Genomic DNA, 58826 nt, shown 5'->3' with positions numbered 1-58826 from the left:
GCATTTGCAACGGAGTTGCAGGCAACTCCGCATAATCTAGAACCGCGACCATTCCGACGGCTTGCTGAGCTGGAAGTTGGCTGAGCCTTTAGTAGACTACAGCAGGTTAGGGCCGAAGACTGTGGGCTTGCAGAATTGCTAGGAGGGCATTGCGAATCATAATCCAACGATCGAGCTGTGGCGGGACCCCTGAAAGGTTATATCGCCAAATCGCCAATAGTTCGAGAATTCGACCAAGATCGGCCCGAGAGGCAAGGCTGGAATCTCGAACACGAGCCATTCGACCGCAGTAAATCACGTTCAAGAAGCGTAGGACGCAAGGCGGAGTCACCTCATCGAGTCTGATTGACAGGTAAGGGAATGACGGAAGACGAATGGAAAGCTGCAGTTGAACAAGCATACCACGGAGTAAGGTAGCTCCGCATGCATCAAGAACGTCTGACCTGAATTTCACGTACGAGGGCGCCTTAGGATGCGAAGGGGAACAGAAACCCGACTGGTACGTTGCCTCAGGCTAATAAAAACCTGGCCGCTTGCATGCCATTGTTTCAATAATAATGGTAGCTGAATTGACAGCTAGGCAACTTCAGTTCCAGCTGATCAGCAGCTGTCAGCCCGGTCTGACATGGATTGCGGTCAGTTGCCCCTACGTACCGGCGCTCTAGGAAATCACCTGGGTTCCTAATATATCTCAGGGTCTTATAGCCTCTACTTCTGCCGGGCCAATGATGATGGCGGGTTGGCCCTCTTCAGGTACGACAGCTAGGCGATAAGCTGAAACCATGCCTGCTGATTTATACTCCGTGCATATGTGAGTTTACCTACCGCAGGCAGGTTTGAGCCTGATAGCACAGCAGTATAGGCGTACAACAACGTCAGAGGCCTATTGTGCTCCTGGCCGGGCCAACTACGGCTCGATATTACCTACTCTCAGCCCTTCATCTTTAATGATAGCGCGAGTTGGACAAGACTCAGTTGCGGATAAAAGCTGATCGGAAATGGCAACTTAACGCCACCCGTTCCCAAGGTTGTCAGAGCTCACGGTCAAACCTGCTTGGCCTTGAGATCATCATGAGATGCTCGACAAAACCTCTGATTGAGCCCTCCAAGTTTAGCCCTCTAAGACAAGCCGGAGCTCTAGCTAAGCACGGGGAACTGTGCGGAGACTACAATATCTAACCTCTGGTACTCCAAACAAACCGCCACTATACTGAGCTATCGGTGCTGGATACCACGTAGCTTCCCGTAATCGACAAGTTCTATCCGAAATCAGTAGCTTGTTTTGCGCTCAGTTAAAGCTCCTTTTCTTCCGGGGCCGGTGAGCGGAGAGGGAGAGAGCCCTGGCCAGAAGCTGTCTTGATTCTCATGGGGCTACTGAAGCCTAGATCCTGGCATGTGCTCCTGCGGCGATTCTTGGTGCACCGTGTATCGCACTATACGCCTTACCATACTGAAGGCAACGGATCGACCAATGAGATCGAACTAGTATAGGTAGTGGAAAAAGCGGGCTTGGTCACTTGACACCAGACTCATGGCACGCCTGTCTGTCACCGGAGCGCTCAGGACTAGGTAGACGTTGGGGACTCGGAAGGTATGACGCTATTATGGCTGGCGAGAGTTGCCCTTACCGAAAGCAAGGTAACTGCTACGCGACCCATGGGCATAAATAGTTTATCGCTTGCGGAGGCCCACCGGCATCGGCCGAAAGGATGCCGCGATTTCGTATCATGAATACGGTTCCTGCCCGCTCGATGCTAGGTAGCACTTTTTACTGAGCAGGTATATAAAAAACGAAACAAACTCTTGAGTCGTTGAAATGTTAAAAACCCGTGGCTGGCCAGGAGCTCGTCTGCAGAGAGGAGGTCGATCACTCAATGACGGGAGCGGCTGATGTGGAGCCACTGGGATTGGGCGTAAGACACAATGTGGGTAACCAATTGCTGCACCTGTAGTGGGAGAACGCCCCATACAAAGGACCAGATGACCACTGCATCATGATCCCAAGGAATCTGGAGTTAGTGCGCGGACGTATGTACCGAATTTCGGACAGGATTTGGGAATTGGGGATCGAGCTTCAGATTGTCGTATGTGACTTGATAGAGCACCTAGCATATTAATGACGATGCCAGAATTAGCGGCAGTGCGGCAATACTGAGTGAAGCTCTTACTGCTGAGCATGGCAGATGCCAACCGTCTGTCGACTATTCAAGATGAGGAGAGAGCTTGGACTAAAAGAAGCTCATCTAACTGATCCATGACAAGCAATTGAGATCCTGAGCTACAAGTACAAGGGATAATTACAGTGTACTGAGCAGCATTACATTCACAAAAGAGTAGAATGAGAGAATAACCTCACCTCTTTGCCTAATATTCGATCATGGCTGATTTGCCCATGGAACCAGCGCTCTGAAAAAGAGATCCAAGTTCAAAAGCAACAGCCAAGAATTAAGAAAAACCCTCCATGTCACAGCTTCATAGTGGAGAACTATGCCTGGGCTCGTGACCGGAATACCTGTATGGTAATATTACTAAGACGACAACCCCTCTTTTTGACTCCTAACAGACCACCCGGCGGAGGCGAGCATCACCAGCGGTCCGATGTCTCTGCTCCAAAGGTAGGAAATATGGACGAAAAGAGGCAAGCTACGACCGAGCTTTATAGATTACAGAGCAGTCATCTTGCCAGTGCTAGATGCCAGTAGTACACTGATAGAGAATGCCCCAGTAGCAATTGAAGTACGAGGTAATAATCAGGGCTGGTCATGTTCCTTTCTCCAATGACGAGGCACTACGAGCTGCTGCTTAGCATCATCTTATTTACTATCCTAAGAACCAGCGCTACTGTAAATTTTGTTATCTTTATGCCGGCGGCCATAAAGAGAAATCCTTCAATCCAGCCCAAGCCCTGGAGCCCTGGAGTCCTGGAGGCGATGCGAAGTAGTAGGAATCCCAGCCATCATCATCCTTTGCCTCTCCACACACTGCCACAGCTTCGTGCTAGACCACTTCCGCCCCTCCCCAAACGATCTCAAGTCTCCCAGATATTCGAACATTCACATTGCTTTTCCTGGCCCGATTCCTTGCGAGACCCCTAGAGAGAGTGTGTGCGCTCTTCTTTCTTGCTTTTCCCTCCCAGTTGCAGTTTCTTTTGCCTGGCTGTTCAGCTTGGTGGAGGTCAGAAGTGTGTTTAGACGGTGGCACTTGGATAGCATCGGTCCCTATTATTCCTCCATCTTCTCATCCTGCTTCCACTGCTCCCTCTGCTTCGGTGCTTTATTCCCGCGTTCCTGCAGCCCTCGCGTGTTTGGGCTTCGTCGCTCCATCAACGTCACCTGCTCACTTCTCCCTCTTCCCTCCCCGACCCATTCTCTTTTTAATAATACCTGACCCGTAAACCTTCTTTGATCTCCCCCTGCTCTCTTCTGGTTCGTCGTGACTTAATTCCTCTACTGTTCCTCGAATTAGTTACTTTTCTTCCTTTCCCTTTTTTAATTCTGTTTCTCTTTCTTCCCCTCCCCTCCTACTACTTTCTATCACTTGCTTGGTTCCCTCCCGAAAGGAGACAGCCACTGCCGATAACCCGACACACCTCTACCCTCCCGTTCGGAGCACTCCCTGGCCTTGCGTCTGTGCTCTTGGCACCCCTACCCAAGTCCGTTGGTTTTTGGTCTGAGCCAGCTGCGGTTCGCTTGTCTAGTGCTCTTAACCTTCGATCTCACGCCAACCTCCACTCATCTTCCTCCGTTCAACGTTCCGCCCATCCAAAGCACCCCTCTCAAAACTCGTGCTCCACCGGTCACAGTCTGCCCAAAACGGACCTCACGCCTTACCTTCCAACCCTCTCCCGCCATCCGCAATTAAAGTCCAGTCCTCCATATTCACGATAGCACTCCTTCCCCGATCTTCTCCACGTTGTCCGCTTTCCAAGACACACCGTGATGTCACAGAATCGGTCTGGGGTGTTTTCCAACTTGCGCATGGGTGGTAAGGATCTCCAATGCCTTTAGCCGCAAATGCTGCGAGCCTCGCTATGGATCCCGATCGCTAACTGCCTTCCTTCGTTTCTTTCCAGAAGTCGTCCGCGAGAAAGTCCAAGATGGACTAACAGGGGAAACGAAAGAAATACAATATTCGCAATGTAAGATCGTCGGTAATGGGTCGTTCGGAGTTGTCTTCCAGACAAAAATGATGCCCAGCGGCGAGGATGCTGCCATCAAACGGGTTCTCCAGGACAAGCGTTTCAAGGTATGTGCCCATTGTTGGAGCTCACCGTCGTGCTCGCCCGGTTACCTCCCGCTGACGCTGAGCAGAATCGTGAATTGCAAATCATGAGGATTGTGCGCCATCCTAACATTGTCGAGTTGAAGGCTTTCTACTATTCGAACGGCGAAAGGGTATGCTCCCCAGCTAACAGTGTTTAGCTGCCTCTCAGTGCTGACCTTTTATGGTATTGCCGCAGAAGGACGAAGTGTACCTGAATCTTGTCTTAGAATATGTACCGGAAACTGTTTATCGGGCGTCTCGCTACTTCAACAAGTTGAAGACAACCATGCCGATGTTGGAAGTCAAGCTTTACATCTACCAGCTATTCCGTTCGCTGGCATATATCCATTCACAAGGAATCTGTCACCGCGACATCAAGCCCCAGAACCTTCTTCTCGACCCCGCTACTGGTATCCTGAAACTTTGCGACTTCGGATCCGCCAAGATTTTGGTCGAGAATGAGCCTAACGTATCATACATTTGCTCACGTTACTACCGAGCCCCAGAATTGATATTTGGTGCTACGAATTACACAACCAAGATCGGTAAACATCCACGGCACCTTGGGTTTTCATGGACAAGCTGACATTCATAGACGTATGGTCTACTGGCTGTGTAATGGCCGAGCTGATGCTTGGGCAACCTCTCTTCCCTGGAGAGTCTGGAATTGATCAGCTGGTCGAAATCATCAAAGTTCTCGGTACTCCTACACGGGAGCAAATCCGTACAATGAATCCCAACTATATGGAGCATAAGTTTCCTCAAATCAAGCCACATCCCTTTAACAAGGTATGATCACATTACCCCGCACTTCCTCTCCAGGGATTCCGGTTTGACTTGGGACCCTAGGTCTTCCGAAGAGCGCCACATGAGGCTATCGATTTGATCTCCGCGCTGCTGGAATATACGCCAACGCAGCGTCTTTCTGCAATCGAAGCAATGTGCCATCCCTTTTTCGATGAACTCCGGGATCCGAACACCAAATTACCCGACTCGCGACACCCCAACGGTGCAGCTAGGGATCTACCAAACCTTTTCGACTTCTCTCGACATGGTACGTTCTAGCTCCGATTTTCGCTCTGGGGCATAATCGAACTTTCTAGACTGGATGCTGACTACGAGCTACAGAACTCTCAATCGCACCTTCAATGAACAGTCGGCTCGTCCCACCGCATTCCCGGCCTGCGCTCGAAGCTCGCGGACTATATATCGACGACTTTAAGCCTCTGACGAAAGAAGAAATGATGGCACACCTTGACTGAGTCAACGTCACAGTGCTGATGAATTACACGCCCTTGATAATGCATCAGATCATGCACATATTCGCGAAGATTTGATGCCATGCCGTGCACCTTCATTTCCATGCATCTGGTGGTTTTTGAACTAGCAGAGGTTTATTTACATCTGTAGACCTAATCCATTGGTGAGGCATCCGGGAGCTGGCTTCTCTGTATCGGGTTCGAGGAAAGACAAAAAATGCATTCTGAAAAAGAGAAAAAAAAAATAACTTTGAGCTGAGGCATGATGAACCTTTTGACGACGGAAAAGTTCTTATATGGCATAAGTGAACGGCCATAGGTTCACATGAATGGGGCGGGAGGATTGGTGCGATGTCATAGCCTGGAGTTATTGAGGTGTCTGAGACAGCTCTTGGGAGGAAAAAGTGATACCCTTTCTGCGTGTGTCTGCCTTTCGAGATGTAAGTTCGCGCAGCTTCACTTCTCGATGGAAGGGCGTGGATACAGATTGCCGCAACTTTTATGGAAAGACGGGGAGAAGAGATGAATACCTACACATGGGTCTGATATCATGATGATTTTCTTTTTCTTTTTCTTTTTTTTTTCTCTTTTTCTTTTTTGCTTGGATGCACATGAGATGTGTACTTGTGACTGTGCTTTGAATATATGTGTTGGAGGTCTATCCCCCCGACTTACAGCTCTAGAAATCCCCTTTCCGTTGTGCATGTGTGCATACTCCTGTCGCTTACATCGCTTCTATTATCCGTCGCTTTACCCAATTCAAGTCATACATTCCTCCACCGTTGGGTTCCGTACATTTCAGGATGCCAAAGTAGGTGGCCGTTACGATAACCCCGGAGAACTCTCATAATGGAGCTACTAACCTGCATAATTTGTCAGTCTTCATGCAAATATGAGCAAAGCGCAGATGAAATTACAGTTTTAAAGTTGAGGTTGATTCCCGTTTCTTTTTCTTTTTTTTGGGGGCTATAGGCCCTGGTAAACAGGTTAGATTGTCGGCGGCACTGATAATCCGTCTCCGAGGTCTCTGGTGTTTTTGAGCTTGACGTACGCGACCTAAGCTCCGAGTCCGATCAAGGACCTTTGACAGTGCAATTGTGTCTGCCATTGAGTGGGACACTTCACTCAATCACCGTGCAGCAATCCTTTGAGAGATAGGGTGTTCCTGGCAAGACAAGAAGACATGGCTGATTACGAGCGTCGGAACCATGGCCCTAGGGGAGGTGGGCGCAAGCGGCGTTATAGAGGTAAAAAGAGCCGTCTGCTCATCCATTGTCAACTCTATTAGCTAACTGCCCTGTCGCGTAACAGATGATGACGATTACGATCGCCGCCAACGACGCAGATACGAAGAACCTCTAGTGGTCAAAGTTCGACGGCAGCTTCTCACAATTGCTGAATCGGTAAGCCGGTCAGATATATGCGCTTTGGACGTAATGGCTGTTTGCCTCGCTTACACTATATGCTTAGGCCGCTAGGAGAGCGGAAGATGATGCACTGAGCATTGCGAAGAACGTGGCCGAGAATTACGAGGACGAGGAACTAAGGGATAATTTCATTGAGGTTGCGCTTGACCTGTGTGTTGCCAACACTAATGCCGTTTTCCGAATGTCGCTTTTTACCAAACTGACAGCTTCGTTATTCCAGTGTCTTGGAGCAGCCGCTGAAAATACCCTTCATTGCGACTACCGTGCTTGTTGCTAATACGATAAAATCGGACCTCGCCGCCGACGTCCTAAAACGCGCAGTTGAGCGCTTCCAGCGCAATGTCGATGCCGGTGCTTGGCGCGAAGTCAAGCTTCTTCTACGCTTTCTCGGATGCTTACAATGTATATTCGAGGGGGATGGCGTCTTTGCGATCTTGGAGGAACTTTTCTCCCGTGCTGTTGACCTTCAAACCGCGTCCTCCGAAGATGTAGGCTGTTCTCACTTCTTTGGCATGCAAGTGTGCTGACATCTGCGTTTTGTCTAGCTGATTGGATTGGAGCTCGTGAAAATTATTCTATACACGATCCCGTACGTCATGGCCTCCCCGGTCAGCGGGTTCGAAAGTCAGGCGCTGGGCCTACTAGAAAAGACCGATATCATCGCATCTACGCCGCATACGCTTGTAGACTTGGCGAACCCCTTCGGACCTGATAGTCAGAAGTCGGCGACTGTTCCCAGCGTTATCAGCCTACTCCAAAGCCAGCTACAAGCAGAAGCGAGTCGAAATTGGGAACTGGAGTGCCTCCCTCGGCCATGGGCTAATGTAAAAGAAGGCGATGAGGAACCGAAGCGTCTTGAAGAAGGGCCCAAGCATGTGTTACCTGATATCATGATACCGAACCCCGTACAAAATGGATCGAGGGCAATCTTCCCAGAGGTTTTTCTGTCCGTCTATGGAGACCAGGATATTGAGACAGTTCCATCAACGTCAAATATTGCTTCTTCTCTGCTGAGAGACGCTCTTGTTGACACCATTAACATCTTGGACTTTAACCGCATTGCAACGGCAAAGTTCCTGATTGATCTCGACTGTTATTTTACACCCAGCATCTTCGTGAAGCGTGCCACTCCATTCGATAAATTGCGCGATCTTCCTGATGACCGACCAACGTGGAAACCGGAGGACGTGGCTGTAGATGCTGTTTTCTCTCAGCTGTTTCAATTGCCTTCACCCGAGCACAAGCTTGTTTATTACCACTCTGTCCTCACAGAGTGCTGCAAGATTGCACCGGCGGCCATTGCGCCGAGCTTGGGTCGCGCGATCCGCTTTCTTTATCGAAGTCTCGACGTAATTGACCTGGAACTAAGCCACCGGTTCTTGGATTGGTTTGCGCATCATTTGAGTAATTTTGGTTTTACTTGGAAGTGGAGTGAATGGTTGGTCTTTTTGTCATAACCGACACGCGTGCCACGAATTGCTAATTAACCTGGAATAGGATCGAGGACCTAGAGCTTCCCCTTGTACATCCAAGGATGGCCTTCATTAACGGCGCGCTAGATAAAGAGATTCGGCTGAGCTTTGCCCAGCGCATTCGGGGAACCCTCCCAGATCCTTATCAAGACCTCATCTCTGAAGGAAAAGAGAAGGACACCCCTGACTTCAAATACGCATCTGACAGTGAGTTGAACTGTTGTATGGGACACGAAATCCTCTTTGGAACGCTAACTTTCCCTCTTCAGCGACGCCCTATGCAAACGAAGGCAGAGAAATCATGCAGCTCATTCGTAGAAAGGCTGCAGACGATGAAATTCAACCTCATATCACTGCGATTGAAGAGCGAGCAGCTGGTCTGGGAGTTGATATCCCCCTGTTACCGTCCACGGATGCCTTCGTCACCTCCATTTGCTTCGTAGGCGCAAAATCCCTCTCTCACGTCCTGTCCTGCATTGAGCGGAACAAGGAACGCCTCTTGGCGATTGGACCAAGATCACCTGCTGCGCGTCGTCAAATTATCACATCAGTCATGGAATATTGGGTTGACCAACCCGGCATTGGTATCAACATCATCGACAAGCTTCTGAACTACACAATCTTAACACCCCTCTCCGTCATTGAATGGGCGCTAGTCGACCACTTGGACGCAGGCACAATTCTCGCAAAAACCCACATCTTCGAAATGATCTCTGCCACTGTCGGCAAAGTCACCAACCGCCTTCGCCAGATCGTCGCGGCTCGCATCCAGCCAGGTCTCTATGAGCCTCAGCTAAGCGTGCTTGATGAAACTCTTAACCGTGAGAAGAAAGACATGCACGCCCTTTTCCAGGTCATCGAAGACTCCGTCGTTTCTGTGGCCGGAGGTAGCAACGACCAGCTCATGGAACGTGGCGACGGCAGCGGCGATTTGCCCGAGGACGAAATCATCCGTGAGTGGGGTAAACGCTGGCTTCGCGCGTTTCGTCGCAAGGCCGGCGTCGAGGAAGCCTTCATCACCCAGGCTATGTCCAACGCAACACCTGTCGGGACAGAAGCCCCGACCCCACCTCCGGCTGCTGCTGATGAAAGTGTCCCTGGGGATGGAGCGGGCGATGGAGATATGGATGTCGCCGATGCGGATGCGGATGCGGATGCGGATAGGACGGCTGGTATCTGATCCTTGTCGCTTGTACCTTTTATTCCTGAATCTGGATTTAAATATGTATAGCGGTCATTGCAAACAAATGCTCTCTTGTAAGTCTCTGAGCAAAACAGAAAGTTAATTTACAACATATGAGAGGCAAATTTTAAATTCATCTCAAGTACTTTGCAGGAAGGGCGAACTGATCCGTTATGTACATAGAGCTTGCCTTCACTAAGCTGCTTCTTAGCTGAGTCGGTCCTGCAGCTCCGAGTGCCAAGTGGTCGAGGTAGCACGGTGGAATATTTTAGAAATTTGCAATGTTGCTTGTATTCGGCTATGTACATTCGAAAACCATGGCCATAAATGAAGTCTAAACCCAACGATGCCGCTGTGTAAGAGAATTAAGGGTGGTGGTTTACCAAGGCATCCGCAATGACACATCAGCAAAAGTGTTGACAGAATGATTATTATAATACAGGTACTGGTGCTGTACAGTGTGACATTAATAGGGTTTATGTGCAGATAATAATGCAGGAATAGAAGGAAAGCAGACAAGGGTAAGAAAAACGTCGACCTCGTGAGCCACAAGTAAGAGAGCCAGCCTTTGCGCTTGAAACGAGTTCCGTTGGGGTAATATCACAGAACCTTGTCAGGTGCACTGAGACATTGACTGCCGAACCCCGTAGGTCTCAGACCAAGTGGAAATTCACAGGTTTTTCTTGCTATCCTCCTCAGCGAGATATTTGCGGTCATCATCACCTTCAACATCTTTGAGAATAGTTTCCATCTCCTTGGTCTGTCGTTTCCACTCTTCCTCGCCCATCTTTGTCTCACGGCGGAAGAGCTCTTCGTTAGGCTTTCGGTAGCTGCCACCCATGCGATCCCATAAAGTGGTGAATTGACCGTAGTTGTAATTGAAGTAAAGATGATGCATAGTGTGGCAGGCGGCTCCATTGATGACGGGACTATTGGCGACGTATTCACCGTCGTGAATCATGACAGTCCAGATGTTGATGAATCCGAACAGGAGTACATAGGCCGCCTTCTGCAAAGGAAAGATAAAAGGAAACACGTGGTAGGGAACACTCTGAGACCAGCCGTCAACGGGATGAAAAGCATGGGAGGCGAAAGGACTAGGCATGATCCACTTATGGTGAGGCTTGTGTAGAGTCTTGTAGACGAGGGGGTGGTGCAAGCCGCGGTGGATCCAGTAGATGAAGAAATCGGTGAACGCGATAAACAGGGGGAACTGCAGGATACTGTAGTAAGGGAATGGTTCCTCGTCAAAGGTATCGTAAAGTTTAGCATATCCCCGAACTTCGGCAACCAAGAAGGGTGCAGTCAACAGAGACATGATGGGCATTGAGCGCATGGTTTGCGCAATCTCCAAAGGAATCTGATTCTTAAGGAACTTCGGGTGTTTGACGTTTGACTTGTCCCAGATGAACATATAGGACAGGGTGGCAGAAATAAAGTAGACAATGAAACCGAAGATCCTACAGCGCAAACTATCAGCGACCGGAGACTGCGGGGTTGCAATGGAGATCATGGACAGTGGCATACCAGACAATCAAAAAGAAACTCAGGAATTGGCGGTAGATGTTGTTCCGAGGCCAAGCGCTCAGGTATGCATATTTGGATGGTTCTAGGTACAGAAGCTTGGTCGCTGGCTCATATACAAAAGGCTTTGATGCACCGAACAACGAAAGGGTGCTGTTTGCTGCAGTCGGAAACCCAGGAACGGAGACGGTCGAGGAGAGCGAGGCAGGGAGGAGAGCGGAGTAGAGCCGGTCGCCGACAAACGTGTCGAATAATTCCAGTGCGATGTCCATGACTATAAGCAGTCTGGTATCACCAGTTTGTGATCAATGCCCGGCAAGTCTGAAGAGGTAATCCAGTGCCCTGGTGAAGGGTCAAGGGTCAGGAACTGAATGATAAGGAGGGTTGGGGAAAAGGTACAAGGTACGGGGAGACTAAATAAATTCTTGGTATCACGCCAGACGGAAATAACCCGTTAGAAATGGACATTCCACAGCCCAACCAATAATGTAGTTTGTGGCTAGTGATGGTTAGTCAGCTGCATGGCTGTGCGTTGACAGTGGAGCGCTTGTCCACTATGGCCTACCGCTCGCTTCTGCCAGAGCCAAGAGTTCAGCCGCCATGAGACGGAAGCATCTAACGGGTCCATGCTAACTCTACGACTCCTCATCCTCCCATCTCCCCCCATTCATTGTCGCCCTCCCCTCAATCGCGTCTTCTTTTTTAGGCTGTCAACCCTTCAGTTCTTGACCCTTGTCTCTTTCGTTCACTACGTTCGTCTGTCGTCGCCAGTTTCCTAGGGGTGCGCTGAATGCGCAGCATTGACCAACCTCTGCTAACACGTCTTCCTTCGTCTGGTCGGGCGCAGACCTCACAACTGCCTTTCACCATGTATAACGCACATCGCGGGATGGTTCCAGCTCCCAATTCTCGTCTGAATGAATTGCTGGATCAGTTGCGCCAGGAATTCGAGAATCAGTCTAGGAGCACTGGCGAGTTCGAGCACCAGCGTAAGTGCACTTTCCTGTTCTTTCTCCTCTCATATAGCCGCATTCTCCCCGACTTGGAGAAGTACCGGAAGGGTCATGCTTTTATCAAGATCCTTTTGCGACAGAGTTCCACTAACACACCGTATCGCAGTAACCGGACAGCTCCAGGAAATGGAGATGATTCGCCAGAAGGTTTACCAGCTTGAGCAGGCACAGTTGAAGATGAAGCAAGAGTACGTGCCTTAGAACTTTTTGCTGCCGGTTTCGGCATGTGTCTGACATGCATCATTTTCCAGTTATGAAGCAGAAATCCGCATGTTGCGACACGAACTTGAATCGCGCGGCGTTCAACCCGTTGCTTCTCATGTTGCCGTCCCTGCGCAGCACGGCGCCCCCTCTCAGGCGCCTCCGCCTGCACTGGGCCATGGACCCAGCAATCTGTTTGGTGGTATCATGGCCAACCAAGGAGGTAGTGGCCCCGGTCTTGCCCCTCCCCCACCCCAGGATCAGCAGCCTTCCCAGCATACCCTTCAACAGCCTGCCGCAGCGGCTCAACCAGGAGCACCGCAACCACCGCAGAGCTCCTTTGGAGGATATCAGCCTGGCGCTGCTGTGAACGGTATGTTGTAACTGTATTAAAGACAGATTATCTGACATCTGACCGTTGTTCCATTTCGTTACAGGCTACGGTCCTCCTCCACCCCCAACCGCCTCCCCCGGACCTGGGAAACGCCCCCGTGCACCTCCCGGCCCTGCCACTCCACAGCAGGCCCATCAGCTAGCCTATCCGGAGTCTCGCGTGTCGCCACAGCTTGCGCGGCCGACGCCCCCCAACCAACCAGTCGTCCGTGACCGTCCTGGGAATATGCTCGCAAACTGGAATCCCGAGGATCTTCCTCCCTCGCAGAAGAAAGAAGGCGCCGATTGGTATGCTGTCTTCAATCCTGAAGTGCAACGGGTTCTTGACGTGGAACTTGTTCATCACCTGGTTCACGACAGCGTTGTGTGCTGTGTGCGTTTCAGCCGCGACGGAAAGTACCTCGCGACCGGCTGTAACCGTTCCGCTCAGATATTCGACGTCACTCTTGGTCAGAATGTCGCCGTCCTACAGGATGAGAGTGTCGATAAGAGCGGGGATCTCTACATTCGCAGCGTCTGCTTCAGTCCCGACGGGAAATACCTAGCCACTGGCGCGGAGGATAAGCAGATTCGGGTGAGTTTCTTTTTTTTTTTTTTTTCATTTTTAAATGTATCCGACTGACCGACATGCTCTTCAGGTTTGGGATATTGCTACACGTACCATCAAACACATCTTTAGTGGCCATGAGCAGGATATCTATTCCCTGGACTTTGCCGGTAATGGTCGGTACATTGCCTCTGGTAGCGGAGACAAGACTGTGCGTCTCTGGGATATCGCTGAAGGCAAGCTTGTCTACACCCTCAGCATCGAAGACGGCGTCACCACAGTGGCCATGTCACCGGACGGCCTTTATGTTGCCGCTGGTTCTCTGGACAAGACTGTACGAGTCTGGGATACCACTACCGGCTACCTTGTCGAACGTCTCGAGAACCCCGACGGCCACAAGGACAGCGTATATTCCGTCGCCTTCGCGCCAAACGGAAAAGAACTTGTCAGCGGCAGCTTGGACAAGACCATCAAGCTCTGGGAACTTAACCTGCCCCGTCAACAGTACAACAGTGCTGGCAAAGGCGGCAAGTGCCACAGGACTTTCGAGGGCCACAAGGTACTAACACTGCCTTTTGATTGTGAATCTTAGTGCTGACATTTGATATCAGGACTTTGTGCTTAGTGTCTGTTTGACTCCTGATGGTCACTGGGTCATGAGTGGTTCAAAGGATAGGGGTGTTCAATTCTGGGATCCCATCACTGGAAATGCTCAGATGATGCTACAGGGGCACAAGAACTCTGGTATGCTTGTTCGCCAGAACATTTATTCAAATATTTATCTAACTTGGGCAATTAGTTATCTCAGTCGCACCCAGTCCCACTGGCAACCTGTTTGCCACCGGCAGTGGTGACATGCGTGCAAGAATCTGGAGGTACGCTTCTTTAACCCTACCTACGGCCTAAGATTCGGATGTGTGGCTGACCACCCGTGCTGCAGATACTCCGCGTACACTGGACGGTAATCATTGAATTTGGGAAAGCTTCGGCGTCAACGCGATTCTCGATCTACTGCATTCTCCTTTTTTGCGTTCCTCTCACATCCTCAACCAATACCGGCCAGTGGAATTTCGGCGAAATGGCTTATGGTCTTGTATTGTTTTGTTCTTTCCCCTTTTTTAGCTCAATTATTCGTATGGGTCGTCTCTGATGCAACACCGACAAATTAAGACAACAAAGAGAGAGCCACAAAAAGGGGTTGTGTATGATGAGGTACTTTTCTGTTGGTTCCCTTGAGTTAGGGCACTTGTATCTTTGGTGAATCTACGTATACTGAAAGATGAATGCAATTGTTATGAAGCACAGAGAAGTGTATTATATATCAGGTTGAGGTACAAAGAGGACGGATTAAAGGAAGCTACACGTGACCTGGCAAGGAGCACCGCAGCTCACTTAGGACAACACCACATATTGCATAGGTCCTGCAATATCAGCTGAGCACACCCGACGCCGTCTGGCATTCTTCCTCCATGATCAGGCATGAAGTTCAGGCTTGCTCTTCTCGCTTGGCGATAATTCGTGACTCGAGCCTACGAGGTCGTACCGAGGGAGTTGGCGAGCTCGGCATTGAGGGTGTTGATACATGCATATCTACGTGATACCAAACGCCGTCTCCGTATCACCCTTTACTACTTTGTGCTTCGTAAGTTAGCCAGATTCCGGTGCCCGCATAAAAGGACTCGACAGAAAAGTTTGTAGTCAGCTGACGCTCATGACCGCTGTGCTGGACATGGTACGGAATGGGTTTATAATGTCCCTGGTAACGCGTCTAGGATCGTCTACCATTATACCTCTTTTTCATGATGCATCACTGCCTTGGAGCCACGATGGGAATGACATCTCAGACTTCGCTATATGGTGGAGAATCTGGATAGGAATCAAACCACAGCCCCTATCAATGTTGGGATTTGGACTGGCCGTCCTTTAGCTGATGTGCATTCTTTGTTAGCGCGTGATAGGAAGATTGATGATTCCCCACCCTTATATAGCAGTCAACTTAGAAAGACTGCAGAGACCAGCGTTGGTCTACAGCGCTTATAGTCGGGCGGCTAGAACTCAGAACTCCTGGGGTATCATCGTACTTCGTACCAAATGGTCAGGCTGATGGCTGTGCATTAGTAACAGACAGGATAGAAGATTTCAGTCTATCTTATCCTGTTCACATCATATCATGAACCGGAAGATTGATCTATAACGATGGCGATGAGCTCTCAGAAGGCCCATAAAACTCGCGGACATTCGGCCAATGCTTGCCCAATACGAACGGCATCATGATCCGACGCTTTGGCGCAAGCTCACTCACCAGGTAAGATTTTTTGGGTGTTGTCATTGGCCAATGTGATCCTTTACTGCGGGTTAACAGGTTCAGTTTCCCGTGCCCGCGAGAATTCGTACCGGTTGGGTCAGATTGCCGGACAAGGTGGCCGCTGCACACACAGCCTCAAGAGTCAAGCGGTCTCTTTGATTTCTCCAGCAGGAGCGGGTAGTGGGATTTGGACACCCCGTACATACATATTTGCCACGCGCACTTGCAGGGTTAATGCAGTCATAGTGAATCAAAATCTGGTGAAGCCTGCCGCCAATGATACAAGGTTATTGTCTGTAAGCCCGAATGACTTGAAGGCGAAAGATCCTTTACGGGCAGAACGCGGTTATTCGGTGTAATGAATTGGGCCGGCTGCATTGTCCCGGATCTTGATCACACAGTAGACGAACTATGAAAACTGTTCAGCACGGTCCTTGGAAGGAAGGGGAAGGGCTGCAATTGGCGTAGGCTCGTATGTACGCAAGCGGACTCGCAGAGACGAACCTAATCCTCTGTTATGGCTGGTTGCATGCATCAGTACAGCCACAATCTCTCTCAACGCTCAGTCGCAACGCTCTATCGTTCTGAGACCTGATTCAAAGAGCATTTATTTGGCGCTCGAATGTTGAAGAAGGAAAGTATAGGGAACCTCGCTGCCACCTTTTCGCGCAGTTCATGTCACCTGCAGGAAGGAGTCCGTACCTGACGCCTGCGTAAGTAAACACGCTACCTATGTACTAGGAAAAGTGCATTGTGATGTCTCAGTATTCCCGGTGTTGCGCTCCGACTTGACGGTTCCTTTTTCCCCTTAACTGCGATCTTGTCGATCAGGTACCGGTAGGATGATGAGCATTGGAAGGTTAGCTAGAAGACAGTCTGTAGACCAGCTTTGGCCGGAGTTTGCGCAAAGATGAGTCCGCAGGGTCCGCAATACATATACGGTATTGAAACCCCATCGAGTCTTCTATGTAAGTTGGAGACTCTCGGTCTAGGAGCTGGAATCCATTGTCGACAAGTGAGTGTATATCAATAGTTTAGCAACAAACCCTGGGCCTAATGCCATCGGCACCAATGCGAACCATGATTCCAGCCGCGCAGGCATTATTATTGAGAAAGGGTCGGCCCGCTCCTCGGCGGCGACCAAAAGAAAACATAAACGAGGCATCTGGCATCTGGAGTCTGGTCGGAGTAATCGCGCTGACAATGGGCATGACTTAAGCCCCAATCCCGACTCAGCCACGAGCTGTGCTACCTGAGCATAACTGTCTATTTGTGGTCCCGGCCCCGGGCGGACACTATTGGAATGTTTGAATTGAGGAGCTGAGAATGAAGATCCCACTTCGGGCCCATCGTGTTCAGTACATGTTGCGCTGGGGAAGAAGAAGCTGAATGTGCCAGCCTCACCCAGGAGCTGAAGTCCTCATGGATTCTGATGCCTCCCAAGACTCCCAAGAGGTTGAGACTTGGATCTCACCGTCAGAATGATTTGCCCAATCAGGGCTATTGTTGGCACTAGGGGGACAAGTGGTGCTATACCCCATGGTCGGAAGCTGGTCGAGACTTCCAGGGCTTCCAGCAAGGCAGCGGGCACAGTGCACACCGGTACACGCGCTGCCAATCTCAGGGATCCACTACACGCTTATCCAATGAACGATGAAAATCGACGAGTGATCGGACGCTGGGATTTGTGGGGAGGCATTCTAGTGGTCCAGCCATCTGCATCCGCATGCACACATCAATTCATCCTGATCCATAGCAAAATGTGTCGGAGACTGCTCAGAAATCGGTTTTGGGAGAAGTGACGTGACGTTGCGGAGAGAAAGGGGTGACTACGGAGTACAGGTGACTATACTGTACGTCGTGCCCAGTCGGAATGTCAGACAGACTTCTGCCTCCCGTAGGTTGCGAAACGAGTCCTTGGCAAGAACTGCCAGGTGAGTGCAGACAGTTTGTCATATCATCCCTTGGCGGCTGTCAACAAAGACAAAGAAACCCTTGCAGAAATTATTTGTTTTCGCTTTATTTTCTGACAGGAACTGGGCCGAATTCAGCGCCAGTCGCGGCTGCTGCGATCCAAAAGAAAAGGAGCGTGGGGGCGAGCAGATCGAATGAGCGTGCAGCGAACGACGGCACTATTGGATCTCCCGCCGACGGTCCGTCCTGTAGCCTTGCCGAACCTCCATCGATTTACTCGACTCCAATCTGACGCCAGAAAGAAGTACGCCGATACTCAGCAGTTTCTGATCGCCTGTCGCTCGATTGACACGTCTCTCCATGGATGTCAAAGCTATGTCATCCAAGCGACTCAGCCAGCAGCAGGCTTTGAATTCGACGGGTTTCGGGCATCCTGCAGCAGATGCAGCCAGTCTCAACAATCCCGTCAGCTCCGGGGTTGCATTATTAAGGATGACAATGGAGACCAAGAGCTGCAGGGTGCAAATGCTATAGCCCTGACGTCCAAATCACGGAGCAAAGTTTTTTTTTTTTTTTTTTTTTTTTTTTTTTTTTTTTTTTTTTTTTTTTTTTTTTTTTTTTTTTTTTTTTTTTTTTTTTTTTTTTTTTTTCGCTCGGGTCTCATGTCTTTGTTCCATTTTTCGGATCGAAAATAGTAGCCTCCGTACGAATGTACGTATGTTGGTGCACGCATTTTGTTGGGCTAGGTCCCCAAAAGTCCAAAGAGCACGATCCACAGTCGACAGCCTCGCATCCCCGGGAAGAGTCCAGGTGATGATGACTGCCGATCCGCTAGGCAGAGTGGCTTTTTATGAAACCGACCCCCATACAGGAGTTCAGGTGCCTGCGTGGGAGACGAGGGTATCCCAGTGAACAGGAATCATGCCCACTGTTTGTTTATCGTGGCTCATCCGGTGTCTCCCCTTACCTTTGTCGCCGGATTGTTTGCAAGCAGTCAAGCGACAACCTCTACTCAGCTGCTGGCCTGAAGATTCAATTAATTGATCGGTACTCTCAACAGCGACCGAGCTCTGTCCAACAATGACGATCATCACCCTGTCAGTCAGGAACAAACTGCTCGGCACCGTGCACGTTCTTGTGGTTGGATTGTCTGGGTCCATGCTCTGGAGACTGGCCCACTTTCCACCACCCATTCGGGTCAGATGACCTACATCGAGCTATACGAACTAACGAAGCGGGAATCGTGACGATAGTTATAATTCTTGCGATTAATGTCATAAATGGTGGATGCTCAGTGGTCGCCTCTTTTCGGTGTCAGCCAAGCCCGACCGACGGGATTGGGAACTACTCGAACTCGAGGCAAACAAGCCTCGTTTATGATCAGCGATGATCCAAAATCCAAATATACATACCGCATTGAGGTACAGCAAAGGTCGTTCTACTGTGGTATCTTCCGTGGATGCGGTGCGCGTGAATGCCAACCCGATCGGGACAGCGATCGGGACACGATCGGACTCGAAACGAGTGGCCCGTCCTTCTTCCGACTGCCTCACGAGTGACTAGATGCAGTATGTCATAATAATTGACGATTCTCTGCCCCATCGTGTTGGTCTTGGGGCGGGTAGCAGAAAAATTCCTTACTCAGAATCTCGTTAAGGCACTAGGAAGACCAAACTACTACTAGCGTCTCCGGACTATATCTTAGCTGCTCCCCGCTATACTAGGTTTGGAAGCACGTCTTGCCTCTGCCAATCCACATAGATCATGCGGGTGTTAGGTAGCTAGCAGGGATCGTTCCTAGGGCAGGAGCCAGCCCCGGAGGACGTAGGCTTAGGCAGGATGCCTGGTGGGGGCTATTAGAAGAAACCGAGTGTAAAGGACGAGTCGTAATTACTATATTCAAGCTGTTCCTTTTTCTTTTTAGTGATATTATTAGAGATATATATACCACTTTTTTGCTTGATAGGGTTAACCTGAAGTTGACAAGTACGGAGTACGGAATACGGAATTACATATCATTATTCGCCAGATTGTCGTCTCGCTAATATCCAGTTTGCGAAAGGAGGCGCTGTACGGAGTATAACAGACAGAGCTACACCGTGAACAGGCAAGATCCCTGTTGGTTAGCACCCCCGCTGCTTCCACTGCTCTGGGACACCGGAAGGAAGAGGCGGATAAGCAAAAAAAAAAAAAGAGTATATATCGTTCTAGATCGTAGCGTCATGTCAGGGTGCAGGGAACCAACGAAAAAGAAAATAATTATTATTTTATTCAATTCCTCCTTATTTTATTTTATATTTTATTTTTTCTAATTATTTCATTCGGTTTTTTTGAAAAGAGATTAATCCCGGCGGATCGTATTTGCTTATTACTAGTGATCCCCATTGTCGGGATCGTCTTCAGATCATTCCTCGTTGTCACTGCCTGTTAAGCATTTGAGATACTCCGTACTGTTCGTCCAGCCCTGACTCTTGAGATTTTATATACCCGACTAGACGTCCATCAAGTGGAGTCCCTGATCTCTTCTTGTTTATCACGGCCATTTCATGCTTGGTCTTGGAAGATCTGGACCGTGCTAGGTCTCGATCTTGATACTGGCTCGATACTTTATATATTATTTGCTTGTTCCTGGTCCGTTTGCTTCTTTTGTTCAGCTTCAAGCCTCTGCAGAGTATCTCAAAACCACACCAGTGGTGTGGGAGAAAAAGCAAGCCGTCCAGAGGCTCACAAGGTCGTCAACGGTAAGGGATCCAGATTAAGATGTACTCCAGGTCACAACAAGATAACTGATGTCAACACAGGGTCGGCCTTTCTCATCTCTCCTCGTATCATTCCTCAGATAGTTCCTAGGGCAAGAGAACGGAACTGCAGGTTGAGACATCCGGACGACAACAGCAACTAGTCTTGGATCCAACCGCATCAATGGAGACCGCAGAGCCTGTATCGTACGAGTTCCCCGGCCATGCCGTTGGTGCTGTTGCTTCCCGTCGCATGCTGGGGTCCAACATCAACCATAACTTCTCCTTCTACACCAACCCTACAGCCTCGTTTCCATTGCCGTACCACCAACCACCTTCAGCAACATACAGCTTCAGCCATCCTCTCAATACTCATCACCACCATCAACACCACCAACCACAACCACAACATCCCCAACACCACAATCCCCATCACCAGCACCCAGGATACCAGCATTTTTTCGTCCCCAATCACTCGCTCAACGCGCAGTCCGCGCGCCTCGCCTCGGAGCCTCCGTTAGCCCAGCCGATCCCGGACATCAGACCTGCCAGAAACGCTGTCAACAGAGTGTCCGGAGATTCTGTGGCTAAAGTCGAGCAGAGTGCTGCACCTCAGCCCAGCTCGGCCGCCGCAGCTCCTGGTAACGGAGTATCTGCTCAAGAGAAGAACACAAATTCGAGCGAAGTCGAGTTCTCAACAGAGGTGGATGTGTTGATGAAAGCGATCCAAGCCAAGGAAGCCTCGCAGCCGGCAGCATTACAGTCGCTACCGCCATTGCAGCAGTTGACCCATGGAGGAGGAAATGGCTTCGCCCAGGGTTACATGTCAGCAGTTGTAAATCATCGAGGGGCTGTTATTGTCGATGAGTCTCAATCCCGCTCGGCGAAGAAGCGCAAGTACACTTGTACTCTGCCGCACTGCGGAAAGAGCTTCGCTCAGAAGACCCATCTGGATATCCACATGAGGGCCCATACAGGGGATAAGCCATTTGTAGGTTATGAGTAAGACAAAGCCGCAGAGGGCATGTGGCTAATCATCACAGGTCTGCAAAGAACCTACTTGCGGCCAGCGATTCTCGCAGCTAGGTAACCTTAAGGTAAGCTACAGTAGTATTCGCAAAATAAACGAGTGCGGTGCTAACTGAATAAACTGAAAATAGACCCATCAGAGACGCCACACCGGAGAGAAACCTTTCACCTGCGACATATGTCAAAAACGCTTTGCCCAGCGAGGCAACGTCCGCGCCCACAAAATCACCCACCTAAAAACAAAGCCATTCACGTGCCTTCTCGAGGGCTGCGGCAAACAGTTCACGCAGCTTGGAAACCTCAAGGTTAGCTCACAGTCTAACTTTGTGTGACTTGGTCAGCTAACCGGTCTAATTCGTGCGTTTAGTCGCATCAAAATAAATTCCATACACAGACGCTCCAAGCCCTAACCAAGAAGTTCTCCGCTATGATTGACGGCGAACACATGAGCCCTCAGGACCGGAAACTGTGGGAATATTTTGCAGGTCTATACAAGAATAGTAACAAGGGCATCAAGGGGCGTGGGAAGGACCGCAGAATCTCTCCGTCCTCCAAGACGAACGTTGGTGCTGATGGGAGCCGGCGTCCGAGTGCTGATGATCAAGCCCGTCGGGGGAGCTACGAAGATTCCGTATATACAGGCGCGTCCAGCAGCGATGAGGATAACGAGGACCCATACTTCATTGAGAAGCGCGGTGATGAGTGAGGCATCTTCATCTCTGTGATTGACGTCTTCATTCGGTTTTGGAGTTATGTTTGCATTCCAGTTTACCAAGATACCAGTTTCCCAGTTCCGTCTGTTGTCGTTTCACTTGCTAATGTATAGCCGGTATGGACCGACGTCATGATGAATGGCTTGCATAGAACAGGGCGTTCCTCTGACATTAGAATTTCGTGTGTTTGTGCCGCACGGTATCAGTGAAATAATTGTATATACTCTATGTATAATTGCTGAACAAAGGAGTCCTGAGATTGGGTATTGTAGGGTACAGATAAATCAGTATGTCAAGAGGAAGCTGCCTCACGTTCAACTGAATTCGCTGCGACTGCATATCGCAATCATCAAGCGTTCGACATCACCTTCGATAGGTATGCCCTTGTATTCTCATATATCAAGAAAGTGACCCAGGTGCTTGGCAAAACACGAAACAAGTTTGGCCCGAGACCCTTATAAAACCCTGCCAAGCCCTCTGTAGCCCAGATCTTTACAATTGCATCCTGAAGCCCCCGGTATGCGAGATAAGCATCATACGTCTGTAGCCGCGACCGGAGCACCTGATACGGGTACGTTATTGAGCCGGCAAACATTTTTGAGATGCTTGAAATGATGAAGAAATCCATATTGTTGAGCTCTTTCCTTTGCAGACCCCCGGAATGTGCGTTCGCTCGATGCAATTTTAATTTCTCATAAGCCATGAACTGCAGTGCGCCGTGACTGACGCCGAAGAGTGACGGCACCAGTCCTCGGTAGAAGCCAGGAACTCCCTCTGAGCGAAGTATCTGCATTGCGCCTGCTGTAAAGGAGGTATACGCGCCGGGCGACATGGAGCCGGTGGCGAGCATGCGGGTTTTGATGACCCAGATAGGGTTGGTTAGGATGGAAGTTATAATTCCTATGCCAGACACATAGCCCGTTAGTTTCCGGGTTGTGACTCGCTTTTTCTAACTGCTGTTATTGACGCACCTGCAGACCCAGAGGCGATAAAATAATCGGATGATTCCAGCGGCTCCCGGCACTGCTGCGAGCCATTTGGATTGGAGCGCGATCGCCAGCTCCCTAGCATTTCCTTGACATTGTCGTAGAATAAAAAGTAGAGCGCCCAGCTGGAGGAATTGCCGATGAGGTTGGGCGTCAGACCGCGGTAAAATGCGATGAGTCCGCCTTCATTGTGGAAGATTTCGCGGATGACTCGGAGAGAAACGCCGATTCGAGACGATGAGGTTCGGTCGACTGTGTACAGCCTAATATTAGATGTGCTGTAAACCCTTAGGGCGACGTGGTTGGACTAAAAGTACCTTGCAGTCGAGTCTTTATCAAATCCAGCGGGTGCAGACAGAGTGTTGTTGCTGTGCCTGCCGTGAATCCCGCTATGGTTTCCACCACGGATGACGACAAACCATCATTGCCAAACATGAACTTTTCGGGTGTGCGAGGTTGTCACTCAGTGTGTGCTTCGTGAGATGTAACTTCGTGATATCTGATGCTTAGTTGTTCAGTTCTCAATTTTCCGTCCGAAAAGAATTCGCTAGGCGGGCCGAACGCCGAGTAGGAACAATGGCCAGGATCACTCAGCAATAACTTTTGCCGTACTTAAGTACATACAATGCTGCAATCTCTATAGCTTACTATCACTGCTGCCTAAGAGGACATTTCTTATTATGAGTGCTTGTTACATGCTCAGGCTAAGCGGCCCAACATCGCTCTAATGGCAGAATCAAAGCTACTGGAGACAAAAGTGCCCCTAGTATCTCAAATCGAGAGAAAAGTGAACCAGAGATAAGTGCTCTAATTAACCAGTCCCAACATACTCGAAACAAAATACTTAAAAATACACATGAATGGACGACAGACTGCAGTCATCCAAATTGAAAGGGATAAAAGAAACGCCCGATCCGCTTTCAGCCATCATGCCGTATGAAATTCGTCGTAGGAAGGCGGCTGTGCGATTAACGTTCATGATAATTTGGCCATGGGATTTCGTTTAATTTACGCAAGCGGCGAGAAAAGCCTATTTGACGAGTTAGCAGAGCAATAGCATTCGACGGCTGCGATTCATAATTACTTGAAGAGGGATGGCCTGGGGTCGCTGTAGGTGTATCCTTCAGAGAAATATTAGTACAAAACGAGCTGGAAACTTCATTGGCAAACAAGAGCTCATACCAAGATAAAGGATCAAAGGCAGGTATCCACTGCATTTGAATTATGTGAGTTTCGAGGATAGTAGAAGATTGAGCTTTGAGGCTTGCTCACTAGTGGACAGCGACCCTGGAAACATCGATAACCTTGGAGATGCGTTCCTGTGCAGAGATAACTGTCAGCGAGGGAACGACCTGGCGCGGCCATGGTCCCGACTTACCTTCGTTTCCTCGGAAAACTGAACCATCTTGACAATTACTCGTGTTGTAAAGGTAGGTAAAAGATAGGAATTGGGAGAAAGTGAAAGGTGGTTAACTTGGCTCGGGACCAGATTGAAAGGCGGAGAGGGAGTAAGATCTCAAAGTTTTCGGGAGCTAAACCAGTCAGTACAGAGTAGGGAGCCATGACGGTCGATCAAGCTTCTCTCCATTTCTTCCGCTACCACCCTACCTATTTCTCACATTTTCCTAAGCTCATCTTGGTCCTCACATACAAAGTAATTTACTAATTCTCTATCGACCCAATTTGCCATTGGTTCTCCTGCTTACACGCGACTTTTTGCAACGGCTCAAGTACTTCCTGAGTCTTCCTATCAGTCGGCGCAATGTCAGGCGCAAGGCATTGGTATGTCGAACCATTCCCTGTGCTATAGGCCCCGAGCTGACTCCTAGAAAAGGGAGCAGGACAAAGAGGCTACCGTCTACATTGGAAACCTTGATGAACGGGTCTCCGATAGCCTGGTATGGGAGCTCATGCTACAGGCAGGGCGCATCGTTAACGTTCACCTGCCGAAAGATCGCGTCACACAGTCACACCAAGGATATGGATTTGTCGAGTTCAATAGCGAGGAGGATGCAGAATACGCATCCAGGATAATGAATGGAATACGTCTATATGGGAAGCCGATCCGCGTCAATAAGGCTTCTGCTGATAAACAGAAGTCGGTGGAAATCGGGGCAGAGCTGTTTGTTGGCAACCTTGATCCCATGGTAACGGAGCAAGTTCTATATGATACATTCAGTCGGTTTGGTAACCTGGTCAATCTGCCAAAGGTACTCGCCACTTTTTACTTCCAAGTGGTTCGCAGATATTAATATTGCTCCCAGGTCGCGAGAGATGACAGTAATCTATCAAAAGGATATGGCTTTGTGTCATTTGCCGACTTCGAGTCTTCAGATGCTGCCATAGCTAACATGAACGGCCAGTATCTCATGAACAAACAGGTCTCTGTACAGTATGCCTATAAAAAGGACGGAAAGGGTGAGAGGCACGGTGACCAAGCAGAACGGATGTTAGCTGCGCAGGCTCGTAAACACAACGTGCAAGTGCCGACTCAAGCTCTTCCACCGCAATTCACAGCTCCAGCAGCTCCTGCTGTGCCCGCCGATATGTCACGGCCAATGAGCACAGGTCCGGCCGATCAGGGGATGGGAAGAGTTCCAATGCTGCCACCGCAACTTGTCGGCTTCCCACCGAATGTAGCTTCTCAGCAGTCATTAGCGAGACCTGGCCCTCCTTCCGTTACAGCAGCCACCCCCCCTCCGGGTCTCCCAGCACGGCCTCCACCTTCGCAGGCCGGGTACGGAGGGCCTCAAGTGTTCCTACCCCCAGGCCTCAACAACTCTGGCCAGCAGCCACCATTCCCCCCCCAGGCCGCGCCGCCTCCAGGGTTTGCGCCCCCAGGATTTGGAACACCTTCAGGAAGCTCTGGTCCGCCACCACCATTGCCTCCTGGGTTTCAGCAGCCAGGGTATGGTAGGGGACGTTGACCCTTTCCATTTCCATCTGACACAAGCTATATTGCACACCAGATATGACCAATCCAGGAAAGCAATAGAGAGCAATTCTCGGTTCATTGCTGAGAATATGGTGTACTGAGCCTGTCGAGCAACGCTGACTCACTCGCGGACTCCGTCGCACTGCGAATTTTCGCGTACCATTCACGGACACTATGGCATCGGTCATTACTGCAATGGGTGATACGTAATTGTGATGTATAGCTGATCTTATATCTTGCCCAATCCACACCTTCTTGGTGAGATCAGTTCTATATATGCAGCCAAAATACTACCACAATTCTCAGGCCAAATAGCCTCTTATCTGCAATATGACTATATGAGGTACTGCATTAGCATGCGCTACTATTGACCGGCTAGAAGTGGAGATACATACAATCACTGAGTGGGCAGTATTAGGAACTACTGAAGACTGCGCAAAAATAGCTTGAACGCGAGAGAGATGGAAACGAAAAGGAATAGGTAACAGAGCTTGTCACGAAAATGATACGAATTTCGGATCTTTGGGCCGGCCGTCAGGGCCAATATTGTTCTTGGCAAACCGCTGCTCTGTATAAATCCGTCGAGCTTCATTGAAATCGACCCTTTGACGTCTCATGATATTCAGAACTTCGCGCTTGCCGAAGGCATCCAACCCGGCCCTTTGGTCCCCATGCTCAATATTTGTTGAGAGGTCAAATTCAGACGACGTGAGTCCCGCCGCTATGTCGTCGGTGAAACTAGCTGGTAGACGATCGTATATATAGTCAGGAACGGGAAGAAGTGGTAGCCATCGCGAACGAGTGAGATAAAGAGCTGTAATATGTCATTAGACTCGTGATTAGAGGCACAGGGCGTGGTTGTTTCAGGTGACGTACCAGTGCCGCAAATAACAACGAGTAAGGCAAGGAAGTAGAAGAGATAAGCCATCTCGATGCTTTACTTGGAAATGAGAATCGATTATTCAGTGACAGGTATTAGTGATGTAGGTCAAGTACGATATGACCGCACAGTTCAGAGGCTAGGGTGCCGTATATCAGAAACTAATGGCCGTCAAAAGGGCAGATATCACCGTTTCGACAAGAGTTGCAGCAGTCAGCGTATCTAGACAGAAAGAACTACGCAAATGCTCTTGTACTTAGTAGTAATCGGTGGGCTGGAGCCTGGGAGTCTGCGGAAGAAGCAGGTGTCGTGGCTGGGTTAGGCTCCTTGTCGGCCCTAATCCTCAGGCTCTAAAACAAGGCATCAAGCCCTATACCCGAATCGGCCCGCTTAGCGAGACTGCGGTATCAACTCTTGGCATTGGCGCACAATCATCCACGGAATTCCAGTGGCTCCAAGCTAGGAAATCGGACTTGCGAATTCGATCTGTGTCAATAACCTTCAACTCCAGACAGACATTCACGATGGCCGCCGAAAGATCGAACGTTTCCAGCGACCTCGTTTGGCAGCTCACCCGTAAGTAGACGAATCTCGCTCGCGACCTTGATTTCAGGTTGAAGCGGTCCGGTTTGGCCATGAACAGCAGGTTGACTCAAGAAAATCCGTACAGGTAACCAAAACGCTTATTTGGTCAAGCGTAACAGCCACGGTGGTGTCCAATTCTCGCGCGACCCTCTCAATGTGCTGAACAAGCATTCTTTCAAGGTATGAGACGCTTAGTCTAAGATTATAACCAGGATAAGGAAAGCATCCACTGACGGTAACTGCTATGCTAGTACGCTGGTTACTCCAACACCAAGGTAAATCTCGCAAGCCTCTTTCGATGATCAACCTCTCGCGAGAATGGGTTTTGACTAGCAATCAGGCCATTGGCGTCCAGGCCACTGAGAACGGTGGTGTTGTAACCATCACCAAGAAGCCCGGCACCTCCCAGCAGCCTGCTAAGAGCCTGGCTGTTGTGACCTACGGCCCTGGCGCTTCCAACCGCAAGTAAGCAAATACCATTCACTGATTATTGAGCCGAAATTCGGATTTGCTGACTGGCTGGTTTTCTCCGCTGCATACAGGATCTACAAGGGTGTCGCTGACCGGACTGCTAAGAATGGCTACCGTGCTGACCTCCGTCAAGAGGCTGTTTCCCGTGTGAGCGCTATCCGCCGCTCTCAGAAGGCCAAGAAGGAGACCCCTGCCAGGAAGCCTCGCGGTGCTCAAGCCAGGAAGGCTGCCGAGCAGGAGTCCGCGTGAATCAGTGCGGCTGGGTTGAGGGATTGAGAATATATGACTTTGCGAGTCCGACACACTGGCGCAATGCCGTCTAGCGGGAAGTGACGTCCATGTATTTTAGCAAGAATTGCTATTGATTCACTCCGCGACGATTGGCCCCGTAGTTGGGACCGGGGAAAGGGAGGGGATAAATAAATAACAGAAAACCCCTTTCGAAAGCAGGAATTATCAGAAATGCTGTTATAGTAACTGAGGGCGGGAAAAGAATGAGCCCTTATTGGTGTAGACGTAGTCCCCTCGCTTTGAAATACTGATCCTGGCATTTGGATGCTCTGCAGCCGTTCGTCGGCCCGAACCAAGTGGCATAATGGGACCTAAGTGTGGTGTCGCCATCCATTTGCCGCAGAGGAAGTCGATACCCGCCTTTTCCCGAAGTGCAATGCTCAAATGGGGGAAATCGGCCTCGCCCCTGTTATCGTCAGCAACCCAAGGAATCGACGACAATCGCCGGAATACAGCTGGATGCTTTGCCGTCATTGCGAATTCAACCAAACCATCGCTATACCGTGACCTGCCCGCTGGCATGCTGATTCAACAAGCGGATGCCCAAGATCGATTCTAAATAACATGAAGGGTTGACAAGTATGGCAACAAAGGAACAGAGATCTACTGTGTAACCATATCGGGCGGTATCTCGCTCGCCTTCATTGTTCTACTCATACCTAAGCGTCGAGTGCCGGAACCGTACTGTAGTCTTTGTAGATCCGGCCGGAGTGACGGAGTAACTCCCCACATGTGATTCTCCAGTCAGTTGCAGTCAAGGGATGACAGTACATAAATACGGGAGCATCACCACTGCACAGCTCTCAAGTATCCCCTTCTGTTACGTTTCATATTCCTCAGTTCATCTTATTTTGTCACAACTTCGTCCAGTTCTTCTCACCGACGTAAGTAGCAGGAATAGTCTTGTCACGGGCTTTCCCTGTTTGTCCCACCCAGCTCTAGGCTTACCCCTCATTTTACCCCTCCACTGAACGGCAGTCTGAGCTTCCAAATCCCAATCCCTAATTCTCCATCATTCGTCTCCAACTCACCATCTCAACAACCAACAACAGTTTTCTCTTACTCCTCCGAGAAGCATCGTTCTAACCTCAGCCTCTTTCAGTAAAACCCACCTCCCCTACTTACATTATGGTCAAGGCTGGTATGTCGTCAACAACCCCCTCCCCGCCCTCCTTCTCAAATGAGCGCGGGATCTAACGTATATAGCTGTTCTTGGTGCCTCTGGCGGCATTGGTCAGGCATGTATACCTACCTTCTCGTATGTGCCGCTACTTGATGCAATTCTGACCGACGTTCCCAGCCTCTATCCCTTTTGCTCAAGGCATCCCCCCTTATCGACGAGCTCGCCCTTTACGATGTTGTCAACACCCCCGGTGTTGCCGCTGACCTCTCCCACATTTCTTCCGTTGCTGTACGTCACGCCGACATAAAAGCAGTCATTTCATTGACTAATTCAAAGACAGAAAATCTCAGGCTACCTGCCCAAGGAAGATGGCCTGAAAAACGCCTTGACTGGCACTGACATTGTCGTTATCCCAGCTGGAATTCCTCGTCAGTACAATATAATCCATCGGTCTATATCTCCACAATATTAGTGGCACTAATGCTGTCCGGTTTCTAGGTAAGCCTGGTATGACTCGTGATGACCTTTTCAAGATCAACGCTGGCATTGTCCGTGACCTTGTCAAGGGCATTGCCGAATACAGCCCCAAGGCTTTCATCTTGATCATTTCAAACCCTGTCAACTCCACCGTGCCCATTGCTGCCGAAATCCTCAAAGCCGCTGGCGTCTTTGACCCGGCGCGTCTCTTTGGCGTTACAACGTTAGATGTTGTCCGCGCAGAAACCTTCACCCAGGAGTTCTCCGGCCAGAAGGACCCATCCGCAGTGACGGTCCCTGTTGTTGGCGGTCACTCCGGCGAAACTATTGTCCCCCTCTTCAGCAAGGTTTCTCCTGCCTTCCAGATTCCGGCAGACAAATACGATGCGCTTGTCAACCGTGGGTATTCCCGTAAAAGTCTGAGCAATAGTGTTATGTCTCACTGATGTTCGCATAGGCGTCCAGTTCGGTGGCGACGAGGTTGTCAAAGCCAAGGACGGCGCCGGCTCTGCCACCCTGTCCATGGCTTTCGCTGGCTTCAGGTCTGGCATCCTATGTGTTTTGGGCCGCAGCATTCAATGCTAACTTCTACACAGGTTTGCAGAGAGCGTGATCAAAGCCTCCAAGGGCCAGTCTGGCATTGTCGAGCCAAGCTACGTCTACCTACCAGGTGTGCCTGGTGGCGAGGATATTGCCAAGGCCACCGGCGTTGACTTTTTCTCGACTCCCGTCGAACTTGGAGTGCGTATTTGGAATTGAGGTCCCTAGCTATCTGAGGTAACGCTAACAATCTAAATAGCCGAATGGTGTTCAAAAAGCCATCAACATTCTCGATGGTGTCACAGATGCTGAGAAAAAGCTCCTTGAGACGGCTATCAAGGGTCTCAAGGGCAACATTAACAAGGGCGTCGAATTCGCTCAGAGTCCCCCACCAAAGTAAACGCGCCCTTCCCCGTCCTCAATTCAAGGCTCCCATGCATTGGTCGGTCATTGTATGCAGCTCGCATTCCTGCTCTGACTGAGACGTACCTTTGGCGGTCCTCCCAGACTTGCCGTCCCTGAAGAAGCTTCGCTAATCGCTGGTATTTGAAAAAGATAGGCTTTGAATCATTAGAAAATGATATACGGCGAACGGTTGAGGACGGCCGTAAAAATGTTTCGGTTAGTCTGCAGCTCGCATGATAGGAACAAAACAGCAGAATCAATGTCTTCCTAAACAGCATAAGTCATGTAGAGCTCTGCCCAGTTGTTTTAGTCGTAGATGAAGCAGCCTCCAGTCGCTGCCAGGCGGTCCCCCAAGGTTTGAAGAAGGCGCGCAACATAGATAATGGCATTCCTTATTTGTTGATTGTCTTTATCTGGAAGGTGGCCCCAGGAAGTTCCGTGGTTTCCGCCTGGACAGTCGTATGAACACCCAAGTTTGATAATGCACCACGAATGACACCACAAGGAAACCACAAGTACTATTCCAGATTAGACTATCTCAGCATGGACTACATGGGTTATCTTACCGCTTGTGCCCTAGATAGTGCCTCGTTCCTTGAGGACATGCTCATTTTCGCGAAAGGACGGAAGGAGTTGTCTGTCAAAACATAAACTCCCTGAAATGAGATCTCAATGTCAACTAGAGACCTCAAAGTAGGCCAGCTGTCAAGCAGCACTTACGCGATGATTTGTTTTTAAATTATCGATTTGCTTCTTGAACAATGTCATCCATAAATCCTTGCACAGGAATTTGATGATATCCAAGTTATCCGTGAATCGCGGTCGATCCCGGGAGAACCTGCCGTAATGCAAAATGTGCTCATTAGCATTAAGATCTTCTAGGCATGGTTTCTTCATACTGTTTCCAGCAGCGACACCTGAAAGAACTTGAAAACTACTGTGTGCACACCTTTCCGCAAGACCTTGCCCGACTCTATAGCCCAGGGACTCAAGGCGGAAGAATGCCGTTTCTTTCGTTTCTTCGTCGTCCAGTAATCTTTGGTCTGCTGCTAGGTCTTTCGCCATTCGTTCTGCCATCGGAACCAGCTCGATGAGGAGGAAGTCTAGACATGATGCGCTGAGGAGTCGGTCTTGGGAGTTGGACGGGATTGGGTGGATGCCGGCCACATCGAACGACATGACTGCGGGCGTTTCAGGGATTGGCACGGAGTTGTTGATGATAGACGAAATGATGAAAGATGGAGGTCTATTTAGGAGCCTTAGTAGCTATTGGGGCTCTATATTGCGGAGATTGTGTAGGTGACGACGGTTGATTAAGCTCGGTCTGGAATATTGCGGGCCGACGCATCTAAGGAGTAGACATATCAGCTGGTCAGAAGACCACCTATTTTAGCATATTAACTATGAATCATCTCTATAGAATTTGATTCATCCATTTGAGTCAATTTATATTACAAAGTTACTTTATGCAGGCCACAGTGTATTGTACCTCCACGGAGTCAGTGGCACAATCTTCTGCTAAAGTGTTTAACCTGCTTCCTGTTGAACGCCAAAATGGCCTATATGCAATTGCCCTCCTATTCCCCCCAAAAACCACGCCATAACGCCGGGAAAGATGCACCGCTAGATAAATCGTGCATGGGACGGCCGTCTTAAGGATTATTCTGAGGCAAACGTCGGAAGTGGATACCCGCCCGTGCATGAGCTGCGGGGATCCTGTCTGGGCAATGGCCGATGCAGATGAACTGCCTGCCTTTTCGGTGGTCTTATTGGGGAATCGTCATCATCGTCACTACCTGTAAGGTCAATGACAGGCGCTGGTCGTTTGCTGCTCGACCATGCTGAGGACTGCTCTCGCGAGGTAGCTGGTGTCTGCCGCCACAGGTCCAACGAAGGGAAGTTCTCTTGTTTTACAGGTGTAACTCCGGGTTCTCTGATCTCAACCAGCTCGTCGTCGTCGGTTGCAGGTGTAAAGGTGCCTGGCCCAGTCGCTACCGCCTCATCCTTGGGAGTTGACCATTGCCCGTTCGGTTCTATAATTACCTGCTCAACGTCGAGCGGCGTTGAGCGGAGTATATCGTCCACGTATCTAGAAGGTGAGAACAGCGTCAATACAAGAAGGGACATTGGGAGCTTACTGGTCAACATTTAAGGACTCATAGCTCGTTGCTTTTGCGCAAACCGGACAAGACCATGTTGGTGCTTGTTCTTGCAGTTGGAGAAACGACGATGCGTCAAAGCACTGATTATGCGTGCATAACACTGAGCGACATGGCACCTCTATTCGTCGAGTCGAGAGCGGACACTTTAGCGACATCACGGTCGATGTAGCGACGATATCGGCATCTTCGGCTTTGCTTTTCACTGAAGGAGTCAGCATTTTTCATCCTTTAAATGGTTACGCGTACTTTCTTGGAGCACCTGCTCCCTCGTAATTGTCTTCCTCCGTTTCAGTTTATCCACAAGCTCTTCGATCGCCGTACACTCAACCAGATTGGCTACAATGAAGAACCTCTGAATCGCAGTTAGTAAAATTAGCTTTTTTTTTAAAGTAAAAAAAGGAACAGGACTTGAGTCTGCTTACTTTCTGGGTTAGGGCGTACGTCATCACAACGTGGTTCGTATAACCAGCTTTTTTTCGAATATAATTTGTGATATCTGCTGGCCTTGTAGTACCGGGTTTATTCTTGAGGCCCCTAAGATTAGCCTTCACCTCATCAAGATTTGCCTTGAGTTCGACTTGATGAGGAAACGCAATATCAGACTTGGTGAACTGATTAAGTCCAGAGTCCGCGGCGCAGAATATCATAACGCGTAGCTTTGGTTCTGCAAGTAGCCTGGATGCCACATCCGCGTCGAGGTGAATCTTCAGCTCTACGCTATCTCTAGTATGTTCACGTGCTGCTCTCGGCTATTAGGGTCACATCCCATAACTCTGAGGGATATTCTCACCTTTGCATTCTATAGTGGGTGTGAGCTGACGTATTATCTTATAAAACGGACTGTCCTTGAATATGAGCGGCCCTAAAGATCATGAGATACAAGCCCTAAAAGCGCTGCAGAAGATCATACCAGGTACGGACCCATGCGAGGCTACGGACATTCCTAGGGGTGACTGTCTGTGGTGCGACTGTACTGAATGACTGGTTGGAATTTGTTGATAATAGTGGCCTGGCACTGGTGGCTGTATCGAGGGAGACGGAGGCATTGACCGATGTGCAGTAGCATAAATAAATTTCCTGAGACTGTCATAACGTCCGAGGCGGCCAGCTTGAAAGTGTCCCTCGAGGGCTGGATCATTAGCATCGTGATTGCAGTTATTGTCATAGGGAAGGATGTACAAACCATTGATGATCCGCACTTGGAGTGCAGCTTTCAACCCAGACACCGCCAGCCCTTCATCCCTTAGAATGTCTTTCAGTTGCGCATTGGTCAGGGTCTTCACCAAAGCAATCACACTTTGGAGCTCAGATGTCTGGCCAGAGGCCATCGTGGCGACGGATGTACCAGAATAGGCGCTAAAGGCTGGATGTATATTAAAGCGCAGAGCTCGGGCAAGTATACTTCACTATTAAAGGCTCCCTCTGATCAGACCCCTTAAGAGACATTTCAATTTCGCGACCTATAAATGAGAAGGGTGTGATGTTGATTAGAACAATGCCGCCGCGGTCACTTCAATTTGCTGGCAAGTCTGGAACTCCCGCAACTGGGTTGGGTGCGGAGGTGAGAGGCGGCTCCGAATCGGATGACATAAGACTGTAAACTAGAATAGTTGAATCGAAAACTTTTTCTCAAACGATAAAACCTCGGCGGCGAATACTCATATCCAACCTATTTCCTTGTGTTCTAGCCCGCACATCTACAACCATAATGGCGAAAAGTGTTCGTGCCAGCGTTCAGAAGCGCAATAAAGCAAAGCTTCGCTCTACAGTTTTTGGCCCTGCTGTGGATGCCCGCACCGAAAGGTTGTCCGCAAAGCTACAAGAGCTTGCTGCTCAGCCTAAACCTAGAGCTCAGGAAAATCCCAATACAGTCACCGAGGCTACGGATATTGGTATGTGGCCCGTTTTAAAGGCTATAAGGGAAGATTGGCTCTAATAAACAACATTTCAGTTACGGAGGACGAGAGTAAAACAAACCCGTCCGGAAATAGTGAATGTAAACAGACATCGGTGTTTTTCCCCTATCAATGCTGATGCATTCTTTCTACAGCAATGGACATCGACTCTTCGAAAGTCAGTGCCCGTGTTCGTTCGCAACGCTCAGGACGAATTCAGAAACATCAGAGGAAAAACCGTTCATCGATCGTTTTCAAACCACACCCATCGAAGACCAAGAAAATGCACAAAAAGAAGTAAAGCATGAAGTGCTTTTTTGGCTGCGTGATCAGTAACACTGTTTCATCCAATGACCACCAGATCCAGTGATGTACATAACAAGAAGCTTCCTCGACTCTCAGCCCTTGATCAAGATTTCTGCTTGCGAAATAATGTCGACAAGAGCTTGAGATCTCCAACGACCACTTACCACCACAGGTCGCTGCATCGGAATCAAATCGCCGAGGATGACGAGAACAGTGCCAGACTAAGCTTCCCGCGTTATTTTCATAATGAAAGTGCTGGCGATGATTGTATTCTTAATCTGGCTATGCATTTTGTGCCCGTTCTCAGCACAGGCACATTTTCAAATTTTAAATAATACCTGTACCTAGATGCAGTGATAATGTTATCGATAAGCATTGATTTTCTTGGGAAAATAGGCGGTGAACCCTGCGCCTCCTGAAATGGCAAAGGACCAGCTTGAAAGAACATATGTAATAGTACTCCGTTGGAGTACGGAGTAAACTCAGACCAATTCAAACAATTTGATGTGGTCATACTTGATGGTTGCATGTGCTCGCCGTGATCGCTCAGCAACCAGTTCAAAATGGTGCACCATTTGCTGGTGCTTGTGGCCAATGTGCTCATACCAATCGCTGTCTTAGTCTTCTCTCTCGGTTTTTTCCCGTATAAACCTCTTATTTATGGCCTGGCTACTTTTGATTCCTTTGAGGATCGGCCGCCAAGAGTGTTTGATAAAGTCATTTTCATGGTGGTTGATGCTCTACGAAGGTAAGTACTTGTAAACCCTCTATTCCGAGTACCGCAGCTGAGCGACAAAGTGACTTCGTTTATTCAAACAACTCCGGTTTTCTATTCACACAGAGGTTCGCAATCTTATTCGATCCTGCCTGATAGTCTTACTGACTTACAGGAGCCTTATCCGATCCGGTGCTGCAATTCCCTTCACCGCTTATGCAGGCTCCCCGACAGTTACAATGCCTCGATTGAAGGCTATGACCACAGGATCTGTGCCGTCTTTTCTCGACGTTATTCTCAATATAGCTGAGTCTGACACATCGTCAACCCTTGCATACCAAGATACGTGGCTGGCCCAAATAAGAGCGAATGGCGGGCAACTTGTAATGTACGGGGATGATACCTGGCTGAAACTGTTTCCTGGGACGTTTAGCAGATCAGATGGGACAACGAGCTTCTTCGTATCAGTCAGTCACTTGTCCATTCACAACGACTTCTGACTAACATTTACAGGACTTCACCGAAGTTGACACAAATGTGACTCGGCATATTCATGATGAGCTTGTTACAGGTGATTGGTCAGGTATGATAATGCATTATCTAGGCCTGGACCATATTGGGCACAAAGCTGGACCGCAAAGGTGAATGGCAACCCGTTTCTTCATGCAACTCTTAAATCTGATAAACGTGCCAGTTCATATATGGTACCAAAACAACATGAGATGGATTCTATAGTCGCGCAAGTGTACAGAGCCATGGAGCAGGAGGCTCACCTACAGTCAACTCTCTTCATTCTATGTGGTGATCATGGAATGAACGATGCTGGGAATCATGGGGGTTCTTCGGCAGGCGAAACTTCACCTGCCCTACTTTTTATATCTCCGAAACTTCAAAGCTTGGGCGCTGGCAGGGAAAGTCCCGTGAATGCGACACATGAACTACAGTACTATCGTGTTGTGGATCAAACCGACATTACGCCGACTCTGGCTGGTCTTCTTGGACTACCTATCCCACTGAACAGCCTGGGTGTATTCATTCCTGAATTTCTAAATATGTGGCATCTCGGTGGGCATGATATGAATTGTTGCTAGGGTCAACTGATACTAACTCTTCTCTAAATACAGGTTCGCAGAGAATACGACTGCTCGTCGAGAATGCTGAACAGTTGTTGAAAGCACTCAAAGAAACATATCCGAACCACAATTTTGAAGATAATACATTGCCGGCTAATTGTTATGGTGATTCACCGCGTGGTCCTGATGGAGCACTTTGTGCCTGGGTCCAAGCACAAGAATTGCTCCGTCAATATGGAGCAGATGCAACGGATGACATTTATGTCCAGACTGAGGTAGAATCCGGCCTACTACGCTTTCTCAGATCTTCCCAAGAAGTTATGAGCGGCGCTGCTAGCAATTACGATCTCAGGTACCTCTCGTTAGGTATATGTATTACCGGCCTCGCAGTCTTATTTTCTATACCTGCAACATATAAGGCGCTCTCAAATCACACTCTTCTAAGGCTGTTCCTGATAACAGGCGTTCTGCTATACGGTGCAATGATGTTTGCAAGCAGTTATGTGGAAGAGGAACAGCAATTCTGGTACTGGATATTTACGGGATGGACCTTCTACCTGCACGTCAGATCCATTCAACTCCAGAAAGCGCCTCGAGGTGCGGCATATCTTCTCCCTGCCGCCATCCTAGCAATCTCGCACCGGTTCATGAGACGTTGGAATCAGACAGGTCAAAAATTCGCCGCTGAACCTGATATTGCTAGGTTATACCTTCCGAGTCACCGGATTAATCTCTGGCTTTTGATTGTTGTGACTTATGCTGACGTTTGTCTACATCTAATGGACGACTTTTCTCCATCCTTGATATGGCGTCTGCTCTGCCTCGCGGTGACGGCTATGTGCTTTATATTCAAGTTGGTTTTTGCAGCATCTGAATCGCCAGAACTTCTCAATGAGACTACGGTCCAAACTGTTGCAACGTTTATGGATGGTATCACACTTGTCCTATATGCGCGGGTTGCCATGGGCGGGATTGCTCTGCTCTTTATGTTAATATTTATGAGAAACGGCAAACTGCATATAAAACAAGGTAAGCAAGCAAAATTGGCGGACAAACCGCATATCTGACGGAACCGTAGGGTTATTTCATGAAGCTCTAACGCTCTTCCTTCTAACCCAGTCGAGGGTAACAAATGTGCCTATTTTTCTCTTCTTCAGACTGCAACTCAAAGCTTTGACATGGATGAACTTGCATTCTGTTGAGATTACTCTCACATGTTTGCTGATGCAATACGTAACTTTTTTTGCATTTGGTGGATCGAACGCTATATCTTCCATCGATCTATCTAACGCATATAATGGCGTCGGTGTTTATAACGTCATTTTAGTTGGCATTCTGACATACGTGGGCAATTGGGCCGGCCCGATTTGGTGGATATCTGCCACTAAGCTTCTGAGAACAGGGCAATCTCATGATGAAATCTGGACTCACATTGCACTTTTAACTTTCCATGCGGCCTCTATCTTGACCTCTGTTATGGCCGCATGTACGGCATTGAGGACTCATCTTTTCATTTGGACCGTATTTTCGCCCAAATATTTATACACAATGTCTTGGGTTATTATCCATCACTCGATGAACCTGCTGCTCCCAACGGTAGGTAGGCAGTGATGCGGGACCTCTTTAGTGATTTTTTTTTTGAGTATTTGTATATATGGTCGAATATATCTTTATGAATCATCCTCTTTGGGAAATCTCATCAAGAGTACTAAAGGTCCAGGTCCAACCGGGTGATATTTATCAAAACAGCCCATCGAAAAGATCATCTATCGCATTTTTCCTCCTCTGCTTCTTCGTTTCCGTCTTCTTCTTTTTCTTCTTCTTCTCGGGTTTCGTCGCGTCTAGAGTTTGGGACGCGCTTGGTTTATTCGACACTTCCAAAACGGGCTGAACGGGCAGCTGCAACTGGAAGTCCTGAGCAACTTCCGATGGCTCTGCAGGCCGTGGCAACGCTTCTCCTATGTCATCTATGCGTGTAGGTAGCCCTGAGTAAGATGCGAGTAAATTATGGCTAGTTTCTACCGGAGACGGCAACTTGAATTCTTCAGCAATGCCAGTTGATTTTGAGAGCTGTGCAAGGATAGCGAAGAGTACAGTGCCGAGAGCGGAAAACTGGACATCTGCTATGACTACCGAAAAGGCTCTGGGAATAGGATATCAGCCGAGCTTCGAAAAACCGATATACTTTAGTCAAAAAGGGCGTTCAACTGCGGTGAAACTCACAGGTAACACCTCGGTAGAACCCGATCGGCCAAATATTGTTTATAGGTTTCAGCAGAGGTGCGGAAATCTCCTTGCTTGCTCGAGCTCAAAGACATAGCTAGATTCCAGACGGCTCGCTTCAGAATCGAGAGCCATTTCCACCACTTCGTCCTGCCATGCTGGTTCCTGTTGCGGTGGAATATGAGGTGAAGCATGGAGTAGATGCGGAAGACCTCATCTTCTTCCATATTTGTGCTACTCACCGAATGCTCAGAAGAGCAGACTTTACAGCCTGCCGCTCACGTGGCCAGAAAGAAGGGACTGGACCAGTAATGATGTTATCTATCACATCAGCCGGTGAAGTTAGAATGAGGAGGGCGCATCTCAGCTTTGAAGGTGAGCATTAAGAGAAAAATATGCCAACGCCAGAGTCCAGGTTCGCCGCTTACAACCGGCCCCACGATTGCCGTGGTTCCTTCTCCGCTCCCAAGTCCATATACAGAAAAGTCGCATAGTACTCCGAGTCTATATGGTGCTTCATACTTTTATAACTGGCTCCGATCTCGACAATCACGGTACTGCCACCTGTGTATTCTATACTTTGCTACTGGATTTGGAAAGTACCATCAATAAACTATTTCGTAAGCAAGCAGCAGAAGACCGCCAATCTGGCCATGTCCCCATCTTGCTTCAACTCATCAGCATTATCATCATCCGTCGTTATGTACTCTGTAAACCCCACTTGAATTCCCAACGGAGATGAACCCAACATTCAGACTCAGACCGAGACACCACAATCAAGCCAACCTGGGCATAGAATGGCTTTTCTCTCATGAATCAAAACTGTTGGTAGCCCCTCTCCAAGCCCGTAATGCACTCGGAACAAGAAAAGTATGAAAAACAGTTAAACCACAGGAACAAATGCAGCAGATTAACGAAAGATTGAATCACTGAGCGTTTTTGTACACAAACATATCAATTGCTCCTAAGTTTGCCAGCGGAGTCACTCGATGAAACAAGATTAAGAAGTTTTAGGGCCATGGTCGGAGACGGACGAGTCGTACCACATTTTCATCCCGGGGTAGGTGCAAGGAGCGCTTTTCAGGCCATTGCCCACAGCACTAAAGGGACGCCTGGGGGCGAGGGACCGAACGTACACTATTTCCCTCTCAGCCGCAGTGGTCCCACGATCGAATTGAGAGCGGCGGCGACGCTGCTCATCTCGATACTGTTGCCCGACTCGTGGCGCAAACAAACCTGGCGTGTTCCAGTTAGCATTTGTCATGCAAAACTTTATTATATCACTAACCGACGTGTTCTGCATTCTCGATGCTGCGGCGCATCTTTGAGGGGTTATCAGGTCCGGGGAAACGGTCCTCCTTCCCAGCGAGAGGCCCAGTGCCAGTATGAAATATCTGCCCCGCCATGAGTGTTCAATAACTCCGGCATCCTTTGCAACGGAAAAGACATCTTACCTTTGGGCGGAACGAAGGGTGTTCAAGCATCACTGAACTATTGCGAAACTTTTGTACCAGACAGTCCTTACCCTGGATGGCTGCTCAAAGTTTAGAACAAATACCTTAAACAAGGCAGGATAATACTGACTTGCGTATGACACTTCTGCGACCTTATCGCTGTTGAAGCAGTTCCTACACATGGTATTAGCATCTACGTCGGGCATTCTGTAAACTTGGGCATACCAGGTGCGCCCTGCTCGTGCTTTGACAAACTTTTGAACAACGTAAGTGTATGCTCTGCGATGACTCAGTGCTAGGAAGCCACGAAAACTAACATCAATTATATCAATCGGCTAGAATATCGTTAGCTCCTTATCAAGGCTATGAAGAGAGATACTCACATCTTCGAAGTTGATGAAAGCATAGCCAACACTGGAACAAGTGGTTCAGTAAGACCAGGGATATCTATGTCAACTTGTTCCAACATACTTGCAGTTATTTGCGAAATCTTTAGAGAAACTATCAGTCATCACACACGATACTAAGCTTCGAGTGGCAGTGCACACTGACCAATACGCAGGTACATAAAGTCATATTTCCCGTGGCTTGTTTCGTCAACGATGGCTTTGAGCATTGTCTTGCGAAGTCAGCCTTGAGTTCTCATCTCGTTTTCTCGATGGTCTTTACCTGGTCAATCTTGTTGGGAATGTTTCGGAGCATGATCTGTATCAATACTGAGCATGGCTAGAGTGAAATGCAGCTGGGGACCATACGGTGGTGCGGACATCCAACCCGAGGCGGATACGCTCGACATCCACGGCATTTTGGTTCGTTAGGCGTAAATCTGGGCAGCGGGCGATCTCGCGACGGGGAGAAGGTAGAACACTTTCCCCCGCTCTTGTCATCCAGTCCATTAATCCAGCATGTTCGCCAGGAGGAATTGTGGATCGGCCTGTTGGGCTAAGCTCCATGTAAGGAGCACGGCTGTGCCGAGGCGAGGCCCAGGAAGCGTCTTTTTGATAAGAAGCGTTCAAGCAGGAAGTGGATTTCTTCAAAGAGCACGGACTCTGGGGAGAAGGATATGCTTCACTCTCCACGTCCGGCTTGAAGAATGAAATTTCAACAACGCAATCCTTCGAAAACTGTTAGCGTTTGTTCAAATAAACAGTATAATGACCACGACTTACATCCACAGACGTTCCATTGAGGGTTGTCATGACATTTTCGGCGTCACGGGTATTGAAGTACTCAATGTGAAACTCAGAGATGTTTTCTTGGCTCGAGAGTAAAGGAGTGAAGGCCTGGATATCCCCAAAGGTCATAGCGAGTGTCTCCAATGATCGGGCTACAGTATGTTGATTCAGACCTGGATTACGGCTGTCATAGTAGACAGTAGCGAGCAGTTGACCCTCATAATTGGAAGTTTGAGGAAGCAATGCTGGATCCAGATGTTGCACGTACTCCCTGGGGGTTAGCGGAAAGACCCTCCATTCCGGTCGAAGAAGGCGGACTTTCTCAATTGCCTTCTTGGCTTCGCGGCAATCGGTAAAGGAGACATATACATTGCCTTTAGAGCTCAATTCTGAAAGTATAGGACCTTTGAGAGAGGTAAATTCGCGGCGCTGTTCCCGTCAGATTCGCAAAAGATGAATAGCAAGGTAACTCACGTTGAAAAAGCCAGCCAGAGACATATAAGTTAGATTGTTGGGAACATTCTCAATAAGCAAAGCGCGTGTATTTCCCTCCTGCTCGGCAGCCTTTCTGGCCTGAACACCGCAGTCCCTATATACTCTATCACTTCCAATGGCACCATACTTCGGTAGGGACCCCTCCGGGCGGCCGACCTTGGAGTTGCTGCCAGAGTCAGCCTTGGAGTCGGCTGTCAGGAGGCTGATGTTGCTGGGGGATACATCCTTGGTCATAAAGTGAGCTCGGCTCGCACTCGCAGAGTCTGTCAGTCCAATGGGAGTGAAACTCGCAGCGGTTGGAGAAAGCTGGGGCCGAGTGGACACATTTGCTGAGACAAGAAATGGGTCCGAACAGGCACTGCAGCCAGTTAGCAAGAGTCCATATATCAGCGTCTGCAAGTTACATACTTCGAGAAGAACTGTTTGAAGCCGGTCCAATCATCCAATGGACCACAGGCACTTGATTCAGAGAGTGTTTTCGATCGCACATCCTCTGGGGAGAATGCAGTGAGCTTCGTATCCGGCGATCCATTTGGAGAAGCAACACCGTCCGTGGAGCCGGGGCTGCTCAGCCCACGAGAAGAGTTAGTTCCTCTCATGTTTAAGGCCTACCGGAGACTTCTCAAAGGCTTGTGGTGTGTTCCTTCCACAAGTAGTTGATCCAGAAGATTGCCGTGCAAGTAGTGAACAATGGAGCCTGAGATCTGTTTCTTTGATTGAGTAGATGAGAATGTGAATGCACGTTTAAAGTAAGTGCTTGTTATTGATCATGCTCGGTTAAACACAAGGTTGCTAGATTGATGACCTCTCACAGAGACGGCAGAGAATCAAAATGAGAGGAGAGGTCAAAGAAATGTCTTTCAATTATAACAACACCGCCGAGAGAAATGAGTGCTGGTTCAGGTATGCTATATCTGTGAATCACAACATAAGCTTTCTGGACATATCCAGTTCACTAGATAGCACTACTTGAAACCACTCTGCTTGTTATAATATTATTTTCATCAGCTGTACTGAGGTACATCTCCTAGATGCACTAGGCTTTTGATGTCTAGCCCGGCAGGCGGTTCCTGGTAGAAGCTGTATACCTGTAATGGATTGCTGGGATCTGAAAGTGAAGACTTATTTTACCTATCAGCATGGTATAGGCATAGCATTCACCTGCAGCAATATGTCATGGTTCCCTTGAGCAGAATGTCCCATGTCTATTTCTTGCTTGACATAATACTGCCAAATGACATTTATGTCCTTCGACCACGGGAATTGCCTGCGGGCTATAGCGTAACACAGTTGCATCAGACGGAGCCTGCGTTGTGTTTCATTTGTCAATGGAATCCTCGCTGCTCTCAGCAAATTGACTCTTCCTAGAGAGCATTATACGATTTGGACTCGCCCTGGTTAAGCGAATCCCTCTAGGATACTATCTCAGCAGGGAGGGTAATCTCACTTCGCATCAGATATAAGTTATGACAAGCTGCCATTTCCTGGCTGAACTAAAAAGGATACGGATATAGGCCGGTTGGAAGTCAAACAACGATAAACAAGTACGCCCAACTAGCGAAATAGGTCGAAACGTTTCGAGGTCAAATCAAGATACGAGCATGGCTCTGGGCAGGCCAAGGTTCCACAGATAAGCAGAAACGTTATCGGCGTGGGGTGACTGAACCTCGCGGAATCGCGGGCCATCAGTCCTTGGCGTGGACAAGCTAGCTCCTCCACCACAGCTTCTTATTATCATTTGTGAAAACTCTCGCATAGTAACTCAGCACTTCAAGCTACCTCTCCTCAGGACAGAGCGGTAACACTTGCAGAATCATAATTATCGGCAACATGCCGTCCATGGTCCCGTCACGAAGTGAGTCCCTATATGTGTTGAACCAAGTAAGTGCACCCTACCATTATGCTTCATAGCTGGCTAACGCCAAGTACTTGCAGATAATCATATCGCCTTCGGACACCGATTATCTAGATCAATTAATTCCCTCTATTAAAGAGTACAGCGTCGGCAACAAAACGTCCGAGCTACTACGCTCCCTCTCTAAGTTTGCCAGCGACAAAGAGACGGAAATTGAGAATATCTGCAATACAAATCACCAAGAATTTGTCTCTTCAGTTAATCAGCTTCTTCACATTCGGGAAGGCACTGTTAGTTTGACAGCGGAGATACTCGACCTCAATCAATCCATTCAGGCAAGTACAGAGAAGTTGGCCGAACAAAAGAAGGCCCTGGTAGAATCGCGACAGCATCGTCTAAATATCGACGAGACGTCGCGCGCGATTCAAGATTGTCTTGAAGTCCTCCGTCTTGCAAACCAGGTCCATGACCTGCTAGCGAAGAAAAATCATTACGCGGCACTTCGTGCCCTCGAGGAGCTTCAGAATGTCCATCTCAAAGGGGTGACTCAATTCCAGATTGCAGACATGATCCAGCGCTCCGTTCCAGCGACTCAAAGAGCGATAGCCGAGGCAGTGATGTCGGACCTCAATACTTGGCTATACAGGATCCGAGAAATGTCACAGTATCTTGGAGAAATAGCATTGTATCACACGGACTTACGGAAGACCAGACAAAAAGAGCGAGCTGCAAAATTGCCGTATCTGGAGCATTTCAAACTGAATTCCGCCATTGAATTGGTTTGCGACGAGCACGAAGAATTTGACCTTCTACAGAATGAAGAGCTCCAAGTTGATTTCACCCCGCTCTTCGAATGTTTACATATCCATCAGTCCCTGGGCCAAATGGAAAAATTCAGGGTCGAATATGCAAACACACGCCGTCGGCAAAAGGAGCTTCTTATACCGGCCTCTGTTACATTAGTGGACGATGATGGGGCAAGCCTGCATAATCTTCTAGAAGAAATGGCAGGCTTCGCGATCGTTGAGCGTGCTACCATGAAGAAAGTCCCAGACTTAAGATATCCGGTTGAGGTGAGTTTTTTCTTATGACACAGTTAGCTTTGCCATGCTAACAAGCGAGGTCAGGTTGATGAACTGTGGGACTCAATGTGCCATACTGCAGTTGGTCTAATATCAACAGCTCTCCATGAGGTTGACAATGCGGAGAGCTTGCTAAAAACCAAGAATCTCATTGCGCTCTTTATGCAAACAATGAATGTAGGTACCTTTGCCACAATTGGCAGGTTATTACTAACTCCAACCCACAGACTTGGGACTTTGCGATGGGAGCTTTCGAAGACTTACTCCTTACCCTGTTCAAAAAATATGCTGAATTGCTTAAAAAACGGTTCAGTGACGATTTTCAAGAGGTAGGCGATCCAGAAATTCCTAGCTCAATCCTGCTGCTGACATTCCAAAGATCGTATCTACCGATGATTATATGCCAATGCCGATTCAGACGCCCGAGGAATTCGATAAGGTACTCAATGTAAGCTGGTATACACCCAGCGAACCGCAGGAACAAGCGTATGTGCCCTCCACATTATTTACATCTAAAGGTGTACTGACTCATCAGCTTTCCCTGCGTTTTGCCATTCTCTCAAATGTACCCGTTATGCTGCATTGATATCCGCAATTTCCTCAATCAATTTTATTTCTTTGCGAACGACGACTTCACAAATCCTGATACAATCGACGCGACGTTAAAGGATGTGAGAGCCTTCCGCAACTGAAACATCATAGGAGATTTTCTGACTGTATCAGGCATTAGATGAGCTCCTCTCTAGCAAAGTCTGTGACACTCTCGTTGAGCGCCTCAACTCCCAGTACCTGGGGCAAATTGTGCAGATACTTATCAATCTGGAACACTTCGAACATGCATGCCATGAGCTTGAGCTCTTGCTTGCCGCAGCCAGATCGCAGAACTTTTCCAGCGAACCAGTAGCCTTGAAAGCGACAGGCAAGTTCCGAGATAACAAAAAGGCGGCGGAGAAGCGCATATTCGAAGTGGTTAACTCGAAGATCGACGACCTCATTGAAACTGCAGAATACGACTGGATGGCCGCTGCAGCTCCCACAGAGCCAAGTAATTACATGCAAACTCTTACCCGTTTTCTCTCTAATATTATGAATTCTACGCTTCTTGGGCTTCCCAAAGAGATCAAAGAACTCATCTACTTCGATGCGCTCAGTCACGCGTCAACCATGATCCTCGTATGTCATTGCGTTGGTGCGATATGTTTGCAGAAAGGACTAACTGATTACCTAGGCCCTCCCGCTTTCAGCGGAAGTGAAAAGAATTAACCCTAACGGAGTGATGGCTCTTGCCAAAGATGTTGAATATTTATATCAATTCGTCGACAGTCTCAACAACCCCATTCTTCGAGAGAATCTAGATGAGCTGCAACAGACGGTTCAGCTAATGCAAGCGGAGAACGCGGATGAATTTTATGACATATCCATGCGAAATAAAAAGTATGGGCGTGTAGATGCCATCAACGGCCCTACTTTACTGGAGAAGTAAGTGGCGCACCCTCAACTAATTCATACGCATATTAATTATCACAGACTTACGCACACGGTTCAGAGCCCTGTGAAGATGGATAAATTCCCAACGTTATCGTCAAGATTCGGAAAAAAGTAGCATGGCTAGCACTTATTACTCTTTTAATTTATCGTTGTATCACCAATAACGCAAAGAAGTAAATAATCAAAATGGGTATTTAAAATGTAGTCTCGATACTCTAAAGCATAGCTGGTGCAGTCGCCCGGTGGACAATCTGAAACAAAGAAACCGCCCGGCTGCGGAGAGACGATCGATCATTCGACAATAAGTCACTGTAGAGGTTATGAGATCAGTACTTCAGGTCAAAATAGAACGAAAGCAACTAGATTGCCAAACGGAATCAACCGACGCGTACCTGCTGCGGGGGTAAATGAGGGTAAGCAGTATACATTCCTTCAAACATTTGGGTTTGAGGCTGGGCATACGCCGCTGTTGGGTCTGACTGTACTGCTCCTCCATACATAGTTTGCTGCCTGTATTCCTGGTCTTGAAGAGGATGCTGTCCTAACGCACCATAGTCTGGCGGTGCCATATGATGGGGATGATGCTGAACTCCGTGCTGAGTCTGCGGCAACTGGCCCGCAGCGGTAGGTCCTCCAGGCCCAGCTGGCGCACCCGCTGACTGACTCGAGCGCTTTGCATGCGACGTGGCTTCCTCACGGGGAACAATATCGATGAGAAAATCGAACATGTCAGACTTTGACAACGCTGCTGCAATGTCTGATCTCTGCAGTGTTCTCCGTTTGTTGTCTTCAGCATGAATCCATGCCCGCATAGTCAACTCGGTAATAAAAACATCACAGCCCTTAGCAAACAAAATCGGAGCCTCTGCGGATATCATTTTAACTTCCGGGTCAGCCTTCATGACCTTCTTGATGCGGGCTAAGGGTAGTTGGTGGATTTTATAATCATGGTTATCGGATTCGAGGTGATTGATTACGTGTTGCCAATACGTCGTCAAGATGTCACGGGCTGTTCCCTGCAAGCCCTGGTTGACCTAGGAAAACGCTCAATTAGCGCTGTTGATAGAAAGAGATTAGTGTTTAGTGTACGCACATTTGCCCAGGTACCAGTATACAGCTCAGCAACTGGAGCGAATCCTTGTGCGGCGAGCTATAGATGGCGCAGAGTCAGTTTACGAGGTAATATCACTTTATTAAAGGGTACTATACCGCGGCGCTGGCACCTATGACCGTGTCAGTCTGATTGCCATTTGATTCATAGATGCGCGAGACTCCGTGAAAAGGGATAGTTACCATAGTGTCCACCTTGTCTCGTGTCGTACACGGGCTGCTGCCTCCCCTGCTGCTGTCCAGGAGTCTGCTGGGCTTGCTCCATCGTGTCAAAGTGTTCCTTCTGGCTAGAATATATGATATCGATCGTGGTGTGAGGACTTGCAAGATGGTCCTTAGGGATTGAGGTTTCGAGTCATAGACTCAAGAGACGCGACACAGTAATAACCACGCAGTAGATGACGATCCGTGAGAGAAACCTCGTTGTCAGTGCGCGATACAGGACTGACTGGATTATATTACGCAATACAAGCAGGATCTGAGCAGGATCTGAGAAGACAAGATATCCGTTTTGGAAGTGGTCAGAAGCCTGGGAATCATCAAGGAGTCAGCGTCACAGAGCGCGCCAAGAACGAGTTGGCCTTAAGTGACGTTTGGCCTCCGCACCGAGTCGGCTGGAACAAATTTTTAGTAGTCAACGCCGTAAATTACAGACCATATATTTACAAGTAGTGATTGTTTCAGAAGTTTGCATGTCACTATGCAAAAAATCCTCTGTCGCGTGAGCTTATATGGTGCCGATACTCTTAACAACATTTGGTCCACTGGTATGCACATAACTACTTACATATCAACTATTATTAATTATACAACCTAATTTAGGAGGAATCCAGCTGTTCATCACGAGCTCTGCCTAAGCTCGCCCCACAAACAGAAATTTCTCGCATCGCAGTCAGCAGCTTTCTGCTCCTCTATAAATCGCTAAGCTCCCCCTAATTTACTTCTTCCTTTTTACTCTCTCATTTGTGCTAAACACCCATCTGTACTTAGCTATGGATGTATTGCCTGAGCTTCCAAATGTGCAGTCACAGGACCATAATGAATTAACTGATGACAATATCCAGCATCTTCTCGCTGAGGCAGAGAAGCGGCTTCGCAACGACACGGTCAGGACCGCCAATGATTCCGTCGGGCTTCGTCAATCTGGACAGGTTCTTCCCAAGTACGTATTATTGCAGTCGGCTCTCATGGGCGAATGCTAACATCTTCCCCTAGCATTCCGAAGCTCTCTTCTGGGTCCTCCTTAAAACCTTATGTTCGACAACACAATGATGTTGCAGTTGTTGATACAACAAGGATAATCGACCCAATAGTCAGTAACTGCACTCAGTCATCTGCCAATCAAAAGATAGCGCCGAAGACCTCTAAAAAGGTAGCTTTCTTGTTTACGCGCCGCCATTCCCTTCTTGTTTTTGTTGATTGCTATGAGGAAAACCAACCCATCGCGCAAGCGCTTGATGCAGTTTCTACAGCCCGTATTGGGCTGCGCTGTTATCATGAGAGTCACTGTTTCATAGTTACTCTGAGCATCATTATTCCGTCCACATTCTTTTTTTACCAGTCTCCAACTAGCGATTTGCTGATGATCCTATGTTTTAGGATAAGCCGACTGCCGGCAGTGAATGGTTCAATCTTCCAAAAACCGAACTGACGCCTGATCTAAAAAGAGACTTGCAACTTCTACGGATGCGTTCCATATTAGACCCCAAACGACATTATAAAAAGGAAAGCGGCAAGGCGCAGCCTCCAAAGTACTCCCAAGTGGGAACTATCATTGAAGGTCCGACCGAATTCTTTAGTGGCCGCATCCCCAAGCGAGATCGCAAAAAGACGTTTGTTGATGAGGCTTTGGCTTTGGAGAAGGAGACCAGGCGCTTTGAAACCAGGTACAATGATGTGCAGCAGAAGAAACGAAGTGGGAAGACGGCATTCTACAAGAGTCTAGTGGCCAAAAGGAAAGGCAGGAAGAATCGACGTTGATATATTCGACAACCAAGCTATCTAAACCCCAAGAGAAGTACCTGCACGGACGGCCGGATCTTAGGAAGTGGTTTATCCCCTCTGCTCCTGCTGTGGCGGTGTCATGATTTGTGACACTAGGAAAGTTTGGATATGACATGCACAACCAGCTTCTAACAAGGTGTCAATCTTCAGCATGGAAAAAGATAACGCACTAGCACTTACCTGCATGTCCTGGGCTGCCTCTCGGCCAGCTTCGAGCACCTCTTCATGGTTGGCTTTCCCCTCTTGCAGGATGGCATCTAACTCTTTCACATCCCTTCCCTGGATGAGATGATCATCCCCACGGGGAACAGGTGAAAGCACAGCATTATTTGTCACCAAACTGAATGCTATGATTCGCAAGCCGCAGTGCCTTGCAACCACAATCTCGGGGACTGTGGACATTCCCACAACATCCGCTCCGAGCTGGCGGAGCAATCGGCACTCTGCTCTCGTTTCGTAACTGTGGCATTGTCATAACAAACACCCCCTGCAGCAATTGAGGCGTATCAGCTTACCTTGGTCCACCAACGAAGGCATACACGCCCTCATGTAACCTTCGTTTACTGGAAGGGTCCAGGTATTTTCTCCAGGCTTCGTGTACCTGACGACGCAAGTCAAGATCATACGCGTCCGACAAAGGTGGGAATCGGGGGCCAAATTCCTCGCAGTTGGGACCTCGCAGCGGATGGATCCCAGCTAGACCAGCGAGGAAGATATGCTTTACGGTCTGATTAGAGCAATCAATATTTCTGGATGATGCCCTCCACTTACATCATTCAGTAACACAATGTCGCCCACAGCATAATCAGGGTTAAGTCCTCCGGCGGCGTTCGTCACTGTTACATATTGTCCTTAGTCTGGTGGCGGCCTCTCTGCACACGGTGAGGGAGCTTACAGACAACAGTGTCGATTCCTAGTAACTTGAAAACCCGGATAGGGAACGTCACTTGGTCTATGGAATGGCCTTCATAGTAGCTAAGCAGTTGACATATCTTAGTTAACCAATTCATTTCTACTATTATAAGGGCATTCTCACTGAGCGCGGCCAACCATCAAGACTACCGGAACTTTCTTGTCGATGAGGCCGAAAACAAGTTTGCCAGCATGTCCCGCGACTTTATAAGTTATAAGCAAACGGACCGCCTTCGAAAATGGATTGTAAGGCAGTTTCGGACTGACCGGTCAAATGTGGGAAATGAGGAATATCAGAATAATCGATTTCTACTCTTAGGTCATTGTCAATTGTGTTTGCAAGCCCACCTAATCCAGAGCCGCAGACGATAGCTACACGAGGAGCTTTGAGTGGTTCCGGTAGGAGTTTTTTTATGAAATCGAAAGCTTCATTTGTTTTTTCGAGTGCAGAAGGGCGCGCAGATAAATCCATGATGATTCGGAAAGTCAGGTATGTACGGTGACACAGGCACAGGTAAAAAGATGCAGGACCTCTATACTCAAGGAGGTCCCTGGTTCAATGAAGGAAACGAAGCATGGCAACATTTATTCGAAAGTGCCGAAAAGTGGGCTGTTGATCTAGCGTCTGATTAGTAATGTGTCAACCCAACTAACTGCATCGGTCAACACCGACGAGTCAAGCAGAAATTCTATCTTAGTGGTTAGGATCTTAACAGGAAGCGAAATGTCACTATTCTCACCCCATAGGTTTATTCTCAGAACGAGCAGTGCATTTCAGGTACAGTATAACCATAAACCCCACACGGCCTCATGTTGACATTCTTGACCAGCTTGCTACGGCCACGCGAGCACTCCTCAGTACTTCTAGTCAGCTAAGGAACACCAAAGACCCTCAGTTGAGCTTAGCCGAGCAAGCACGCGCAGAAGAGCCGGTTGCGTCTTCGCGCTCTCAGTCGACCAGACCTGAGCAAAAGAGCTTGGAAGAAGAAACGTTAGCCTCTCCTTCAATGTGCACTCGGCTTCATTGCTGACGGACGCAGCACAAAACAAGCCCAAACACACGCTGACTCAACTGGGAATGAATGGTTTGTTCTTCCTCGTATCCATTCGAACCGCCGTGCAAAAAGTCAGGCAAGCCTTTTCCTAACACAGTTGTAGGGGAGCACGTTTAACCGATCTTAACACCAACGCTCGATTACCGAGAAGTGTCCAAGCACTGTATCTGCGGCCGCTCCGAAGAAAAGCTGAATATGGTCTCCCGGTTTGCGACCTTCAGTTAAGATCGTATAGTGTGCGAAATCTCGAGTTCTTTGCAGACTTCGCTATCCGTGCTGCTTACTACCTGAATCTCCCTGCCTCTGGTCCAGTGCCCCTACCGAAAATCGTCGAGCGGTGGACCTTTCCCCGTAGCAGTTTCGTACACAAGAAAAGCCAAGAGAACTTTGAACGTATAACCGTCCGCAGGTTAATTCAGATCAAAGATGGCAACTCTCAGGCTGTGCAAGCATGGCTTGCTTTCATCCGGAAGCATGCGTTTTACGGTGTCGGAATGAAGGCCAATATCTGGGAACATGAAAGTATTGGTAAGAGTTCTTGGTGCTCTGGTGACTGCAGTTCCCATTTTACTAACAAAGTCTAAACTCAGAAATTGCGAAAACTATGGACCAAACTCTTCCGGAGATCGAGAAAACCCTTGAACCTCATATTTCGCAATTCGGTCGTCGAGAAGATGCAGAGCCCGCTCATGATTTGATAGCCAATTTTTTGGGAAGCGAACGACTGTCGCTCAGCAAGGGGCCACTGACTGATGTTCGCAGAGGATGAGCTTTCTCTAAAGTGAATGCTTTAACCTCACAGCTGTATATTACTGCTTTCCTTGTCATTGTATAGTTATCGAAGTCACGGAGTACAGGTGTCAAGAAAAGTTGAATCACGTAGAAATGGAGAATCAGTAATTAGTCGCCGCGCCCAGAAGCTCCTCTTACTGGTTCGTACCACGTAGTAGCTATCTAATTATGCCACAACTCAAATTCGTCTAGGCTCAAGCGAGAGTGCAGCTTGGAACAGCCTCAACTCGGTCACGTGCTCTTTTCTTGAAACACTGGCGTCGTAGACTAATAACAAGAACCTTTAATCTTGGGCCCACACAAAAGTCTTCAACATCTTATAAAGTCATGCTTATTGCAGCCAAACAGTATAGCCATTGGCTTCCAGCATGCAGGGTGGTTAAAGGAATTAATCATGAAAAGTGGCTCCGTGCTAGACTCGGAAAGCCTTCTCGAAGATGGAAAACTTCACAGAACACGCAAGCACCTACTGTCTTTTCTGGAATCCAACCCACGGGCGTACCACATCTGGGTAATTTCCTGGGTGCTCTTCGTGAATGGGTTAAACTTCAAGAAGCTGCCACCGATAACACCAAGTTGATATTCTCCATTGTTGATTTACATGCATTGACAGTGCCTCAGCAAAGCAGTCAATTGAGGAAATGGAGGAAAGAGGCCCTCGCAACATTGATAGCTGTGGGTTTAGATCCAAACCGGTCGACAATATTCTACCAGTCTGCTGTATGCTGCAATCAATTTAACTTTTACTAGTCGGCTAATTGACCCGTCAGGTCCCCCATCATGCTGAGTTATTTTGGATCTTGAGTACTGTAGCTTCTACGGGTTATCTATCTCGGATGACTCAATGGAAGGTGAGTATAGAGTATTGCAAGTCATTTTGTGGTCTCCGGTACGATAACATCCGCAGAGCAAACTCCAACTGCCAGAGGATGCGAGCTTGGACAACTACGAGGTTCGATCAAATCTACGCCTTGGTCTCTTCTCCTACCCAGTGCTCCAAGCTGCAGATATCCTGGTTCATAGGTGTGACTGCCAACAGTTTTGATGAATATCATTTGCTAAGGTGATACAGAGCCACCCATGTTCCAGTTGGAGAAGACCAAAGACAACATCTGGAGTTTGCCAGGTATACCGCAAATAGCTTTAACCATCTATATGGGCCAATTTTCCCCTCCCCAGAAGCACTAATTTGTGAGGCCGTATGAACTGGTTGAACGATTCTTGGACTAACTGTCTTAAGCCCCCGCAAAGAGAGTAATGTCTCTGAAAGAGCCGACACTCAAAATGTCAAAATCTCATGCGGATGAACGCTCGAGAATAATCCTCACCGACTCTCCTGAAGATATCCGACGAAAGATCAAGGTTGCACTCACAGACTCAGAGCCTGGCATAACTTATGATCCGATACGCCGGCCGGGCGTATCAAATCTCATAGAGATTCTCAGCCATCTCGAAGGAAAGCCGTGCTCTGAGATTGCCTCATTATACCAGGAAGCAACCCCCCGTGCTCTCAAAGAGCATTTATCTGACAAAATCTGCCAAATCTTATCTCCAATCAGAGAGAAGTTTCATGCAGTAATGGCAGACGGCCATGTGTTGAGCGCCATTTCAGAGGAGGGGGCCCAGAAAGCTCGTGCCAATGCTGAGATTACTATGAAAAAGGTTCGAGAAGCCATAGGTCTTTGAAGCCCTGGTGCTGCGTCCATGTACTTTCAAGGGACCATCAGTCCCGTATAGCATGTTTGAGCCTTCAATCCACGACCGTATCCGCGTGTCACATGTCACTTGCAATCTGTCCAACTCTTTTATGGCAGCCAGCAAATGTATATACATTTCTTACGATGTTTGACTCTATGCGATCTATCCACAAGTATCTGTAGCTAGCTAATTGCCCTGGATCGGGAGATGTACGTTATCAGTTATAGAACCATGGGATCACCACGCGTGCCACAATACCCCTAGTTCCATGGAAGTCACCACGCCGGTCTCAAACTTATTCTTACCGCCAAACACCTGTGCCTTTGAGTCTGCTTGACCTCGCCGAAGCAATCTAGATGGTGCCTGGCTGATTATGAGGGTCTGGAGTGGGGTTTTCTAATATCAATCAGCCTATTACAATGAAGCCGGCAATCGCGGACAATTAAGGTTTCCGGCCGATCCGACTTGGCAGAGCTTACGTCGCTTTCGGTCATTATTGTGGGGTGGCTTGAATCCTTTCATGGAGTCTGTTGTTGCTTGTATTATTGTGGTTGCACTCAACTTTGAAACCTCTGCAATTCTTTTGTGGTGATTCACAAAGCATTCACCACTCACTATATGAGAGACTGTTCGTGGTCCTACCTGTCTGATAGTACTGCTACGGATTGTATCCAAAGAGCCCTATTAGCACCTTCAGATACAAGGTCCAGACACAGGTAAGCCCCCGGATGGCTCCCCTCCCTCAGCCTGTACTACTAGCCCAGTGATGACGACAACACAAGATGCGACATAAAACCAGTGGATCATAAGCCCCATTCAAGCCCCCTCCCCAATCCAGGCAGCAATAGAAACAGACAAATTACAAAAAGCTCACCATGTCCCACTCATTCAAGCTGAGCGAAATTTCAATATTTGTTGCTTAAACAAGGACAGCCAATCACCCGACTCAAAGCTCTTCAAGCCTCTTCTATCAAACAACATACCTGATCTTCGAGCACTTACGACAGCAGTTGGAGCTAATCTGCGGCGGAAGTCCGCCGTTGTATAAACAAGTGCACAATGTGGAAGGTTATTTTTGTTATAGGTGCTTTTCTCTTTACACGATGCTCAGGGTCGGCTCTGATGCTTCGACGAAGTGACTCGCCATCAGTTGTTGAGTTGAATATCCATCGCAGTGAGGTTCCAGATCCTGTAGCAAGGGACCGAAGGAGGCGAAAACGAGACCAAACAGTCTCGCAACTGATAGACAATGAGGTAAGTCGCTCATAAGTATATATGCCATCGTACTTACGTCTCTATAGGAAACGCTGTATTTCTGCAACCTAACTGTTGGAACTCCAGGGCAAAGCTTACGATTAATTCTTGATACTGGTAGCAGCGATTTATGGTGCAACGCTGCGAATTCAACACTCTGCTCTTCTCCGAAAGATCCATGTCGCATATCTGGATCATTTGACCCAAGCTCGTCATCATCTTATTCTTATATCTCTTCTGATTTCAACATTACCTACGCAGACGGAACTGGAGCCGCCGGGGACTATGCCACTGACACAGTCAGTATTGGTGATGCAACAATTAAAGACTTCCAGTTTGGAATTGGCTACACATCCAGTTCAGCAGGTATGTTGAGAAAATGTTTTGTTATATCAGTAGCTGTAATATTGATGGCTCTCAGAGGGCGTCTTAGGAATCGGTTATCCATCAAATGAAGTCCAGGTTGCTCGATACGGAGACGATGCTTATCCCAATCTTCCTCAGTTCCTAATGCAAAATGGGTTTGTTCAGTCGAGCGCTTATAGCCTTTGGCTAAATGACCTTGAAGCGAATACCGGCTCACTCCTGTTTGGAGGGCTTGATACGGAGAAGTATCATGGCGACCTGCAAACTCTCCCCATTCAGACCGTCAATGGAGAGTATTCTGAGCTGATAATAGCTCTCACTGGCGTCTCGCTGGATACCGAGGCCAGGAAACATACAGTGTCTTCAAACGCGCTACCAGCAGCAGTGCTCCTAGATTCCGGCAGCTCTCTATCATATCTACCTAACTCAATTGCCGAAAAAATATACGATGACCTTGGCATTTCCTATGAGCCGTCCACTGGTGCTGGATACGCGCCATGCAATTTGGCCCGGCAAAATATTAATGTGACCTTTACGTTCTCTTCACCCGAGATCGCGGTTGGCATTGATGAACTCATCATAGATGCCGGAGATCTTCGTTTTTCTAACGGTGAACGCGCTTGCATATTCGGCCTTGTTCCAGCTGGAGATAGTACCGCTGTACTTGGGGATACCTTTCTGCGCAGCGCATATGTTGTCTATGATTTGACAAATAACGAGATTTCTCTCGCCAAAACCAATTTCAACTCGACAAAGAGTAATATTCTAGAAATTGGAACCGGTAGCGATGCCGTTCCTGGAGCTACAAAGGTATCGCATCCTGTCACTTCAGTAGTGGCCGATGGGTCTGGGGCTAGAATTGGTGCGCCAACGAACACTGAAGACATTGTGCCATCGGCGAGCACAGGCGCAGCGGTTGTGCTAGGGAGATCGACAATATCTCCGGTGTTCGCTGGCGCTGCAGCATTGGGGTATATGTTTGCTCTTTGAGATTTTCGTACAAGATAAAGCTGATTCTAGGTAGATGAGTATCAATTTAAGACCCTTTTGACTTTAATGTACGTGCTTATAAGAGGCTCCGGGAATCGAAATCCAGAAATACTTTAAATTGGCTAGCTGAGATCGGTTCTAGAGTAAGATGGGCGGGTGGATGGGTGAGCCAAGTACCACACTTGTAGGCGCCCGGAGACAAATACTCGGCGTACATTTATGATTGACGTGCTCGACGTATAAACAGCCTACGGCAGACTATTACCATCTTATCCCGTGGTGGGTCCCCCACCTATTGTACCTTATGTTCGGTTCTAGTGCTTTGAACATGTTCTGCAGACTGCGCACTATCCGGGGCCGGTCTCGGATAAACTGCCGAGCTTGCTAGATACTAATACTGGGAAACAGATAAACTACAGCCACGCCACCTTGTGGTTCAGCTTGCAACTTTGTGAATAGTTGTCTCGATAGGGCTGACTACGGAAGGCGGCCAAGCCACCACCCGGGTACAGACCAATTATGCTAAGTATAAAATCCACATAATCCTAGTCAGTCCCATTTGCGCTGATGCCGCACAAGACCATCCAAATGCCCCGGCTCACAACACGGGCTATCCTCGAAGCAAGCAAATATGACCGCCTACTTCCTCTTCTTCTAAGGGAGTGTCGCTCACTCAGCTCTGCAATAGGTGAGTTACGATGGCTTCAGGAACGAGCACAGCGTGTCGTATCTCCGAAGCCGATGGACGACAGAACTGGCGGGAAACAACCCCCATCTGGCTGGAGAAGGCTCCTGAAATCAATGTGTAAGGCACGATCCAGGGGTGTGCCCCTCCAGTATATACTTGGTGATCAGCCATTCGGTGAACTTGACATCAAATGTACGAAAGGTGTATTAATTCCGAGGTATCATTCCTCTGACCAGTTTTACATTTAAGCACATCCAGATCTCTCCTAATCTCCCAGCATATCAGGCATGAAACAGAAGCTATAACTTTCTACACCGCGAAGCTGATACAGGATCGCATGTCCTGTGTGGAAAGGGATGGAGCAGCACCCCTACGCATCTTGGACCTGTGTACGGGCACAGGTTGTATATCACTACTTCTGCACAGCCTGCTTTCGCCCTATTTTCCGCGATTATCTATTGTCGGTGTTGACATTAGTGCCACAGCTATCAGATTGGCGAAGGAGAATGTCGAGCGAAACGTTCGCTTGGGATCACTGTCAGAACGTGCTCTAAATGAAGTCGACATTCAACACGGCGATGTGCTCGGGCTTAGCTCTAGTCCTCTCTCAAAACTGGAGGACCTTTTCGACCGTACGACCAGTCTATCTCCATCTTCTGGACCTCACTGTGATGTCATCATCTCCAACCCGCCGTATGTTTCCGTCGAAGAATACCATGACGGAACAACATCGCGCAGTGTCCGATTGTTTGAGCCAAAGCTTGCACTAGTGCCACCGGAGAGTACTCTTTCAACTATGGTAGAATCAAAGCATGTCCGGCGTGAAGACATCTTTTACTATCATATCGCGTGCTTGGCAACCCTTTTTAAAGCCAAAATGACAGTGTTAGAGTGTGGGAGCCGTTCTCAGGCAGAAAGGGTCGCCACCCTATGCAAATCTGTCATTGGGAAGCATGGTTATTGGAGTGGTCCAGTACTGGTTGATGTTTGGTCAGTGACGGGCTTTGATACGGGTCCCAGTGCAGTGATTGTATATAGTCCTAGTTGATAACTTGACTGCTTTGATGTGGATCGTGTAACGGGCAGAATTATTTTCAACTGGCTGTCCTGTATAAACGAATATCACAAGCTTAGAGAAAGAAACAAGAGATAGAAACGCAGATATCTTCCTCCTCCCTTTTATCAACCTTCCTTAATCATACGTCAAGACTTCCGACTTCCCGGACTTGCATGCCGACGGATCTCTTTCTCGAAGTTACGAGGACGGATCTCTTTTCCTACGAGGCCGCAATTCCGAGACTGTACACTGATGTTGCAGAAACCTTATTTAGAACCAGGTTGAGGGCATGGCCGACAACCA

The 58826-nt window shown here is 48.5% G+C and overlaps 25 protein-coding genes across 25 annotated transcripts; 15 read left to right on the top strand and 10 right to left on the bottom strand.

Moving 5' to 3' along the window:
* The first annotated feature begins 3517 nt into the window (after positions 1–3517).
* Positions 3518–5571, top strand: BDW70DRAFT_74115 (GSK family serine/threonine-protein kinase). Its single transcript, XM_073744727.1, has 7 exons — positions 3518–3984; positions 4073–4245; positions 4311–4394; positions 4460–4808; positions 4859–5052; positions 5113–5317; positions 5392–5571. The coding sequence occupies exons 1-7, from the start codon at positions 3939–3941 to the stop codon at positions 5523–5525; spliced, it is 1185 nt and encodes a 394-aa protein (XP_073594688.1). The 5' UTR covers positions 3518–3938; the 3' UTR covers positions 5526–5571.
* A 1029-nt stretch (positions 5572–6600) lies between these two features.
* BDW70DRAFT_74106 (NCBP1 family protein) lies at positions 6601–9620 on the top strand. The gene is made up of 7 exons (XM_073744726.1): positions 6601–6769; positions 6834–6925; positions 6993–7099; positions 7170–7437; positions 7495–8387; positions 8447–8628; positions 8691–9620. Exons 1-7 carry the CDS (start codon positions 6706–6708, stop codon positions 9599–9601), a joined length of 2517 nt encoding a protein of 838 aa, XP_073594687.1. The 5' UTR covers positions 6601–6705; the 3' UTR covers positions 9602–9620.
* A 250-nt stretch (positions 9621–9870) lies between these two features.
* Positions 9871–11496, bottom strand: BDW70DRAFT_138798 (sterol desaturase family protein). Its single transcript, XM_073737289.1, has 2 exons — positions 11132–11496; positions 9871–11064 (listed from the first exon to the last, which is right to left on the bottom strand). Exons 1-2 carry the CDS (start codon positions 11398–11400, stop codon positions 10275–10277), a joined length of 1059 nt encoding a protein of 352 aa, XP_073594686.1. The 5' UTR covers positions 11401–11496; the 3' UTR covers positions 9871–10274.
* Positions 11497–11771: 275 nt separating this feature from the next.
* rcoA (putative transcriptional repressor TupA/RocA) lies at positions 11772–14591 on the top strand. Its single transcript, XM_073737288.1, has 8 exons — positions 11772–12117; positions 12248–12329; positions 12393–12565; positions 12780–13309; positions 13374–13841; positions 13894–14026; positions 14082–14157; positions 14223–14591. The coding sequence occupies exons 1-8, from the start codon at positions 11919–11921 to the stop codon at positions 14245–14247; spliced, it is 1686 nt and encodes a 561-aa protein (XP_073594685.1). The 5' UTR covers positions 11772–11918; the 3' UTR covers positions 14248–14591.
* Positions 14592–20204: 5613 nt separating this feature from the next.
* BDW70DRAFT_74028 (C2H2-type zinc finger protein) lies at positions 20205–22152 on the top strand. The gene is made up of 5 exons (XM_073744725.1): positions 20205–20242; positions 20303–21230; positions 21283–21336; positions 21400–21573; positions 21636–22152. The coding sequence occupies exons 2-5, from the start codon at positions 20424–20426 to the stop codon at positions 21972–21974; spliced, it is 1374 nt and encodes a 457-aa protein (XP_073594684.1). The 5' UTR covers positions 20205–20242; positions 20303–20423; the 3' UTR covers positions 21975–22152.
* BDW70DRAFT_74024 (putative mitochondrial folate carrier protein Flx1) lies at positions 22153–23498 on the bottom strand. Its single transcript, XM_073744724.1, has 3 exons — positions 23285–23498; positions 22953–23219; positions 22153–22881 (listed from the first exon to the last, which is right to left on the bottom strand). Exons 1-3 carry the CDS (start codon positions 23400–23402, stop codon positions 22331–22333), a joined length of 936 nt encoding a protein of 311 aa, XP_073594683.1. The 5' UTR covers positions 23403–23498; the 3' UTR covers positions 22153–22330.
* Positions 23499–23615: 117 nt separating this feature from the next.
* BDW70DRAFT_138790 (mitochondrial import receptor subunit TOM7) lies at positions 23616–24446 on the bottom strand. The gene is made up of 5 exons (XM_073737287.1): positions 24346–24446; positions 24240–24286; positions 24150–24178; positions 24052–24088; positions 23616–23997 (listed from the first exon to the last, which is right to left on the bottom strand). Exons 1-5 carry the CDS (start codon positions 24370–24372, stop codon positions 23976–23978), a joined length of 162 nt encoding a protein of 53 aa, XP_073594682.1. The 5' UTR covers positions 24373–24446; the 3' UTR covers positions 23616–23975.
* A 184-nt stretch (positions 24447–24630) lies between these two features.
* On the top strand, positions 24631–26109 carry BDW70DRAFT_73989 (U2 snRNP complex subunit HSH49). The gene is made up of 3 exons (XM_073744723.1): positions 24631–24749; positions 24802–25177; positions 25232–26109. Exons 1-3 carry the CDS (start codon positions 24730–24732, stop codon positions 25892–25894), a joined length of 1059 nt encoding a protein of 352 aa, XP_073594681.1. The 5' UTR covers positions 24631–24729; the 3' UTR covers positions 25895–26109.
* Positions 26110–26239: 130 nt separating this feature from the next.
* Positions 26240–27092, bottom strand: BDW70DRAFT_138785 (DUF2015 domain-containing protein). The gene is made up of 2 exons (XM_073737286.1): positions 26779–27092; positions 26240–26716 (listed from the first exon to the last, which is right to left on the bottom strand). The coding sequence occupies exons 1-2, from the start codon at positions 26828–26830 to the stop codon at positions 26397–26399; spliced, it is 372 nt and encodes a 123-aa protein (XP_073594680.1). The 5' UTR covers positions 26831–27092; the 3' UTR covers positions 26240–26396.
* Positions 27093–27145: 53 nt separating this feature from the next.
* On the top strand, positions 27146–28404 carry BDW70DRAFT_138783 (60S ribosomal protein L28). Its single transcript, XM_073737285.1, has 5 exons — positions 27146–27358; positions 27453–27547; positions 27619–27642; positions 27708–27832; positions 27910–28404. The coding sequence occupies exons 1-5, from the start codon at positions 27307–27309 to the stop codon at positions 28085–28087; spliced, it is 474 nt and encodes a 157-aa protein (XP_073594679.1). The 5' UTR covers positions 27146–27306; the 3' UTR covers positions 28088–28404.
* An 853-nt stretch (positions 28405–29257) lies between these two features.
* BDW70DRAFT_161160 (malate dehydrogenase) lies at positions 29258–30669 on the top strand (the record flags this gene model as incomplete). The annotated part of the gene is made up of 8 exons (XM_073740951.1): positions 29258–29270; positions 29336–29391; positions 29430–29540; positions 29593–29680; positions 29751–30128; positions 30187–30271; positions 30326–30470; positions 30529–30669. 8 exons carry the CDS (start codon positions 29258–29260, stop codon positions 30667–30669), a joined length of 1017 nt encoding a protein of 338 aa, XP_073594678.1.
* Positions 30670–30908: 239 nt separating this feature from the next.
* Positions 30909–32012, bottom strand: BDW70DRAFT_73879 (trafficking protein particle complex subunit). Its single transcript, XM_073744722.1, has 4 exons — positions 31624–32012; positions 31395–31512; positions 31241–31330; positions 30909–31192 (listed from the first exon to the last, which is right to left on the bottom strand). The coding sequence occupies exons 1-4, from the start codon at positions 31851–31853 to the stop codon at positions 31067–31069; spliced, it is 564 nt and encodes a 187-aa protein (XP_073594677.1). The 5' UTR covers positions 31854–32012; the 3' UTR covers positions 30909–31066.
* Positions 32013–32032: 20 nt separating this feature from the next.
* On the bottom strand, positions 32033–34337 carry BDW70DRAFT_138772 (PINIT domain-containing protein). Its single transcript, XM_073737284.1, has 7 exons — positions 34020–34337; positions 33747–33965; positions 33627–33698; positions 33259–33575; positions 33083–33188; positions 32813–33038; positions 32033–32763 (listed from the first exon to the last, which is right to left on the bottom strand). Exons 1-7 carry the CDS (start codon positions 34162–34164, stop codon positions 32334–32336), a joined length of 1515 nt encoding a protein of 504 aa, XP_073594676.1. The 5' UTR covers positions 34165–34337; the 3' UTR covers positions 32033–32333.
* Positions 34338–34458: 121 nt separating this feature from the next.
* On the top strand, positions 34459–35430 carry BDW70DRAFT_138771 (DUF2423 domain-containing protein). The gene is made up of 3 exons (XM_073737283.1): positions 34459–34728; positions 34788–34832; positions 34887–35430. The coding sequence occupies exons 1-3, from the start codon at positions 34545–34547 to the stop codon at positions 35030–35032; spliced, it is 375 nt and encodes a 124-aa protein (XP_073594675.1). The 5' UTR covers positions 34459–34544; the 3' UTR covers positions 35033–35430.
* A 102-nt stretch (positions 35431–35532) lies between these two features.
* las21 (mannose-ethanolamine phosphotransferase LAS21) lies at positions 35533–38449 on the top strand. The gene is made up of 7 exons (XM_073737282.1): positions 35533–35785; positions 35836–35880; positions 35931–36219; positions 36266–36393; positions 36447–36817; positions 36877–37854; positions 37904–38449. The coding sequence occupies exons 1-7, from the start codon at positions 35601–35603 to the stop codon at positions 38434–38436; spliced, it is 2529 nt and encodes an 842-aa protein (XP_073594674.1). The 5' UTR covers positions 35533–35600; the 3' UTR covers positions 38437–38449.
* A 64-nt stretch (positions 38450–38513) lies between these two features.
* Positions 38514–39451, bottom strand: BDW70DRAFT_138768 (uncharacterized protein). The gene is made up of 2 exons (XM_073737280.1): positions 39049–39451; positions 38514–38968 (listed from the first exon to the last, which is right to left on the bottom strand). Exons 1-2 carry the CDS (start codon positions 39273–39275, stop codon positions 38566–38568), a joined length of 630 nt encoding a protein of 209 aa, XP_073594673.1. The 5' UTR covers positions 39276–39451; the 3' UTR covers positions 38514–38565.
* A 597-nt stretch (positions 39452–40048) lies between these two features.
* Positions 40049–42771, bottom strand: BDW70DRAFT_151227 (putative meiosis protein MEI2; the record flags this gene model as incomplete). Its single annotated transcript, XM_073739262.1, has 12 exons — positions 40049–40284; positions 40337–40442; positions 40503–40574; positions 40633–40654; positions 40728–40781; positions 40886–40916; positions 41055–41121; positions 41172–41207; positions 41258–41617; positions 41672–42106; positions 42152–42530; positions 42581–42771. 12 exons carry the CDS (start codon positions 42769–42771, stop codon positions 40049–40051), a joined length of 1989 nt encoding a protein of 662 aa, XP_073594672.1.
* A 1131-nt stretch (positions 42772–43902) lies between these two features.
* BDW70DRAFT_73706 (Rab GTPase-binding exocyst subunit SEC15) lies at positions 43903–46843 on the top strand. Its single transcript, XM_073744721.1, has 9 exons — positions 43903–44053; positions 44108–45100; positions 45155–45286; positions 45337–45438; positions 45489–45595; positions 45645–45780; positions 45833–46282; positions 46338–46588; positions 46637–46843. The coding sequence occupies exons 1-9, from the start codon at positions 44003–44005 to the stop codon at positions 46710–46712; spliced, it is 2298 nt and encodes a 765-aa protein (XP_073594671.1). The 5' UTR covers positions 43903–44002; the 3' UTR covers positions 46713–46843.
* hapE (CCAAT-binding factor complex subunit HapE) lies at positions 46653–48109 on the bottom strand. Its single transcript, XM_073744718.1, has 5 exons — positions 47891–48109; positions 47807–47820; positions 47691–47747; positions 46990–47631; positions 46653–46906 (listed from the first exon to the last, which is right to left on the bottom strand). The coding sequence occupies exons 1-5, from the start codon at positions 47970–47972 to the stop codon at positions 46904–46906; spliced, it is 798 nt and encodes a 265-aa protein (XP_073594670.1). The 5' UTR covers positions 47973–48109; the 3' UTR covers positions 46653–46903.
* A 304-nt stretch (positions 48110–48413) lies between these two features.
* On the top strand, positions 48414–49723 carry BDW70DRAFT_73677 (Fcf2 domain-containing protein). Its single transcript, XM_073744719.1, has 4 exons — positions 48414–48474; positions 48530–48869; positions 48923–49079; positions 49307–49723. The coding sequence occupies exons 2-4, from the start codon at positions 48700–48702 to the stop codon at positions 49685–49687; spliced, it is 708 nt and encodes a 235-aa protein (XP_073594669.1). The 5' UTR covers positions 48414–48474; positions 48530–48699; the 3' UTR covers positions 49688–49723.
* On the bottom strand, positions 49431–51095 carry BDW70DRAFT_169095 (purine-nucleoside phosphorylase; the record flags this gene model as incomplete). The annotated part of the gene is made up of 7 exons (XM_073742610.1): positions 49431–49839; positions 49892–50171; positions 50227–50429; positions 50483–50547; positions 50607–50686; positions 50748–50826; positions 50891–51095. 7 exons carry the CDS (start codon positions 51093–51095, stop codon positions 49804–49806), a joined length of 948 nt encoding a protein of 315 aa, XP_073594668.1. The 3' UTR covers positions 49431–49803.
* Positions 51096–51323: 228 nt separating this feature from the next.
* Positions 51324–52584, top strand: BDW70DRAFT_138728 (mitochondrial 37S ribosomal protein uS10m). Its single transcript, XM_073737279.1, has 5 exons — positions 51324–51401; positions 51454–51614; positions 51664–51708; positions 51782–52206; positions 52269–52584. Exons 1-5 carry the CDS (start codon positions 51348–51350, stop codon positions 52445–52447), a joined length of 864 nt encoding a protein of 287 aa, XP_073594667.1. The 5' UTR covers positions 51324–51347; the 3' UTR covers positions 52448–52584.
* Positions 52585–52770: 186 nt separating this feature from the next.
* BDW70DRAFT_138726 (tryptophan--tRNA ligase MSW1) lies at positions 52771–54447 on the top strand. Its single transcript, XM_073737278.1, has 5 exons — positions 52771–53190; positions 53241–53321; positions 53378–53493; positions 53543–53661; positions 53711–54447. The coding sequence occupies exons 1-5, from the start codon at positions 52798–52800 to the stop codon at positions 54154–54156; spliced, it is 1155 nt and encodes a 384-aa protein (XP_073594666.1). The 5' UTR covers positions 52771–52797; the 3' UTR covers positions 54157–54447.
* Positions 54448–54693: 246 nt separating this feature from the next.
* BDW70DRAFT_138725 (pepsin-like aspartic protease) lies at positions 54694–56843 on the top strand. Its single transcript, XM_073737277.1, has 4 exons — positions 54694–54884; positions 55062–55422; positions 55470–55788; positions 55844–56843. The coding sequence occupies exons 2-4, from the start codon at positions 55228–55230 to the stop codon at positions 56776–56778; spliced, it is 1449 nt and encodes a 482-aa protein (XP_073594665.1). The 5' UTR covers positions 54694–54884; positions 55062–55227; the 3' UTR covers positions 56779–56843.
* Positions 56844–57176: 333 nt separating this feature from the next.
* On the top strand, positions 57177–58630 carry BDW70DRAFT_73632 (S-adenosyl-L-methionine-dependent methyltransferase). Its single transcript, XM_073744717.1, has 3 exons — positions 57177–57304; positions 57358–57683; positions 57752–58630. Exons 2-3 carry the CDS (start codon positions 57367–57369, stop codon positions 58512–58514), a joined length of 1080 nt encoding a protein of 359 aa, XP_073594664.1. The 5' UTR covers positions 57177–57304; positions 57358–57366; the 3' UTR covers positions 58515–58630.
* The last annotated feature ends 196 nt before the right edge of the window (positions 58631–58826 follow it).

This window comes from Aspergillus foveolatus (genome assembly GCF_047715535.1).
Source record: "Aspergillus foveolatus strain CBS 279.81 unplaced genomic scaffold BDW70scaffold_34, whole genome shotgun sequence".
In the NCBI taxonomy this organism is placed as follows: domain Eukaryota; kingdom Fungi; phylum Ascomycota; class Eurotiomycetes; order Eurotiales; family Aspergillaceae; genus Aspergillus; species Aspergillus foveolatus.
The sequence above is the reverse complement of the archived record's forward strand: the minus strand, read 5'-3'. Positions and strand labels throughout refer to the sequence as shown.

Excerpts from the sequence above, each read along its gene's own strand:
- BDW70DRAFT_74028 (XM_073744725.1), top strand. The coding sequence starts at position 20,424 with ATGGAGACCGCAGAGCCTGTATCGTACGAGTTCCCCGGCCATGCCGTT. Across the intron at positions 21,337-21,399 it reads CGCAGCTAGGTAACCTTAAG|ACCCATCAGAGACGCCACAC; the intron begins GTAAGCTACAGT and ends AACTGAAAATAG. Across the intron at positions 21,574-21,635 it reads CGCAGCTTGGAAACCTCAAG|TCGCATCAAAATAAATTCCA; the intron begins GTTAGCTCACAG and ends TCGTGCGTTTAG.
- las21 (XM_073737282.1), top strand. The coding sequence starts at position 35,601 with ATGGTGCACCATTTGCTGGTGCTTGTGGCCAATGTGCTCATACCAATC. Across the intron at positions 35,786-35,835 it reads GTGGTTGATGCTCTACGAAG|TGACTTCGTTTATTCAAACA; the intron begins GTAAGTACTTGT and ends TGAGCGACAAAG. Across the intron at positions 36,818-36,876 it reads TCTAAATATGTGGCATCTCG|GTTCGCAGAGAATACGACTG; the intron begins GTGGGCATGATA and ends CTCTAAATACAG.
- BDW70DRAFT_73989 (XM_073744723.1), top strand. The coding sequence starts at position 24,730 with ATGTCAGGCGCAAGGCATTG. Across the intron at positions 24,750-24,801 it reads ATGTCAGGCGCAAGGCATTG|GGAGCAGGACAAAGAGGCTA; the intron begins GTATGTCGAACC and ends CTCCTAGAAAAG. Across the intron at positions 25,178-25,231 it reads ACCTGGTCAATCTGCCAAAG|GTCGCGAGAGATGACAGTAA; the intron begins GTACTCGCCACT and ends TATTGCTCCCAG.
- BDW70DRAFT_73706 (XM_073744721.1), top strand. The coding sequence starts at position 44,003 with ATGCCGTCCATGGTCCCGTCACGAAGTGAGTCCCTATATGTGTTGAAC. Across the intron at positions 45,596-45,644 it reads AGCGAACCGCAGGAACAAGC|CTTTCCCTGCGTTTTGCCAT; the intron begins GTATGTGCCCTC and ends CTGACTCATCAG. Across the intron at positions 45,781-45,832 it reads TCGACGCGACGTTAAAGGAT|GCATTAGATGAGCTCCTCTC; the intron begins GTGAGAGCCTTC and ends TGACTGTATCAG.
- BDW70DRAFT_138728 (XM_073737279.1), top strand. The coding sequence starts at position 51,348 with ATGTCACTATTCTCACCCCATAGGTTTATTCTCAGAACGAGCAGTGCA. Across the intron at positions 51,402-51,453 it reads GAACGAGCAGTGCATTTCAG|CTTGCTACGGCCACGCGAGC; the intron begins GTACAGTATAAC and ends ATTCTTGACCAG. Across the intron at positions 51,709-51,781 it reads GACTCAACTGGGAATGAATG|GGGAGCACGTTTAACCGATC; the intron begins GTTTGTTCTTCC and ends ACACAGTTGTAG.
- BDW70DRAFT_138783 (XM_073737285.1), top strand. The coding sequence starts at position 27,307 with ATGGCCGCCGAAAGATCGAACGTTTCCAGCGACCTCGTTTGGCAGCTC. Across the intron at positions 27,359-27,452 it reads CCTCGTTTGGCAGCTCACCC|GTAACCAAAACGCTTATTTG; the intron begins GTAAGTAGACGA and ends AAATCCGTACAG. Across the intron at positions 27,548-27,618 it reads TGAACAAGCATTCTTTCAAG|TACGCTGGTTACTCCAACAC; the intron begins GTATGAGACGCT and ends CTGCTATGCTAG.
- BDW70DRAFT_73632 (XM_073744717.1), top strand. The coding sequence starts at position 57,367 with ATGCCCCGGCTCACAACACGGGCTATCCTCGAAGCAAGCAAATATGAC. Across the intron at positions 57,684-57,751 it reads AAAGGTGTATTAATTCCGAG|GCATGAAACAGAAGCTATAA; the intron begins GTATCATTCCTC and ends CCAGCATATCAG.
- BDW70DRAFT_138725 (XM_073737277.1), top strand. The coding sequence starts at position 55,228 with ATGTGGAAGGTTATTTTTGTTATAGGTGCTTTTCTCTTTACACGATGC. Across the intron at positions 55,423-55,469 it reads CGCAACTGATAGACAATGAG|GAAACGCTGTATTTCTGCAA; the intron begins GTAAGTCGCTCA and ends ACGTCTCTATAG. Across the intron at positions 55,789-55,843 it reads CTACACATCCAGTTCAGCAG|AGGGCGTCTTAGGAATCGGT; the intron begins GTATGTTGAGAA and ends GATGGCTCTCAG.
- BDW70DRAFT_74106 (XM_073744726.1), top strand. The coding sequence starts at position 6,706 with ATGGCTGATTACGAGCGTCGGAACCATGGCCCTAGGGGAGGTGGGCGC. Across the intron at positions 6,770-6,833 it reads GCGCAAGCGGCGTTATAGAG|ATGATGACGATTACGATCGC; the intron begins GTAAAAAGAGCC and ends GTCGCGTAACAG. Across the intron at positions 7,100-7,169 it reads ATTGAGGTTGCGCTTGACCT|TGTCTTGGAGCAGCCGCTGA; the intron begins GTGTGTTGCCAA and ends TCGTTATTCCAG.
- BDW70DRAFT_138726 (XM_073737278.1), top strand. The coding sequence starts at position 52,798 with ATGCTTATTGCAGCCAAACAGTATAGCCATTGGCTTCCAGCATGCAGG. Across the intron at positions 53,191-53,240 it reads CAATATTCTACCAGTCTGCT|GTCCCCCATCATGCTGAGTT; the intron begins GTATGCTGCAAT and ends TTGACCCGTCAG. Across the intron at positions 53,494-53,542 it reads GCAGATATCCTGGTTCATAG|AGCCACCCATGTTCCAGTTG; the intron begins GTGTGACTGCCA and ends AAGGTGATACAG.
- BDW70DRAFT_73677 (XM_073744719.1), top strand. The coding sequence starts at position 48,700 with ATGGATGTATTGCCTGAGCTTCCAAATGTGCAGTCACAGGACCATAAT. Across the intron at positions 48,870-48,922 it reads TCTGGACAGGTTCTTCCCAA|CATTCCGAAGCTCTCTTCTG; the intron begins GTACGTATTATT and ends ATCTTCCCCTAG. Across the intron at positions 49,080-49,306 it reads CGCCGAAGACCTCTAAAAAG|GATAAGCCGACTGCCGGCAG; the intron begins GTAGCTTTCTTG and ends CCTATGTTTTAG.
- BDW70DRAFT_138771 (XM_073737283.1), top strand. The coding sequence starts at position 34,545 with ATGGCGAAAAGTGTTCGTGCCAGCGTTCAGAAGCGCAATAAAGCAAAG. Across the intron at positions 34,729-34,787 it reads CACCGAGGCTACGGATATTG|TTACGGAGGACGAGAGTAAA; the intron begins GTATGTGGCCCG and ends ACAACATTTCAG. Across the intron at positions 34,833-34,886 it reads CCCGTCCGGAAATAGTGAAT|CAATGGACATCGACTCTTCG; the intron begins GTAAACAGACAT and ends TTCTTTCTACAG.
- BDW70DRAFT_73879 (XM_073744722.1), bottom strand. The coding sequence starts at position 31,853 with ATGTCGTTCGATGTGGCCGGCATCCACCCAATCCCGTCCAACTCCCAA. Across the intron at positions 31,331-31,394 it reads ATTTAAAAACAAATCATCGC|GGAGTTTATGTTTTGACAGA; the intron begins GTAAGTGCTGCT and ends ATCTCATTTCAG. Across the intron at positions 31,193-31,240 it reads CACTATCTAGGGCACAAGCG|TACTTGTGGTTTCCTTGTGG; the intron begins GTAAGATAACCC and ends AATCTGGAATAG.
- BDW70DRAFT_138790 (XM_073737287.1), bottom strand. The coding sequence starts at position 24,372 with ATGGTTCAGTTTTCCGAGGAAACGAAG. Across the intron at positions 24,179-24,239 it reads TCCAGGGTCGCTGTCCACTA|TGGATACCTGCCTTTGATCC; the intron begins GTGAGCAAGCCT and ends ATTCAAATGCAG. Across the intron at positions 23,998-24,051 it reads CCCAGGCCATCCCTCTTCAA|GCTTTTCTCGCCGCTTGCGT; the intron begins GTAATTATGAAT and ends CTCGTCAAATAG.
- BDW70DRAFT_138785 (XM_073737286.1), bottom strand. The coding sequence starts at position 26,830 with ATGGCTTATCTCTTCTACTTCCTTGCCTTACTCGTTGTTATTTGCGGC. Across the intron at positions 26,717-26,778 it reads CGTTGTTATTTGCGGCACTG|CTCTTTATCTCACTCGTTCG; the intron begins GTACGTCACCTG and ends GACATATTACAG.
- BDW70DRAFT_138768 (XM_073737280.1), bottom strand. The coding sequence starts at position 39,275 with ATGGAAGAAGATGAGGTCTTCCGCATCTACTCCATGCTTCACCTCATA. Across the intron at positions 38,969-39,048 it reads GTTCTACCGAGGTGTTACCT|AGCCTTTTCGGTAGTCATAG; the intron begins GTGAGTTTCACC and ends TCCTATTCCCAG.
- rcoA (XM_073737288.1), top strand. The coding sequence starts at position 11,919 with ATGCGCAGCATTGACCAACCTCTGCTAACACGTCTTCCTTCGTCTGGT. Across the intron at positions 13,842-13,893 it reads GGACTTTCGAGGGCCACAAG|GACTTTGTGCTTAGTGTCTG; the intron begins GTACTAACACTG and ends ATTTGATATCAG. Across the intron at positions 14,158-14,222 it reads ATGCGTGCAAGAATCTGGAG|ATACTCCGCGTACACTGGAC; the intron begins GTACGCTTCTTT and ends CCCGTGCTGCAG.
- BDW70DRAFT_74024 (XM_073744724.1), bottom strand. The coding sequence starts at position 23,402 with ATGTTTGGCAATGATGGTTTGTCGTCATCCGTGGTGGAAACCATAGCG. Across the intron at positions 23,220-23,284 it reads GATAAAGACTCGACTGCAAG|TCGACCGAACCTCATCGTCT; the intron begins GTACTTTTAGTC and ends GGCTGTACACAG. Across the intron at positions 22,882-22,952 it reads TATCGCCTCTGGGTCTGCAG|GAATTATAACTTCCATCCTA; the intron begins GTGCGTCAATAA and ends TGTCTGGCATAG.
- BDW70DRAFT_138772 (XM_073737284.1), bottom strand. The coding sequence starts at position 34,164 with ATGGCCTCTGGCCAGACATCTGAGCTCCAAAGTGTGATTGCTTTGGTG. Across the intron at positions 33,966-34,019 it reads CCAAGTGCGGATCATCAATG|CCCTCGAGGGACACTTTCAA; the intron begins GTTTGTACATCC and ends CTAATGATCCAG. Across the intron at positions 33,576-33,626 it reads ACCCACTATAGAATGCAAAG|CACGTGAACATACTAGAGAT; the intron begins GTGAGAATATCC and ends AGCCGAGAGCAG.
- BDW70DRAFT_138798 (XM_073737289.1), bottom strand. The coding sequence starts at position 11,400 with ATGGACATCGCACTGGAATTATTCGACACGTTTGTCGGCGACCGGCTC. Across the intron at positions 11,065-11,131 it reads AGTTTCTTTTTGATTGTCTG|GATCTTCGGTTTCATTGTCT; the intron begins GTATGCCACTGT and ends TTTGCGCTGTAG.
- BDW70DRAFT_74115 (XM_073744727.1), top strand. The coding sequence starts at position 3,939 with ATGTCACAGAATCGGTCTGGGGTGTTTTCCAACTTGCGCATGGGTG. Across the intron at positions 3,985-4,072 it reads TTCCAACTTGCGCATGGGTG|AAGTCGTCCGCGAGAAAGTC; the intron begins GTAAGGATCTCC and ends GTTTCTTTCCAG. Across the intron at positions 5,053-5,112 it reads AGCCACATCCCTTTAACAAG|GTCTTCCGAAGAGCGCCACA; the intron begins GTATGATCACAT and ends TTGGGACCCTAG.
- hapE (XM_073744718.1), bottom strand. The coding sequence starts at position 47,972 with ATGGAGCAAGCCCAGCAGACTCCTGGACAGCAGCAGGGGAGGCAGCAG. Across the intron at positions 47,632-47,690 it reads ATACTGGTACCTGGGCAAAT|GTCAACCAGGGCTTGCAGGG; the intron begins GTGCGTACACTA and ends GCGTTTTCCTAG.